The following is a 72,089-nucleotide window of genomic DNA, read 5'->3' as shown; positions in this document are numbered from 1 at the left end:
TAACCAACTAATCACCTTGCCCCATGCCAAGACTCTATCGTTTGATGCGAGAACCATCGTTGATCAGGTAGGACTGGCCCGGTTACTAAACAAAGTCTCGGATGAAACAATTATTACTTTATTTATGATAATAACTAACTTTACTTTATTTTAAACAAAAATTAAAATTACTTAGATGAAAAGTAAGCACTTCAATATCAATTCCCACAAACCATGTTGAAGTGAATGTGCAAATTTTCAAAGTATAACTCATAAATTAGTGTCCAAGCAACGATGGGATTAACCTTCACCATGTCCATTTGTTCTAATGTTTAAAATAATCTATGGATATTAACTTAAAAAGAAATACATTTTTGAAACTTTGACTCAAAAATTAAAAATCTAAAATTTCTCATTTCTCACCCCCAAACTTGAATCACACATTGTCCACAAGGTGTAGAAAATAAATAAAAGTAAAATAAAAACAACTAATTAAAACTATAAAAAGAAGAAGATAAAAACAGAAAGCAAATAAAAGAGCTACCTAGAAAAAATATAAATAGAATGCATGCATAAATAAAACAGAAAAAATAAGCAAACAACGAACAGCAAACAAAGATAAAAGACGAAGAAGAAAGGAAAAGAAGGAAGAAAGTCACCTGGAGTCGAACTCGCGACCTGGAGGAAGCAAGGAACGCTGATGCTCATGCTGAGCTCCACCCGCGTAGTGTTCACGTGGGAAGGCCTTAGTAGCTTCCGATGTTAATTAAGTCAGCAGCATTGTTTCTCACTATCACAACCCCGGGATCTGCTCTCCCCTCTCTTCGTTTCCTCAGTCCTTAGCCGCTCAACCGGTACCATCCTCCAAACCCAGCAATCCATTTCTCTGTCTCTTCAAGAAGTCGAGAGTCTTCCTCTCTCCTCCATTTCTGCAACGGAAACCAAAGGCCCCAAAGCTGCACCTCCTCTGTTCCAAGATGGGGGAACGAGGCAGATCCACTCCCAAACTTGTTTACAGCTGCAAATACAGAGCCACTTTCCTCAGGTAAAATGCATCCACGTCTTCCTTCCGAAATTCTAACACATGCATGTATGTATTCTGTAGGTAGAGTTCGGGATCCGAGTAAGGCCAAGACTAATAGAAACTGCAAGTAGCAATGACGCCCACATGGAGCTGCTGTACACACATCAAAGGTGGTTGCAAGAACTCGGATCTACAAATGGAATGTAAATCAAATCCCTGCACTGCGTTAAAATTCAACATGGTTTCACGTCTCTGAAAATCATACGTATTTGTGGATGTTGACTGTGAGCATGCATTCGTCTCTGTGATATTATCTCTCTAAATAACCTTTTTTCTGTTGCATAAGTCATACTCACGTAGGTGTTCTGTGAATTTGCATGTCTCCATTTGATGAATCTGGGAGCAAAAATTTGCATGAAACTTGATCTGCGATATGTGGACCCATATGCACACTTGGATCCCCGATTGTAGAACCGTGTACCTAGAAATTTGTTTAAGTGTCTGTAAATTAATTGCATGGGAGAGAGTGTGAGTGAGTGGATCCAAGTAGTGTAGAAGCTTCCCAGCATACCCAATTGTAAGCATTCCTGAATCTCAATTTTGGTTTCTGTTTCCGTACTGCCTGATCTCATGAATGCAGAGAAATGATGATGAATGTGCTGGGGTGAATGAATGCTGATTGCACGCCTTTAGTTGAGATTAGGCCGAATCAGTGCCGAATGCAGCCTGCAATCACAAATCAAAAAACTAATTAGGTAAGTAAAGAAAAATAACAGGAATTAAACATTGCAATTTTTTTTTTTTTTTTTTTGAATTTTCTGATTTTTGTAATTGAAATAAAAGCAAGAAGATAAAATAAACGAAAGTAAAAAGAAAAGAGTTAGAAAAAATTAGGTTGCCTCCAATTGGCGCTTTAGTTAATGTTTATAGTTAGACGTAGAGGAAGGAATTGATGATCACATCACTTGTTCTTTAAGAATCACCCACTCTTTAGCTGCATCATAGGACAATGGTAAGTAATGAGTGACTTGAACTGTGCATTTAAGTTCACTGGTTGAATCATTCTTGTCCACCATTCTATGAGAATGAATCTTTGTATCAAATAGGGTTCCCTCCAGCGAGGCTTACGTCTCTGCCGAACTTACTTAAACCTTGTATTTAACCCCCACAATTTATGCACTGGCCGAATTTCTTGACAAAGAATTTGGTTGTCATGAAGCTTTATCTTCTTTTCCTTGTATGTCTTAGCCTTCTTATGAGACACCACATGAATTTCCTCAAGTTTAAAGGGCTGTGCAGGTGCACAGATTGTTACAGCATTTAAAACATTTATATAAGTAGCCTGCTTTGTGTCCAGATTGATTGTGTCCAATAGCTAGCCATGTAATTGTTATGAACTGAGGATTGTGATTATCTTAATCACAAATTAAGAGTCAAGTTAGTTGTAATTGAGGGTTTTACTTGTTATTAGGGAAATTAGTTAGAAATGCCAGCTGGCAGTAGTCACACTTCATGTATAAGAGTACTTGCTCTTTGGTTTGTAATCAGAACATAATTTACAAGAAAGAAATTAAATACAAAAATATTTGGAGCTCCGCTCCTTTATCTCACCTTCGCTCTTCTTCCATAGCTTTCTTGTGCTGCTTGCAGATTGATTAAGGGAATTGAGAATTGGGTCGTATCAATGGTATCATCCTTCTCGAATCCTGGTTTCCCTCTTGTGCACACCCACCCAACCCGTCTCCTTGCCATGGATGAGCGTCTTTCAGCTGCAATTGACTCCTTCGAAGTTTCGATGCGTGTTGCGGCCTGTGAAGCTATGGATTCTGTACGCGACGCCATTCACAAAGCTATGAATCCTGTGCTCGCAGAGATCCACTGTGAAATTGCTTGCTTTAATCCGCCGTGACTTGGCTCTTGGCGTGGAGGGAGATTCTGATCCACCCTCGATGTGTTCCGAGGAAGCTGAATCGATTGAGGTCGGTCACCAAAAACCTCAAAATGGAGACGGCAACCCACTGCGAATTCCGTCGACAATCCACAACCATTCCATTCGGCCATTGCTCTCATCTTCACCGATGTTATGAGCACTGGCAAATTCGGCCATCAAGCCACACTCAAACAACTCTGCTGCATCTACAGTTTTGCTTTCGGAATCGAAGACGATGACCTCTACTCCGCAGCTATGCCATAAGCACTCATTCTTCGATGTTACGAAAACTGGACCTGAGGTAGTTCTTAAGTCAAGTTTCATTTCAGCAAATTCAGAGGCTAAATTCCTTTCTAGTTTGACTGATAACTATCGTGCATACCTAAAAGATAAATTTGGATGGGTTAATTGGTATCTTGTGGGTAAGTTTGTGATGAAGGATCTGTGTGCATCTACACTGTTTGATGAAATGTCTAAGAGACGGGTTGACGAAAATCTAGGAAAATTGTTCAATTTCATTTACTATCTCATACATCACCTGCAAAGGCTTATTCTGTGTCATATCACCTCTAATCTCAATAGTGCTTGTACAAACCAGTTGACTATATATGAGCCATCCCTCTACGTCTATGTTGCATCTTAGTCATTGTGGAGCAATCTGGATGCCTTGGTATATTTGAAGCTCTTGATACATGGTTATTTAGCTCTCAACTTGTCAGGGTCCTACATTAATAACAGTGTTATGAATACTCTTAGTAGAGCAGCAATTGAATATAGATGTGAATCATGTCCAAGGGTTCAGGTTATCCCTGACTAGTGGGTTGCATCTGTGCAACTTTGCCGGCATGTTTTTCACAGATGTTGGTTTTTCTATCTGGAGCAGCTGATCCTGAAACATGGTTTTGCTGCTAGTGCCATATGGATTAAACAAATGGTTAATGAAATTTCTTATGAAGAAAAAGCCAAGTATCCCATGTTGAGATAAAGATTATTGAAAGCAAAAGCTTAGATGAAAAATCTTCCCTTGTTGACATTATGATGTTTTGGTTAGCTAAAAGTGTGGTTGGCATAAATCAAACTCCATACTCTGTTGGTTTGGATGATATTGAGTTAGATGCACAGGGTGATTTGAGTGGGGATCCTAGCAGAAAAGTACCCATAGAAGAAAACCTTGTTAAAGTACATATTAACTCGGATTATGATGTTGGTTTATTTTACTTGGGAAACACATGTTATATGAACTCCACCTTACAATTTCTGCATTCTGTTCCAGAGTTGAAATCAGTTTTGATCAAGTATTCACATTCTGAAAGAAATGATGAGGGGGATCAAGCTTCTCATAGGCTGACTATTGCAACTTGTGCTTTAATTAGTGAATTGGATAAAGGTATCAAGGCTATGGCATCTGTGCAATTTTGGATGGTATTGCTCAACAAGTACCCTTATTTTGGTTAGCAATATAACAGTACCTTCATGCCACAGGATGCTAAAGAATGTTGGTCACAGGTTTTATACACCTTTTCTCATTCTCTACAATCGTCAGGTTCTAGTGAAAGTCCAGACTCTGTTAAAGCCCTTTTCGGCATTGAACTTGTTAGCATGGTGCACTACATAGAAAGTGGGGAAAAAGGCTCAGAGTCAGTTCAATCTTTTGAGAGCCACATATCACATGAGGTGAAACATTTACAATGTCTGCATTCTTGTGAGTTTTTGCGTAAGTCAATTATGGCTTGCAGTTTATCGAAGCTTGTTTTAAGATTGGAAGAGATTCAGCCTTCAAAGGTTGAAGTGAAAAAGGCTGAACTTATAGGAATAGATTGGACCTTCGAATTTGATAAGAAAATCATGCCAAAAAAGGGTAGTGGTCATGTTGTGCTGATTGTTCAGAGACATCACTTTGCTTCCTACTTGGAAAGGGAATGGCAGTGCTCAACCTATGATATTCATGTAGCAAATGTGTCGATTGGAGCTTATGATAAAACAGGGACCATGACTACAAGCCAGATGGCAGTGGCAAAACTTGTAGCTGTGTGTCGTAGGCCTATTATACTACCGAAGTTTAGGGTGGATGGAATTACATACAATCCACTTGATGGTGTAATTCTTAACTGGCCAACTGATCAAATGGATGCTAATCTTCAAATGATCGCAAGGGTAGCTGCTGTCTGCAAAAATGCTAGCATTACACTGGCGAAACAGAAGTATGATGCCCTTGGAATGCCTACTCAGGCAGCTCCAAAGTTTGTTTTCTTTTTTAAGCATCTAGGATTTGCAGATATCAACCAGGGTTTTGCAGTCCAAGTTTTGGTGCACTGCCTTGGTCAGACAATAGAAGCAGGAAGGCTTATGATGAATTCACTACGAAAAAAGTTCAAGATTTCAAGTTCTAATCCTAACCTTGAGGACAAGGTTGTTCTTCAGGGGAAGGGCAATGTTATGAACTGAGGATTGTGATTATCTTAATCACAAATTAAGAGTCAAGTTAGTTGTAATTGAGGGTTTTACTTGTTATTAGGGAAATTAGTTAGAAATGCCAGCTGGCAGTAGTCACACTTCATGTAACGAAGAATATGATAAACACAAATAATTTCAAACAATCTCGGCAACGGCTCCAATTTCTTGATAGAATTTTTATCACCTGCAAAAAGTAGGGATAAAAACACTTAAAAATATTTGCAACATAACAAGATAGTTGTAGTATAAATGGCTCAAGTAAGGTCGTGTCCACAGGGAATATTTAAAACAATTTATGCAAAATCAAAATCTTAGTTAATTATTTGAAAACAAAGATTGTAAAGGGTTGTTTTTGAATTTAAATATAATAAAAAAAGAATTTAATAAAAGTAATCTAGGAAAAACAACTAGTAACCAATTAAGAAGAAATAGATAAAAACGAAAAGGTTTTGAGAAATAAATTTGGAAAAGCAATCGGGTTTTGGCCATCCTCTTAACAATCTTATGTAGATTTACTAATTACTTATGAATTACCCATGCAACTTTGAAGGTTAGGTTTTCCTAATGTATATTCTACTTGTGGCATTCAAGCTAGAACGTATATCAAACATGCAATCCGTATGTGGCATTCAAATCAAATATGAACATGCGTGACTCATTATGCTTTGTGAAAACCCTTTGAAAAACCATGCAACCCTTAAGACGTGGCATTCGCCTGATGTGAAAATTAACTTGACACACAAATTAAACCCTATTGTTGACAATTGTAGTATATATGTAAGTAGGGATCGTTCTAGACCGGGGATTAACTAGGGATGCTAATCAACACAAATAAGACTAAAAAACACCAAACTAGACTCTATAGACTCAAAACTAACTTAAAACACTCAAAACAGCAACAAAAAGACTCAATTTTAGACCTAACAAGTGATTTTGACGAAAATAAAACTTAACTTGACTCAAAAGACAAAAAGAAAACAGATTTTGACTCAAATAACAAGACTAAATGAAAGGGGGATTGTTTTTGACGAATTTAAAACCAAAAACAGAAACTTTGCATAAAACACTTTGTAAGAACGATTTTGGGTGAATTAAATGGGTTAAAGGCTAGTTAGAGGGTCCTTCTCCACACATTATATATGCATACAAACCCATTTCCAGTTATTATTCCTTAAGACTATGAATGACAACGCCCCAAGTTAGTTGCATTGCACAACTAACCATCAGATTTTCCTTATTTCATTGAATTGAATGAATACATATTACAACCAAATTATCTTTCTCAAGTTCTTTATATGACACGCATAATAAAGATACATATCAAAAGTCATTAAGTTTTGTGAAAATCATAAGTATTGACAAGGCATTCATCACTATGAAAAGCATGAGACTCATACCAAGGATTCACTTAACACGATTGTAACTGGCAACCTCCACTACTTGTGAATACAAGTGAATAACTATTACGTGAAACTCCCTTATACTCTAGCATCAAATTCATGCATGCAAATTAAGTGTCGACCCTCAACCAACACGCATAAACAAGTTTTGATAACTTAGATAAGCAAATCACATTCAAGACTCAAGAAACAATAACTGGATGTAATCAATTCATATAAAACATATAATCATGGCTTCAAATTCACCTCTAACTAAAAAGAAATTAGTTCCACATGTCTCTTAAAACTGAAAACAACATTAAAACCAACATTGAAATAAATCTAAAGATAGAAATAACCAAGTACGTCCCCAGCAACTCCAATGGCAGATTTCGAACCTCCCTTGGAATGCAAAACACAGCCAAGACTCATTCTTCTTATTCCTTCCTTGCAAGCATGCACAAATCTCCATGACTTCTCCAAGGGACCCGCGACACTCACTCTCAATCTCTCTGAATATATGGTGGTGTCCTCTGAAATTGGCGCATAAGGAATATATATACAGTTTATCATGGCATAGAAAGGGAGTAGAGAAAGGATTCTACAACCAAAACCCAAGTGGAATGGGTTAAAACAATCAGAAACCAAAAGGAATTAAACTAGAAAAGTGCGGCAACCAATTAGGATTAGGAATAGGCTTCTAGAAAGAATGTATTTAGACAAATTTCTGGACCTAAGTGATAATGACACACGGCATAGGTGTAGGATATGGATTACAACTCCTAAACCTCCAAAGAATGGCATATATGCGGCACATAAAGGATTAGGCTTCTAGAATCTGAGTTCTGTGTCTAAATATATAATTAATCCCTTCTAAATAGCTGGAATTAGGGCACAACCTAATTTCGATAAGATAAGATAGGATAATGTTTGATTTATGAAAGGATAAGGTTGGTTAGGATAGGATAAGATAAGGTTGGATAATGTTCCTTATTTCTTGCTCTTTCCTTATCTTCTTTGTATTTGAACTTGTTTCTCCAGATTTGTAGCATTTCCTAGCCTCTCTTGACTTCAATTTCGTCCATCCACCTTGCTCCACTCATAAGCTATCCAATTGATGCCGAAAACTGCTCCAAATGGCTCCAAAATGCACTTTCTTGCTCCTTTTGCCATTAGGACATACAAATATACGAAATTAGCTTAAAAGAATATAATAAGCAGTAATTAACTAACTAAATGCAAGGAAACAACATAATTGAGTAGCATAAATATGCTCCTATCAAATTCCCCCACACTTAGCTTTTGCTAGTCCTTGAGCAAAACGAAACAAACAAAACACAATCTAAACCTTCCAACAATTGCCTCAGGGATGTCAATGCAACATGACATATTAAAGATCACCACTCACATAGATTTTAGTCATCCTTACCCTCGAGCACATACTTAATCATAGTTACCACTCACTAACTCCCATTTAATCAATTAAAACATGATTTTGAATGTAGTAACATGCCTTAGAGAATTCCCTTAATTCCTCATTGGATACACTCGATTTTCACACAAATTTTTTTACTACACTCCCTACACTAGGTATATGTGAGAGGATTGATGTAAACATGTAGACTAATACTCACATATGCATAATCAAAGAAGGCAATTTCTGGAATTATTAACATGCATACGATCTCATGAATGGAATGCCACTACTTAGATGCAAGAACTAGGGATACCATATGCTCATACCAATTTTAAACTTCACATATTGAAACACATAACAATCAAAATAGAAGTCTAAGGGTTGTAACGGGGCTAAGGTATTGGCTAACAAAGAAAGGTAAGGATAAACAAAAGTTCTTAAAGCAATAGTAAGCAAAGTAATGAAATAAACACTTAGAATTCACTTTTGAATGCAGAAATCAACTTTGAACACCAAGGGAAACTTCACACAATACTTAGGGCTAGATTCAAACTTTTGGACCCTTTCTTCAACAATCAACACTTGTGAGTTCATTCTCACTTATTTTCAACTCATTTTCTTTCTTTTCTTCAACTTTTTCTTATTTTTCACGTTTTTTTTTCTTTTTTTTTTTTTTCACGCCCTTTCTTTCTTTTGGCACACTAAACACAACTTCATAGATTTCAAACCGAAAAACCCTTCCCCTACACTTGTTTTTCTACAATTTGTAGAGCAAAAGGAATTCCTTCTGAGTCATGCTTCACTATCCTCTAAGAACAAGGGTATGGGTATTCCTATTCTAAGCTAGGTAAGGATAATGTGGCTAACCAAGAAAATAGGATAAATAAGGCTCAAAGGGGTTAAACCTACAATACATATGTAAAGGGTAAGGCTTTTTGGCTTTGGTTTAACTAAACAACTTCATCTTATTGTATGTTATGCTAATCAATTTCATGCTTTGAATGAAATAGGCATGAGTTCTAGTATTTGGAACTATAGTGATAAAACGCATTCTAAGTAGCAACCAAGCAAAGAATAATGAGATCATGCAACGACTTTAGAAAGCAAAAAAAAAAAAAGATTAGTAACTTTCCAAATAAAGTTTAGGCTCATGTCTCTCAGGGTTGTAGCATTAGTTTTAGTTTCTTCCTTCAAGCATGTTACAAAAACTGATTTTTTTTTCCTTGGCGATTACATGTGAATTCGTAAATGTCAACTATAACTAAGCATAAACCAAAGAGTAAATCAAACTTTCACCCATGTTTGTAACTTTCTTTAACAGTCATGCAATTAAAAACCAAATCCTCATCATTGTGTTGGAAGGTATCCTAAGACACAAACAAACATAAAAACAAAAACGACTCTACAAACAACTCTTTTTGGGTTTTTAAAACACTATTCTTTGATTTTTTTTTTTCAAATCTTCGGATTTTCTGTTTAAGACACATAAAAACACTTCAAAACACACTAAAAACACTTAAAAACAGTGAGTAACAACTTTAGAAGTGATAGGTGATAAAATCCCACGAAAATCATGCAAAAACAACTTGTTTACCCCCAAACACTTGAACCAAACATTGTCCTCAATGTTTTAAGCATAGACACACAAACAAACAAACAAATAACACAACTAACAAACATGACAATCATGGCAAAGTAAAAGCAATAAAGCGTAGGGTGTAGGAACGCAAATCTGGTTATGGAGTGTTGGAGCTTCCTAGTTCTTCTTTATTTGCATGGGTTGCCTCCTAAGAAGCGCTTGCTTTAATGTATTCCAGCCGGACGATACTTCCTCTTAAGCTTCATTGGAGCCCACGGCATGGAAGGTTGCACCATCCATGACATGCTCCTCAAAGTTCTCATAGTATGGCTTCAAACGATGTCCGTTCACTTTGAACTCTTGCCCAGTCTTTAAACTTTGAATTTGGACGGCACCATAAGGAAATACATTAGTAACAACAAACAGGCCAATCCATTTAGAACGTAACTTACCTGGAAACAAGCGAAGGTGGGAATTGAAGAGTAGAACTTTCTACCCTGGAACAAATGTCATGCTACGAATCATCTTATCATGGAATGCCTTTGACTTCTCCTTGTAAATAAAAGCGTTCATGTAAGCTTCATGCGTTATCTCCTCAAGCTCATTCAATTGAAGCTTCCTATGGATTCCAGCGGCATCAATGTCCATATTGAAAGTTTTGACGGCCCAATGTGCTTTGTGCTCCAATTCAACGGGAAGATGACATGGTTTCCCATAGATGAGCTGAAATGGGGACATCCCAATTGGTGTTTTGTAGGCCATACGATACGCCCACAATGCATCATTCAAGCGCAAGCTCCAATCTTTCCGGTTTGGCCTTACGGTCTTCTCCAAAATCTGCTTGATTTCCCGATTAGAAACTTCGGCTTGCCCACTTGTTTGTGGATAATAAGGTGTTGCCACCTTATGTGTGACGTTATATTTCTTAAGCAACACCTCAATGGTTTGATTGCAAAAATGGGAACCTCCATCACTTATTAGAACTCGTCATTCCAAATCTAGCAAATATGTTAGTTTTGACAAAATCTGCAACCACTTTGGAATCATTAGTACGGGTGGCTTTTGCTTCCACCCATTTCGACACATAATCAACCGCAAGTAAAATATAAAGGAAACCATGAGATGAGGGAAAAGGTCCCATAAAATCAATGCCCCAAACATCAAAAATTTCGACACCATAGATAGGTGTCTGTGGCATTTGGTCTTTTGGACCTATATTTCCGGTTCTTTGACAACGATCACATGTTATGCAAAAAGTTCTAGCATCCTTAAAGAGAGTAGGCCAATAAAAACCACATTCAAGTACTTTACATGCAGTCCTTGGAGTGCTAAAGTGACCTCCACATGCATAAGTGTGACAAAAAGCTAAAATGGAATTAAACTCTGATTCGTGCACACACCTACGAATGATTTGATCAGCGCAATATTTCCACAAATAAGGATCATCCCACACATGAAAACGAGCCTCTTTTTTATGTTTATCACGTTGGTGTTTATTTAGGTTGCTTAGAACTTTTTTAGACAAATAATTTACTAAATCGGCATACCATGGCTCACTTACCTGGATGGACAGCAGCTGCTCATCTGGGAATGTCTCTGGGATAGGCACGGCATCCTCTTCATGCAACATACGGCTCAAGTGGTCAGCCACCACATTTTCACTTCCTTTCTTGTCCCGGATTTCGATATCGAACTCTTGAAGTAGAAGCATCCAGCGAATAAGCGTTGGTTTGTCCTCCTTCTTGGTGAGTAAGTACTTCAACGCTGCATGATCAGTGCAAATTATAACTTTAGTGCCAAGTAAATAAGAACGAAACTCATCTAAAGCAAAAACAACAGTAAGAAGTTCTTTTTCCGTTGTGGAGTAGTTCAATTAGGCATCATTCAAGGTTCGGGATGCATAATAGATGACATGTGGCTGCTTGTTCTTCATTTGGCCTAAAACAACTCCTAATGCATAATCTGAGGCATCACACATAAGCTCAAAAAGAAGGCTCCAATCTGGTAGAACAATGATGGGGGCCGAAGTGAGCATCTCTTTGAGGTGTTTGAATGCTTTCTTACATTCCTCATCGAACTTGAATGGGACATCTTTTTGGAGAAGTCGGCAAAGGGGTTTGGAAATCTTGGAAAAGTCCTTGATGAATCACCTATAGAATCCTGCATGTCCAAGAAAAGAACGAACCTCTCTAACCGAAGTAGAAGAGGGTAAGTAGCGTATAAGATCTATTTTTGATTTATCAACCTCAATACCCTTGGCCGAAATTATATGCCCTAGAACTATGCCTTGTTTTACCATGAAATGACATTTTTCTCAATTTAAAACAAGGTTAGTTTCAATGCATCATTTCAAGATTAAAGTGAGATTATGTAAACAATCATCAAACGAATCACCAAATACACTAAAATCATCCATGAAAACTTCAATAATCTTCTCCACAAAATCTGAAAATATACTTACCATGCATCTTTGAAATGTGGCAGGTGCATTGCATAAGCCAAAGGGCATGCGACGATAGGCAAAAGTACCAAGGGGACACGTGAAAGTGGTCTTTTCTTGGTCATCCGGAGCTATGACAATTTGATTATATTCCGAATAACCATCAAGAAAACAATAAAAAGAATGACCGGCTAACCTTTCAAATATTTGATCAATGAACGGCAAGGGGAAATGATCCTTCCTTGTGGTGGCGTTGAGTTTTCTATAATCAATGCAAACTCTCCAACCTGTTTAGATACGTGTTGGCACAGGCTCATCCTTGGCATTCTTCACCACCGTCACTCCGGATTTCTTTGGCACAACTTGAACTGGTGAAAACCAACGGTTATCCGAGATAGGATAAATCACTCCACAATCAAGTAATTTGATAACCTCTTTCTTCACAACTTCCATCATTGGAGGGTTGAGTCAACGTTGAGCCTCTCGAGTTGGTTTAGCCCCCTCTTCTAGAAGTATGCGATGCATGAATGTTGTAGGGCTAATTCCCTTAATGTCGGCCAAGGTCCATCCTATGGCTGTTTTGTGCTCTTTCAACACTCGAACCAATTTCTCCTCCTCCATTGCCGTGAGTGATGAAGAAACAATGACGGGCCCTGTTTCTTTGTCTCCCAAATGAACATACTTCAAATGACTTGGCAATGGTTTAAGTTCAAGAATGGGTGCCTGAATCACTGAAGGTAACAATTTGTTAGTAGAAACGGGAATTGAAATTGGGATTGGGGGCTTACTTTGATATTGTGGTGATGACTCAAGTGCAGCCACCATCTCGCCAACTTCATCATTATGCACGGCCATATTTGGTTTTAAGCCCAATCCCTCGGCAATTGTTGTTTCAAGGGGATCTTTGTCCAACGAATCAAGATAGTCCTGCGCCAATGAATCAAATATATCAATAGAAAAACAAGAATGATCATCTTTAGGATATTTAATAGTTTCAGAAAGATTGAAATCAATAACTTCCCCATCAAATTTCGTCGTTAAAGTCCTTTTGAATACATCCATCTTGGTGTGGGCTGTTTTCATGAAAGGTCTCCCAAGTAGGATCGACAATGGGGTAGAATGGGCTGAATCTTCCATGTCTAGCACGTAAAAGTCCGTTGGAAAGATCAAATTGTTAACCTGCACCAAAACATCTTCCAAAAGTCCTTTTGGATAGGCATTAGAACGATCGGCCAATTGGATAATCACACCAACGTTTTTAAGCTCTCCTAAGTTCATAGATGCATAAATTGAGTAAGGCATGACATTAATTGAAGCTCCTAAGTCTAGCATAGCATGTTCAAACTTAGTATTGCCAATAACACAAGGAATTGTAAAACTACCCGGATCTTTGCATTTAGGTGGTAGTTTTCTTTGTAACACCACAGAAGCATTCTCACTTACCTGGACCACCTCCTTGTTCGAAATCCTCTTCCTTGTTGTGCAAAGCTCTTTTAAGAATTTAGCATACTTAGGAACCTGCTTGATTGCATCAAGGAGCGGGATATTGACTTGAACTTTCCTAAAGGTTTCTAGGACGTCTTTCTCATTCTTTTCTTTCTTTGATTGCTTAAACCTGCTAAGAAAGGGCACATTTAGTGAAATAGAGCTAGAAGAATTCAAATTTGGACTTACTTTGATGGTTTGGGACGGTTTTGGTGCACTAGGGGGTTGCAGCAAGGTTTGTTCCACCCTTGCTGTGCATTTTGCTCCCTGTTCTTCTTCTTGCAGCAGCTCTTCATCCTCTTTTTGACTTGCTTTGGTGGGTTTGGGGTTAGTTCCAACTTCCTTGCCACTTCTCAAGGTGATAGCCTTAGTGGTTTCAAAACCTTCATTTGGATTGATAATGGTTGAGCTAGGTAGTTTGCCTTCCTCTCGAAACTGCCCCATGAACTCCGCTATCTACCCAATTTGCTTCTTCACTTCGCCCATCTCTTTGGCTTGATTTTGTAGTCCCTGCGACAAAGTAGTTAGTAATTGAAGGACATTATCATTATTCATTAACGAACCTGAGTTTTGTTGGGCAGTTTGTGATTGAGGTTGAGATTGTGCGAATGGCCTTTGATATACCCTAGGGGGTGGGGGACAAACTCCTCCTTGTTGTTGAGGTTGTTGAGGCTCCCTCCACTTGAAATTTGGGTGATCTCTCCATCCCGGATTGTATGTATTTGAGTATGGATCATTCATTTGCTGATTTTGGCCTTGATAACCTATGGCATTGGCGCTTTCCCCTCCTCCATTCTCTATCAATTGAGGACATTGATCATTGAGGTGCCCTTGCATAGAGCACATGCCACACACACTTGGTGTACTTTCTTGCACTTTGCATCCTTCGGCAACCTGAGATACAAGCATAATTGGAATTGAATTTTGGCTATTGAAATTACCTCATAGACTTGCTGCCGTGGGGTGTCTCTTTGTCCAACACCTTCGTATTGTTGTACATTTAAGGCTCGATTTGCAATTAAGACCTTGGCAGCCACCGATGTTTTGTCAACCAAAGCACTTCCCGCTGAAGCATCTAGCATTTGTCTTTCAATTGGAAGGAGTCCTTCGTAGAAATATTGAATTAAAATTTCTTCCTTCATTTGATGTTGAGGGCATGATGCAACTAGAGTCTTGAAACATCATAATATGCTGGAAAAGACTCCCCTTGGTTTTGTTGAATGACACTAATTTTCTTCCTCAAAAGAATCATTCTTGAAGTTGGGAAGAATTTTTCTAAGAATGCTCGCTTTATGCTTTCCCAAGAAGTGACGGTTCCAGATGCCAATTCCTATAGCCAACCTTTAGCCTTTTCCAAAAGACAGAATGGAAAGGCCTTCATCTTCAAAATGTTCCCATCGACATTGATGGGTGTCATGCTTGAGCATACCACTTCAAACTCCTTAAGATGCTTGTTTGGATCTTCCATGGACAACCCATGGTATTTGGGAATGTGATGCAACAAGCTAGACTTCAATTGGAACTCATCGGTCTTGCCGTAAGCTGTCATAGGATATTGAATGCATAAAGGCACAGCATTGTCTAATCCTGAGGCTAAAAGTTCTTAGATTGTTCGATTGTCCGCAGCTATGCTTTCTTCTTCTTCAAATCCATATTTGGACTCTAAACTTGAACTAGGTAGATTAGGTTCTGGTTGCTTCCTCTTTCTTCTCAAAGTTCGTTCAAAATCGTCATCAAACTCCAAGATGTTTACACGAATAGGTTGAGAACGATGAGTCATAAACTAGTACCTGAAACAAAGAACAAAAACAAATTACCAACCACTTTAAAGGGCATGGAAAACACAACAAAAAGACACAAAGAAACACACTACACACTTTGACACGACACAAACAAAAGGGATTAGCAAGTTTGCTAATCCCCGGCAACGGCGCCAAAATTTGATGTGAAAATTAACTTGACACACAAATTAAACCCTATTGTTGACAATTGTAGTATATATGTAAGTAGGGATTGTTCTAGACCGAGGATTAACTAGGGATGCTAATCAACACAAATAAGACTCAAAAACACTAAACTAGACTCTATAGACTCAAAACTAACTTAAAACACTCAAAACAGGAACAAACAATCAAAAAGACTCAATTTTAGACCTAACAAGTGATTTTGACGAAAATAAAACTTAACTTGACTCAAAAGACCAAAAGAAAACAGATTTTGACTCAAATAACAAGACTAAATGAAAAGGGGATTGTTTTTGATGAATTTAAAACTTAAAACAGAAACTTTGCATAAAACACTTTGTAAAAACGATTTTGGGTGAATTAAATGGGTGAAATGCTAGTTAGAGGGTCCTTCTCCACACATGATATATGCATACAAACCAATTTCCAGTTATTATTCCTTAAGACTATGAATGAGAACACCCCAAGTTAGTTGCATCGCACAACTAATCATCAGATTTTCCTTATTTCATTGAATTGAATGAATTCGCATTACAACCAAATTATCTTTCTCAAGTTCTTTATATGAAACGCATAATAAAGATACATATCAAAAGTCATTAAGTTTTGTGAAAATCATAAGCATTGACAAGGCATTCATCACTATGAAATGCATGAGACTCATACCAAGGATTCACTTAACACGATTGTGACTAGCAACCTCCACTACTTATAAATATAAGTGAATAACTATTACGTGAAACTCCCTTATACTCTAGCATCAAATTAATGCATGCAAATTAAGTGTCGACCCTCAACCAGCACACATAAACAAGTTTTGATAACTTAGATAAGCAAATCACATTCAAGACTCAAGAAACAATAATTGGATGTAATCAATTCATATAAAACCTATAATCATGGCTTCGAATTCATCTCTAACTAAAAAGAAATTAGTTCCATATGTCTCTTAAAATTGAAAACAACATTAAAACCAACATTGAAGCAAATCTAAAGATAGAAAAAACCAGGTACATCCCCAGCAACTCTAATGGCAGATTTCGAACCTCCCTTGGAATGAAAAACACGGCCAAGACTCCTTCTTCTTCTTCCTTCCTTGCAAGCACGCACAAATCTCCAAGACTTCTCCAAGGGACCTATGGCACTCACTCTCAATTTCTCTGAATATATGGTGGTGTCCTCTGAAATTGGCACATAAGGAATATATATACAGGTTATCACAGCATAGAAAGGGAGTAGAGAAAGGATTCTACAACCAAAACCCAAGTGGAATGGGTTAAAACAATCAGAAACCAAAGGGAATTAAACTAGAAAGGTGCGGCAACCAATTAGGATCAAGAATAGGCTTCTAGAAAGAATGTATTTAGACAAATTTTGGACCTAAGTGATAATGACACACGGCATAGGTGTAAGATAGGGATTACAACTCCTAAACCTCCAAAGAATGGCATATATGCGGCACATAAAGGATTAGGCTTCTAGAATCTGAGTTATGTGTCTAAATATATAATTAATCCCTTCTAAATAGCTGGAATTAGGGCACAACCTAATTTCGATAAGATAAGATAGGATAATGTTTGATTTAGGAAAGGATAAGGTTGGTTAGGATAGGATAAGATAAGGTTGGATAATGTTCCTTATTTCTTGCTCTTTCCTTATCTTCTTGGTATTTGAACTTGTTTCTCCAGATTTGTAGCATTTCCTAGCCTCTCTTGACTTCAATTTCGTCCATCCACCTTGCTCCACTCATAAGCTATCCAATTGATGCCCAAAACTGCTCCAAATGACTCCAAAATGCACTTTCTTGCTCCTTTTGCCATTAGGACCTACAAACATACGAAAATAGCTTAAAGACTATAATAAGTAGTAATTAACTAACTAAATGCAAGGAAACAACATAACTAAGTAGAATAAATGTGCTCCTATCAATCACATGTGTGACTCATTATGCTTTGTGAAAACCCTTTGAAAAACCATTCAACCCTTAAGACGTGGCATTCGCCGTAAGTGAAATTACAACTATCAATCACAAGAAGCAATACTCAATCCTTTGGTGGCATTCCAACCAAATTGCATCCGATTACTTATCTAAACATCCTAATGGTAGCTAAGCATTAAGATATAGAGAGTTTAAACACAGTAATTAATAATTCAAAGTATGCATGCATAATATCATAAACAAATAGATAAAAACTACATATTCATGCTAAGGCTCAAAGCATTGCCCTAGCAGATGGAAATTAATTATGAACAACCATAAAACAAAAAATTATTAAGAACTTGGATAGAAAACACTTTGAAATACAAATCGTCAAAGCCTAACTAAGTTCTCCAAATTGATGCGTACGTGCTCTCCCTAATGGCTAAAAAATCTTATCTATACTGCTACAAAAGAAAATCCTACCTAGAAAAGGACTTCTAAAAACTAGGAAACATAATAGAATAAGATAACTAGGTAATAAAACATTTCCTATTGAACTAAAATTCGGACATCTAAAAAAGTCAGACTTTTGACCGACCACATCAATACAGATTTGGTCCCAAAAAGTCACTTTTAAAAGATGAAGACGTTCCCTACAAATCCCCATGAGGAATCTTCCTTAAAATATGCCATCTTGATCTCCAAAATACCCAAAACGTCCAAAAGCGTCAATTCGGAAAGCTGCATGCTTGGCCTCTTTTATCGCCACGGTCAAACGGCTTTGTAGAAAAATTTAAAACTTTGACACAATCATCTTGAAAGACTCACGAACATCATCCAATTGGAATCAATTCAAATTTCATCTATTTGATCACTTTTTGCTCCAGAGGAAGTTGAATGTTCTACATTCGAAATATAATTCAAAATATCAAAATCTCACAAAATAACAAATAAATTAATACTAAGTGTTGAGCAAAAATTGTACACAATATGTAAACAAATAATTCACTCGACACAATTTCACCCTCGTTCATTTTTTCGAAGAGGGTTTTACTAATTTGAGTTCGACCCATTCTAGGCTACGCGCCTATTATTTACAACCCTTCTTTTGGGAAAGGAATACCCTTTGATTCTAATATGAATAAATTGTAACTTGGGGATTTGGGTGTTTATTTGATTTTGTGACTGCATCTAGGTAGAGTCCTAGATTGCCTACGTACCCTCGTTGAGGGATCAAGTCACTCGTAGTTCCTTGGTATTTGGTACTTGTTTGGATTTGAACCCTTGTGCAGTTTTAGCTCGTGCGGGCGAGAACTTTGAGTCATTTGAGTATTTGATGCCTTGTATGGTTTTAGCTTGTGCAGGCAAGGACTTTAAACCATTGGAGCATAATGCGGGTTCGTGCCATTTGAATTCTGATGCAACTTTGTGCCATTGTAAATTTGATATGGCTTCGTGTAATTTGAAATTTGATACGGCTTTGTGCCAGTTGATATTTGACGTGGCTCTGTGCCATTTGACCATTCTGATAATTTAATGGGAATTTGACCCATTGATGTGGAGTGAAATTAGTAACATGAGATAGTGAGTCCATTGAATTTTGTATTTCTCGGGTATTTTACATCCACGAGTTTGATATTGACATTGTCTCCACCCCTTTTATTTTAAACCGCTTGGACTCCGTGTGCCTCCCCCATGCCATTGAGCTCCTGCCCACTTTGATCTTTTCGTTTTTTTTTTTTGTTTTTTGGGGGGTGGGGGGGGGGGGTGGTGACACCCTATTAATTGTTTGGAATTTTTTTAACTTTGAATCATCATGTGATTGCTCCATTTCATGCAAATGATCGAGCATGCTCTGACAACAAGATCAAAGCTTAACTTCGTGTTGGTGTCCCTTGCTTTAAAACTCATTTGTTTGCTTCACCGGACACTTTTCTTTCTCCTTTTATATTTGCGGAAACGTCTGGCAAACTCGCACTCTTGTTATAAATTGTGATGAGCGCCATCGGATTGTAATAAATCCTTAGCTTCATTTGTGCACCAAATCTCAATATTCGACGGGATTGAGACCGCAGGCTCTCGTATCATTTTTTTTCTTTGAAGGACCTTTCTTCTTCCTCCTTTTCTTTTTGCATTACTTGAAGAATGGAGCAGCAACCAAAGATAAAGTGTCATCATGAGTTGCATATTTCTTCTTTCAACAAGTTTCGAAAAGAACTTGTCGTTATAGAAAATTAGTTTTTTCCTAATTGTCTTCTTGTGAGATTACCATAATTTCCTCTTCACATACCAATGACGTGAGGCATCCTCTCTCCACATTATTTCTTTGTGAAATAATATGATATTCTTGAGTTCCTAGTGTAATAGAGCAGCACAGCAAAGAGTCTTTGAGATGGTTTCCAAAAAAAAAAGTCTTTGAGATGGTTTTTCCCTTTTGATTTTCACGTGAGTGCCTTTACCAATGAAGTTGTCAGCGAGTTTTATTCTCTTTCTTTTTATTTCCTTTTTTTTTTCTTTTTTTTTTTTTTTTTTTTGTGAATTAAGCTTTTCAAGTTCAAATAGGACTTTGCTTCTCCTTCTTCTTTTTCGTCAGCAACCTCTTTTCTTCTCAACTCCAAGACGACGACTGCGACGGCGGTTTTTTTTTTTTTGTTTTTTTTTTTGTTTTCCCTTTGCTGGAAGCATCCTTCCTTTTGGTGTGACTTCTTTCTCTGACTTTGTACCAAATTTTTCGAGTCCTATTCCTCTTGATTCGAAGTTTCCCAATGAGCTCCTAAAACCGAGTAGTAGTAACCGCCAAATTCTTCGAAATGAGCTCCTAAAATGGAGCAGCAGTAACCGTCGAGTTCTTCGAAATGAGCTCCTAAAACTGAGCAGTAGCAACCATTTCAAATTCGGCCTCCACTGCGGAGGACTTCGTTCATGACAACATTCTTTTATGCCGTCAGTGAGAAAATGCAGCATGCTGCGACGCTGGGCTTATGGATCAGAGGACGGTGTGGCTGCTGTGGCCGTCGGTGTTGTTGAAGAATTTCGAACCATCGGTCGGCACGGTGGGTAGGCATTGTCCCTCCATGCAAATCAGACTTTCAAACTTCTTTGGGCACCCATGCAACTGGTTCTTCCTTTTGAAATTGGATTGAATCCAATCAGCGTGTTTTGCTGAAATCTCCATTGTATATCACCTCGGCGGCAGAGGGATGTGGTGGTTTTATTGCGGTTTGTTGGGTTGCAACTCGAGAGGACGTTGGGGGATGGAAGAAGTTAACACTGGCGGTAGTGATTGCTGCAGTAGCTGTGCTTTTAGATCAGTAACGGCTCCGGGAATGGTGCAAGAGGATGTGAGCAAGGAAAGGGGAGAGCTCCCTGGTGGAGGATCCAAGAGAGAAGTGGTGTAGCCTTGGAAATTCAAGGTGGAAGGAGGAAGGTTTATCGTTCTGATGGCTGTGATGGTGGAACTTTCACGTTTTTCTTTGCTTTGGTGAAAATAAGAAGAGCCAAGTCTTCTTTCTTTTCCTCTGCAAAAAAAAAGCTGAACCAACACCAAGACAAAGAAAAAATTATAATCAATAAATTTATACCTTGTACTTTTGCTCCCTTTGCCGTCTTCCTTGTTTTCCCTTTTTTCCTTTGTTCTTCTCTGTGTGCTTCAATTTCTGCAGCGTTTTATTGTCACTCCCCTTCGTTGCTATCTTTGCTCTCAATTTCTCTCTCAATTTCTGCAGAGTCTCTCTTCTTCTTTTTGTGTCTTCTCCCCCGGTTTGCTTTGGTTGGATGCCTTTTTATAGGCGAACGGTGGACATGGCAGTTGAAGTTAGTGGGATGCTATTTTCCTAGGGTGTAGAGATGCTGAGAGAAAGCCATCACTTGAGTGGAGAACGTGGGAGTTTTGGAGAGTTCTAAACACACATGATCTCTATTTTTGGTTGCCACGTAGTTGACAAACTCCATCAGACTGGTCATAGTCCACGTGCGTGTTGGTGTGAAAATATATGGCTCAACAATTGCCCCCTCAAGCATCGTGCGTGGAAATGGCTTTGACATGTACGAGGCTTGAAATTTTTTATCTTCTCTAGCTCCATTTATGTTTTGATATGATACTGGTTTGACATCCTAGTAGTGCTTTTGTTTTTCGTTTTCCGAGTCACTTGAGTTGGCCAGGAATTCTAAGAACATTACTATATAGCAGTTTATCCATGTGCAATACAGTTGGCCGAGGACTAGTGCAACATGTCTTCGGACTTCTTTGGCCAATATTTATGCTATCTTCAATAAACGTCCCTTTAATAAAAAGACAGTTTTTATTGTGTCAGTCTAGAGAGACATATCGCCAGGTCTGAGAAGAGAAGTTTTGCTTTCTGAAGTGGGAATTGAGAAGTCTCCTAGCTTGCGACCGGTTGGTGGGAGTCTTAGTTTGCGACAAGCTGGTCAGAGTTTTGGTCTTTCTAAAAACAAGAATGCGATAGCTGACAAGAAGTACAAGGTCACCCAGGGTCTTCTTCACCAGGGTCTTCTTTGGGAGTAGCCATAATGTGAATTTTAAGCGTGCTCGTTATGAGAAGCCTGATGATCTTAGCGGTGCAGATATTGAAACTGCAGCTGCTGCTAATGCAGGTAATTTCACTCTAGAAGTGATGTCTAAAATTTTGAATACACCATCTTTGCATGCGGAGGTGATGAACCAGCCTTACGGGGAGAAGTCAGCTGCTTATGTGTCAGATGAAGTTGTCCTGTCATCTTTGCAAGAAGTGAACACATCCATCCATGCTTTGTTCGGCTCGGAAGTGAGCAATCTTAGGCTAGATATATTATTGGTGAAGTAGAGAATATTTTTGTCAAACTTTCCTCTTGCAACTCACCCACAGAAATTCTTGGCTGTCGTGAGGAAGTGAATCTGGTGCTTGATGTTTTGGTTCCTATTATTAACATTTTGGAATCTGGTCGAACGGAGCTTGAGTGGTTTGTCAAAACTGTTTGCCATATTTTTGCATGTGCTTCGCAGATTTCTGATAATGCTAGGATTATTGATCAAGGTAATCAGATTTGCGATTTGCTTCATCGACATGATGAGTTTTTGTCAACTAAGAAGACCTTCGAGTCAGAGTTATCCAATTCCATTCAGGAACTTAAAAATTGAAGCTGAAGAATTGCCTGTTAAAGAAGCAGAGGAGGTCGCTCATGTTCTTCGTCAACAATATGATTCCGGAAGGCATTCTGTTAAGCGTCGAGTGAGTGACTTTAAAGCTTCAATTTAGCGACAAAAGAAATTGGATGTAGAACTTTGTCAGTCACGGATTGATGCAAATTAAGGGCTTCTCCCGGATGTTGAGCATGCTGAAGCATTGAACAAATCTGCAGAAGAAGGAATTTTGAACTCAATTGCTTCCCTGCTCCACTTTTGCAGCAAACCATAGTAGGATTCATGTTGTTTTCCTTCTGTTTGCACTCTTGCTATTTGGGATATTTATGTTAGCTTTTCCCCTCTTTTAGCTGACTTTTTTGAGCAAACTCGATTGATAATAATGGATTCACTGAACCTAGTATGTTTAAGATTTATTTGAATTTTGATGTTATTCAAATCACATTTCTTTAACCATCTCCCTTGCCCAGTTTACGTTCCGTGTTTCAACTTCGGCATGCAGTACTTTACCTCTATATATATAGAAGCGTTCTAGTTGGCAATCTTGTAACGAAGGCATTTTTCTTCATGCTAAAAGGTTTTACACGGCATATTTCCTCAAACATAGCTGCACCATTTTTCAAACATGGTTGCTGCTTTTGACTCTTTAGTCAAGTATAGCTGCTGTCTGTGCCCATGAGCAGATACAGTTTGATATTTGGGTTGAGCTCCCCGTAAGTGAGTATGCATGATAATTAATGCATTAGACTCGTCCTCTTTGTGGCTTTTGTCTGTCTTTTCTTTTTTTCTGCATAAGTGAAAATCACCTCTGCTTTGTCATTCTTATTTAAACTCTCGTATGTGAAGAGTTCAAACAAATACTAATTCCATTGCAGGAAAAATATATAATTTTTGATGAGTTATGGTTGCATCTAATTTGGGGATTAGATTCCCTACGTAGCCTGTGAAGGGATCCAGCCAAACGTAGTTCATCCCTTGATTTTGGGAAAGTGTTTTTTATGGCTGCATCTAGTAATAAAACTAGACTACCTACGTACCATGTGAAGGGGTCAAGCCGAACGTAGTTCACCCCTTAATTTTTGGGAATTATTTTTATTTTTATTTTTTTTACAATTGCACCCAGCTTTAATGCTAGGCTGCCCATATACCCTTTTTGAAGGATCAAGTCATACTGTTGACCCTAAAAATTATAAAACCTATGTGGCACGCAGGCCGAGTAACTAATGAGCTAAATACGTCCTTCGGTTGATGCGGGGCGTGCCAACTCATCAGCCGAGCTCGGCTGAGGAGTAAAATTTGTTGATGTTGCGTTAAGCGCGCTGCTGACTTCTTGATCTTATAACTCTGATCGAGGAAGGAACACATCTCGGCCTTCGGGTTCTCGAGCCTGAAGACAAGGCTGCTAGTTTTGCGAAGTTCAATATCAAATTCGGCTCTCAGGGTGCCGAATGTAGTAACCTAGTAACACCTCACTTCACCGAGACGGCTAATGAGATGACCTCTGCCAATAAGGATTCGAAAATCCTTCTCGACCGAGACTTGGATAGGTAATCAGTCGGCCTCCATGCAGTGCTGTTTATCCAAACTGAAGGTGCTCCTCGATCAACTGATTCTACGGCAACAATGTTGTTTATCCAAACCGAAGATGTTCGTCGGTTGCCTTCACAGTGTTGTTTATCCAAACTGAAGATGTGTTGGCGGAAAAAGAAAATAAAAAATCTCAAGATGTTTGAGAGGTTTGTACAGGGCAATTTGTGTGTTGAATTGGAGAAGGCTCTTCCGTTGCACCGAGTCTTGTATTTATAGGCAAATGTTGTGTGGCGCGACCAAATGATTTTGTAGAGTCCAATTGCAATTCTATTTCGCGGAACTGAAATTGATCTGTGTCCTTTAAATTTTGTGACTTCTAAAATAAAGCCTATCTAGGTTTTACCATACCACATCAGAAACCTAGCCCACCTAGGTTTCTGATCTCATTAAAAAACCTCCAGCAGAAACTCTTATTTCCATCAACATGCAAAAACAAATAACCTAGCCTACCTAGGTTTCTTGTGTCATCATCACAACCTAGCCTACCTCTTTTGCCTAGATATAATCATCCACATCACATCACATATCATCACAATTTCACCTTTATCCCATGCATGGATTAATTGCATGAAATTAACCCATATTAGTTGCACTGCCAGATGCCGAATATCCCTAATTAATTTGAATCTGTCTTGGCTTCCTGTTATCCAAATCAGAGATATTACTTGCATCTCATCTTTTTCATTCCAATCCTTTATCCAAAGGATAATAACTGCAGGCTAGCATGCGTGATCTTAGGCCTGGTAAGATGACCTCGGCATTTGAAATGTGATTGCATTTGAACACCACAAAATTATAAAATATTAAGATAATTCCAATTATTCGAAAGATAATTAGTATGATTATCATAATCATAATAATATAAATAATTGGAAATCATCTCGACATTTTACTCATGCGACAATTTAAAACTCCGTACATTTAATAGTCTTGATTACTCGGACCGATGGTGTAAAATCGGGTCCAAACATTGCCCCCCAGTTTCCTTGAGCTTCGGCCCGTAAGCCGAATGGTTATGGAAATTAGTGTAGTCGAAGAAATATATGGTCGAGGAATCCACTCCATAGCTTGACACATATTGAAAGAGACCTCGACGAGCTGGCCGAGAAAAACCAAATGGGGTCGAAGTCTCGAAGACTCTCACCCACCGCTTCTCATGGTACTCAATATAAAACGAACATGTGCCGAGCATTAGCTCGCCGAGCTTGGCATGTGTGATATAGGTTGAGAAGAATTGGGGGTTAGGAGGCCGAGAAAAATCTTTCTTGATAGCTAGGCATGCCTCTATATATACCTCGACATGTTGGCCAAGCTCGGCCCTAAAAAAAAAACTTTTGTCTTCCCAATTGTATTCTAACATGACATGAAAGCAAACCATGACTCCTTACTAGCCTGGTGCCTTGAAGCAAACTGATTCCTCATGCCACAACATGTCCATAGGCTAAAGTACTACCTATTTTGGGTTCAAGGACATGTAGTGCCGAGACCGAGAAGAACTGGGTTCAGCTCGGCCTGCTTATATATACATATCTATATATAAAAGTAGCATGATTGTCTAATGTGATATGTCGGCCATGCAGTTGGCATACACACACACACACACACACACACATGGTATCCTTTCTTCTTGGTAGCTGCATCCTTAAGTAAGCTAACTTTAAAACCAAGGCTAGGCTTGAAATTTCAAACAAATTGCACACTGCACCAAGCATCAGGCCTTAGTACTGCACCAAGCATCAGGTCTTCTTCGCTTAAATTTCACCGAGGAAAAGCTTATTGAAAGCAAGCCCATAATGTATGCCCCCTATTTTCTTTACATTGGCCTGCAGAGCCGTATGTTTAAGAAAATAATTTATTTATTTTATATATATATATATATATATTTAGCATACGGAAATAAAAGTGGCCAAACCATAATGGGGAGGAGGCCAACGATGTTTTATTCCGAACCGAGATTGTTTAATATCAATACAGCCAATCAAACTATGCACTGGGCCGAAAAAATGATCGCCAAATATTTTTGACTTGGTGAAATATTTTTCATTGGCCGCCGAATGTGTTGAACAATTATTATGCCCCCCAGGCATAATAATTTCGCCAATTTTGGCTTTTAACTCGAACGACTTAGCCGAATGGGATATCTCTATATCGGCTTTATCGCCAATAATCATATCGATTGGCGTGGTTTTTTCGGCTAGGCCCATGTCTCAGCCTTGTTCATCATTAGAGCACTCCTCTGACGAATCATTTTCTAAATCGACTTTTGGCTCATAAACTTGAACTCTTTCTTCTAGGTCTACCACACTTTCAGTCTCGACCAAAATAATTGGTGGCCTAGGTGTTTCTTAGGCCGTCGGCCTTGTTCATCATTAGAGCATTCCTCTGATGAATCATTTTCTAAATCGACTTTTGGCTCATAAACTTGAACTCTTTCTTCTAGGTCTACCACACTTTCAGTCTCGACCAAAATAATTGGTGGCCTAGGTGTTTCTTAGGCCATCTTGGCAATCTTCTTAGGCCAAATGTTGGTTGTGGTCGAAGCGAAAAATTGCCCCCTGGCCTTTTGATCCAACCATTCTTCAAATGGAATTGATTTGAACCCAATAGGCATTTTCTTATCGAGCCACTCATAATATCAAGCTTTATCTTCATTTAACCACTGATCTTGTAAGCTGTGATGAACCCTCACCTTTCTCATTTAAGAGAAAGATTTTTGCCTTTCTTCATTTGCTTCGATGATCCAGTTAAGGTGTTTTTGTTGCTAGACAATTTACTTGAATAGGCGCCAAATCTAACCCCCTCTGAGATCTTGATTTATCATGTGAACTCCGTAGTTTTAGCATATGTCCCACTAGGCATGCCAAAATGTTGACCCTAAAAATTACGAAGCCTACGTAGTGTGCAGGCTGAGTAACTAATGAGCTAACTACATCTTTCGGTTGATGCAGGGTGTGCCAACTCGTCGGCCGAGCTCGGCCGACGAGTAAAATTTATTGATGTTGCATTGAGCGCTCTGCTGACTTCTTGATCTTGCAGCTACAATCGAGGAAGGAACATTTCTCGACCTTCGGGTTCTCGAGCCTGAAGACAAGGCTACTAGTTTTCTGAAGTTCAATATCAAATTCGGCGCTCAGGGTGCCTAATGTAGTAACGTGGTAACACCTCACTTCGCCGAGAAGGCTAATTGAGATGACCTCTGCCAATAAGGATTTGAAAATACTTCTCGACCGAGACTTGGATAGGTAATCAGTCGGCCTCGACGCAGTGCTGTTTATTCAAACTGAAGGTGCTCCTCGGTCGACTGATTCTATAGCAACAGTGCTGTTTATCTAAACTGAAGATGTTCGCCTGTTGCCTTCACAGTACAGTTTATCCAAACCGAAGATGTGTTGGCGGAAAAAGAAAATAAAAAATCTCAAGATGTTTGAGAGGTTTGGGCAAGGCAATTTGTGTGTTGAATTGGAGAAGGCTCTTCCATTGCACCGAGTCTTGTATTTATAGGCAAATGTTGTGTGGTGTGGCCAAATGATTTTGTAGAGTCCAATTGCAATTCTATTTCGTGGAACTGAAATTGATCCATGTCTTTCAAATTTCGTGACTTCTAAAATAAAGCCTATCTAGGTTTTACCATACCACATCAGAAACCTAGCCCACCTAGGCTTCTGATCTCATTAAAAACCCTCCAACATAAACTCTTACTTCCTGATAGGAGCATATTTATGCGACTTAGTTAGCTTGTTTTCTTATATTTATGTTGTTAGTTCCTAGTTATTTTAGTATTTTAAGCTATTTTCGTGTGTTTGTAGGTCCAATTGGCTAAAGTGGCAAGAAAGTGCAATTTGGAGCATTTTGGAGCAGTTTTGGGCTGGAATGGTTAGTACATGCTTGGAGCAAGGTGGATGGACGAAATTGAAGACCAAAGGAGGCTAGGAATCTGCTAAAGAGATGGAAGAAATTAATTTAAGATTTGGAAGAAAATAAATCAACTACAAAGAAGGAAACATGAGTCAAACTTCCTTATTTTGACTTAGTCAATCCTAATCTTTTCCTACTTATGTTCCAGCTATCAAAGGGGTTCCTAATCAATTTAGGACACTTAAATATAAGTTCTAGAAGCCTTAATCCCAGCCAAAAGGTCCTTGCCGCACCAACTCTCCTTTTCCCCTTCCATTACCGTGCAAGGTACCCCTTGTCCCTTTTTAAATTCTTGCCTCAACTTTCCTATCCTTTCTCCCCTAGGATTCTGACTTTAATTACCCTTTTCCTTGAGGATTTGGGGTCTAAATCTTTCTTAAAACATTGAATTAAAGCCATGATCCTTTCCTTAAAATATATACACTTTGTTGCACCTATAGACACACACATTCAATCACATACACAATTCTACCATCCATTCATCCTTCACACACCCTTGTGCCGTAGCCTAGCAAGGACAAAAGAGAGGAGGAGCAGTCATGGACATTTTTAGGTGTAATCTATCTTTTGTTTTCAATGTTTAATTTGGATTCTCTTTGTTTTGCTATGAACATGAGAGGCTACACTTGTTTTAGCTAGAGGAGACTTTGAAACCATGATTATATTTGCGATACGAATTGATTAATTCCAGTTGTGATTTCATAAATTGTGAATGCAATTTACTTAACAGTTTGATTAAGAACTTATTCTTGTTTGTGGATTAAGGAGGCCTACTTAGTTTGCATGCATGAATTTGATGCTAGAATATAAGGGAGTTTCACATAATCGTTACAAACTTATATATTCACAAGTAGTGAACGTTGCTGGTCACAATCATGTTAAGTTAAATTCCTGGCATGAGTATCATGATGTCATAGTTACGAATGCCTTGTCAATGCTTATGATTTTCACAAAGCTTAATGATCTTTGCTTGTGTCTCTATTATGCAGTTCATGTAGGGAACTTGGGAAGAATAATTTGGTTGCCGATGCGTTGTCCGTCCAATTCAATGACTTAAGGAAAATCTGAGGGTTAATTAGTGATGTCATGGTTAATCTGGGGTGTTGAGATTCATGGTTTATTGAAAAGGCAACTGGAAATCAATTTGTATGCAAGTGTGTCATGTGTGGAGAAGGACCCTCTAGCTAGCTTATCACCCATCCATTCACCCAATTTCATGCCAAGCTTTGTTTAAGTCTTTAAGTTACTTGTTTTTACTTTAAAGTCGTAAAAACCCAATCCCCTTTACTTTGTTGTGTGAAATTAGCTAGAATCTGTCCAATTTGTGTTTTTAAGTGTTTTGAGTCAAGTTAAAGTTAGAATTCATCCAAAGTAAATCCTAGTGTCTAGTTTGAGTCTTTTAGATTGTTTTGTGTTGTTTTGACTCTCTTTAGTTTGTCTTGAGTCATATAAGTCTAGTTAGGTGTTTGTAAGCCTAGTTTTGTGTTTTTGAGTCAGTTTTTAGTAGACTAGCAATCCCTTCTAATCCCCAGCCTAGAACGATCCCTACTTGCATCTTTACTACAATTGTTAACAAGAAGGTTTAATTTGATTGCTATCTTTTATCTCATCAAACTTTTGGCGCGGTTGCTAGGGATTAGTAACTTTGCTAATCCCCCGTTGTTTCTTTTTGTTTCTTTTTCGTGTGTTTTTGTTTTAGTTGCTGACCTTGTTTTGTTTTCTTGTTTTTAGGTACTAGTTTATGACTCGAAGCTCTCAACCTGTTTGTGCAAATATCTTGGACTTTGACGACGATTTTGAGCGGACTTTGAGAAGGAAGAGGAAGGAGCTAGAACTTAATCCACCTAGTTCTAGCTCAGAATCTGAGTTTGAGGAGGAAAAAGAGGCCATGGCTTAGGTGGAAGAAGAAGCACAAGTCATGGCAGCGGATAATCGAACAATCAAGGAACTTTCAGCCTCGAGATTGGACAATGCCGCACCTCTATGCATTCAATATCCTAGGGCAGCTTAAGACAAGACCGATGAGTTCAAATTGAAGTCTAGCTTGCTGCATCACATTCCAAAGTACCATGGGCTGTCCATGGAGGATCTAAATAAGCACTTGAAAGAATTTGAAGTGGTATGTTCAAGCATTACCCTAATCAATGTGGATGCCAACATTTTGAAGATGAAAGCTTTCCCATTCTCTCTTTTCGAAAAAGCTAAGGATTGGTTGTATGAATTAGCACCTGGAACTGTCACATCTTGGGAAAACATGGCGAGGGAATTCTTAGAAAAAAATTTCCCCACTTCGAGAGTCATTCGCTTGAGGAACAAGATTAGTGGCATTCAACAAAATCAAGGGGAGTCTTTTAGCATATTATGAGCGTTTCAAGACTCTTGTTGCATCATGCCCTCAACATCAAATGAAAGAAGAGCTTCTAATTCAATATTTCTACGAATGACTTCTTCCAATTGAGAGACAAATGCTAGATGCATCAGCGGGAAGAGCTTTGGTTGACAAAACACCAATTGATGCCAAGACTTTAATTGCAAACCGACCCTTAAATGCATAACAATATGAAGGAGTTGGACAAAGAGACATCCCACTGCAGCAACCATAAGTGAATGAGGTAAGTACAATTTCTGAAATTCAATCTCAATTGGCTAATCTCACTCTTCTTGTGTCACAGGTTGTTGAAAGACCTAAAATGCAAGAAAACACAATCTGTGGTGTATGCTCTATACAAGGACACCAATTTGAAAAATGCCCTCAATTGATTGAGAGTGGAGGATGGGAAAGTGTCAATGTGATGGCTACTAAGTAAGCACACAAATTAAAACCCTCTTGTGACAATTGTAGTAAAGATGCAAGTAGGGATCGTTCTAGACTGGGGATTAGGAGGGATTACTAAATCACTTGGAAACTGACTCAAAAACGTAAAACAAACGTTAAAAACACTAAACTAGACTCAAAGAATGTAAAACTAAACAATAAAATACTAAAACAAATCAAAAGACTCAAAGAATACAAAACGCTTATAAACACAAACTAAGACACTTTCTAACTAAATTGGACACTAAAGTAAAGGGGGATTGATTTTGGACGAGATTAAACTAAATACACAGATTGTAATTTAAAGGCAGAATATAAATATGAATGTGATGAAAATATGGATGAATGCTAGCTAGAAGGTTCTTCTCCACACATGTCACACTTGCATACAAAATGACTTTTAGTTGGTCTTTCGATAAATTATGGAACTCGACACTCCAAGTTAATTAGGTCCGCTTAAATTAACCTTCAAATTTCCCTAGAATCATTGAATTGGATGAATATGCATCGCAAACAAATTATTCCTAACAAGTTCTCTATATGAACAGCATGATAAAGATACAAGTTAGAATCATTACGTTCTTTGGAAATTATAAGCATCGACAAGGCATTTGTAACTATGAAAAGCATGATACTCTTGCCAGGAATTCAATTAACGCGATTGTTTATAAGCAACCTCCACTACTTGTGAATATAAGTTCATAACTATTAGGTGAAACTCACTTATATTCTAGCGTCAAATTCATGCATGAACATTAAGCGTGCACTCTCAATAAACATACACAAACAAGTTATCAATCAAACAGTTAAATGAATTGAATCCAACATTCATGAAATTCCAACCACAAGTAATCAATTCATATTGCAAGTATAACCATGGTTTCGAATCACCCCCTAGCTAACTAGGGGGATTTAGCCTCTCATGTTCACAAAAAGAGAATTACAAATGAATTTAAACATAAAGCACAAAGGATTGATTACACCTAGAACGCCCAACGAATCCACGTGAATTGGTGCGCGTCGAAGCTCCTCTTTCCTCTTCTCCTTCTGCGGCAGATTGGTTGTGGGTGGTTTTTGGATGAGTTTCTGGTTTGGGAATGGATTTATGGTGGTTTAATGGTGCGGCAAGGTTGTGGGGTGGTGTTGGAAGGTTTGTAATGGAGGGAGAATGGATGGTGGTGCTGCGGCAGATTTGGAATGGCTGGAATGGTGGAGGGAGATGGCACGGTTTGAATGGGTTTTTTTTTTGGTGGCTGCGTGAATATGGGGGAAGGCTGGAATTAGGTTGTTGTTGCTACGGCTTGGTGAGAGAATTATATGGAATTAGGGTGAAGTAGTTAGGGTTTGATTGGTTGCGGCTGTGATGGAGAAAAGGTGAATGGCAGTTTGCGGCTCAAGGAGGAAATAAGTGAATATGGAATTTTTGCGGCTGATTTGGAATGGTTTTTGCACGGCAATCATGGGAATTCTGGAGTGGTGGCGGCTTTTGTTGTTTTGTGGGAGAATTTTGCTGAAAAACTTTATTAGTTTATTAGGGTTAATGGCAATGCACGGTTTTGGAATTATGGTGTGTGGGTGCATGCGGCTAAAGGCCAAAAAATGGGATAATGGGCTGCATAAAAAAAATATGAATGAATGGGATATTAGCGGCTCATTTGGAATGGATGGATGCGGATTGAATTAGGGTGAATGGTTGATGGGGGGGCCACGGGCAGAGATGGGAGAAAAGGTATAAAGTGGCTGCATGATGTGAGAAAAAGGATGGGGTTTTGCGGCTAGGGTTAGGAAAATGTATGATTTCAGAAAACTAATCCTAGCTTATTTAAAATTAAATCAAAGGCTTACGAAAATAGGAAATTAAAACATAAATATAAAGGTGCGGCTAGGAAGGGAAATAGGGCTAGGGCCTTGGTTTTGTGTCCTAAAGTGCCTATAAGGCCGTCAAAGTGGCTAGAAAATACGGACGTTTAGAATTAGGAAAGGTTACCAAAACGGGAAACTTAGGGTCAACTTTCCTAAAATAGGAAGCCTTGTTTGAGTAGGATTCTTCGTTTTGGTAAGAATTCATCGTTGGCATAGGAATTCGTCGTTTCTTCAAGTCTTCAACTCATTCATTCCTCATTCGCTCCAAAAGACTCCAATTTGCATCTTCTTGCACACTTTGGCCTTATAATCTGAAAATACACAAAAGTGGCCTTAAACACTAAAACAACTAAGTAAACACAACATAAATGCACGAGAACAAGCTAATTAAGTCGCATGAATATGCTCCTATCAAATTCCCCCACACTTAACTTTTGCTAGTCCTCGAGCAAAACAAAACAACTAAATTAAACAAGACGAAACAAAACAAACAAAACATAACCTAAACCTTCCAACATTTGCCTCAGGGATTTCCAATGAAACATGACATGTCTAAGATCATTACACACATAGCTTTTAGTCTTCCTTCCCCTCGAGCACGTACTTAATCATAGTCACCATTCACTAGTTCGCATTTAATCAATTAAAACACATTTTGAAAGTAGTAACATGCCTTAGAGAATTCCCTCAATTCCTCACTAGTTATGCACTCAATTTTCACTCAGATTTTCTGACTACACACCCTACACTAGTTATATGTGAGAAGATTGATGTAAACATGAACGACTAGTACTCACATATGTTATAACAAAGAACGCAATTTCTGGAGTAATTAAACATGTTTAGATACGATCTCATGAATGGAATGCTACTACTTAGATGCGAGAACCAGTGACACCATATGCTCATACCAAATTCAAACTCCACAATTGAAATGCACAACACTCAAGATAGAAGTCAAGGGTTGTAACGGGACTTGGGGTATTGGCTCACAAGGAAAGGTAGGGATAAACAAAAGTTCTTTAAGCAATAGTAAGTAAAGTAATGAAATTAAGACCTAGAATTCCCTTAGAATGCAGAAATCAACTTTTAAACAAATAGGGAAGATTCAAACAACTCTTAGGGCCTAATTCATTGTTTTGGGCCCTTACTTCAACAACCAATACTTTTCAACTTTTTTTTTTTTTTTTTTTTTTTTTTTCTTTTCTTTCTTCTTTTCTTTTTTTTTTTTTCTTCTTTTTCTTTTCTAACCGTGCCTATGGCACAAAAACTCACATGAATACACTTTCCCCCACACTTATTTTCTGCACACATTAATCAAAGGGAATTCATTCATGCTTACTATGCTTCAAGAACAAGGGTACGGATGGTCCTAATCTAGGCTAGGTGAAGATAATGTGGGTTAACAAAGAAAGTAGGCTACACAAGGCTCAACGGGGTTAAACTTAAACACAAAATGAATGAAGGGCACATGGTTGTTTGGCTTTGATGGTGGTCACTACACAACTTCATCTTGAATATGTGTTATGCAAATCAATGACATGCTTTGAATGAAATGGGCATGAGTTCTAGCATTTGGAACTCAGTGATAAAACGCCTTCTAAGTAGTAACCAAGCAATGAATAATGAGATCATGCAACGACTTAGAAAACAATGATGCATAGATTATAACTCTCCAAATAACGTTTAGGCTCAAGTCTCACAGGGATGCAGCGTTTGTTTAAGTTCCTTCCTTCAAGCATGTTACAAAAACTGATTTTTATCATTTGTGATTACATGTGAATTCGTAAACTATAACTACAACTAAGCATAAACCAAAGAGTATATCAAACGTCCAACCATGTTTGTAACTTTCTTTAACCATCATGCAATTAAAAACCAAATCCTCATCATTGCGTTGGAAGGTACCCTACGACACAACCAAACACACAAAAACAACTCTTTTTGGGTTTTTCAAAGCAATTTTTCAAATTTTTATGGGATTTTCGGATTTTTAAGTCAACACACTCTAAAACACTCTAAAATAGCTTAAAAACACTTAAAAACAGCAAAGAACAAGTTTAGACATGTTAGGTGGTAATACCCTACGAATTTCATGCACAAATATCTCAAAACAGAATGTTACCCCCCCCACACTTAAACTAAACATTGTCCTCAATGTTTTAAACATAATTAAAAAAAACATTACACAAAACATAAAGTAAGCAACAAAGGAAAGGGTTTAGGGACGCAAATCTGAGTGTGGAGCGATTCCCAAGTTCTTCCTTTGTTGATTGCATGGGTTGCCTCCCACGAAGCGCTTGCTTTAACGTCTTCCAGCTAGACGATGCTCCCTTGAAGGTTTATGGAACCCCACGGCATAGAGGGGTGCAACTACAATCTGTCCGACGAACCACTTCATGCTTTGGGTCCTTGAATGGAGTGGGATAATGATCCTTTCTTATTGTCGTGTTTTTCTTTTCTACATCAACACGAATTCTCCCACGACGTTTAATTCGATTAGGTACCTGCACCACACGAGGTAACAACCTATTAGTTGAAATGGGAATCAAATTTGGAATAGGTGGCTTACCTTTGTACGGCAAAGAAGTGGTAGCACAATGGACGGATGCACAAGGGTTGCTCATGGCCAATTGTGGTCCTTTCAAGATTGGAGCCGTGCACTCCTTGTTCTCTACTCCAAGTTCCTTCTCGGTGGTAGTTCGAGAAATATCCTTCTTGATCTTTGTTGAACACTCCGTCCCTATGTGTTCAATTACATTAATGGCACAACAAGAACGAACATCATTAGTAGTCTCAATCGATTCAGGAATCTTAAAGTTAATCATATCACCACCAAAGGCCATAGTGACTGCTCCCTTGGCCACATCAATCTTGGTTTGAGCTGTTTTCATGAAAGGTCGTCCAAGTAGGAGTGGTGATGATGGAGAGTGTGCCGAATCTTCCATGTCAAGCACATAGAAATCTGCAGGAAAAATCAAATGGTCTACCTGCACCAAAACATCCTCCAAAACTCATTTCGGATATGCATTAGATCGATCGGCTAGTTGAATAATAACACCATCCTTTTTAAGCTCTCCTAGATTCATAGATGCATAAACAGAATATGGCATGACATTAATTGAGGCACCTAAATCTAGCATGGCATGTTCGAACTTTGTATTTCCAATTACACAAGGGATAGTGAAACTACCTGGATCTTTGCATTTGGGAGGTAGTTTGCGTTGCAAGATGGCAGAGACATTCTCACTTACATGAACCACCTCTTTTTCTTGAATCCGTTTCCTTGTTGTACAAAGCTTTTTCAAGAACTTCGCATACTTCGGGATTTGCTTGATTGCATCCAAAAGGGGTATGTTGACTTGAACTTTTCTAAATGTCTCTAGAACATCTTTTTCCTCCTCTTCTTTCGTGGATTGCAAAAATCTGTTAGGAAAAGGAACATCGGGTGGAACAAAGTTAGAATTAATCAATTTTGACCCCAACTTACCTTTGGTGGCCGAATGAGATGAGTTGGGTGCATTAATGTCCCTTGATAGTTGCGGCAAGGGTGCTTGTACCCTTGCCGTGGGCTTGCTTGCTTCCTCCTCTTCATGTTGCAGCTTTTCATCCTCGTTATGACCTGTTTTTGATGTAGGACCTGCCCCAACTTCCTTACCACTTCTTAGGGTGATTGCTTTAGCTGATTCGAAACCTCCCTTCGGATTTGGAATGGTGGAACTAGGGAGTTGTCCGGGATCTCGAAACTTACCTACAAACTCGGCAATCTGCCCAATTTGCTTCTCCAATTGGTCCACCCTCTTATCTTGGGTCTGCATAGCCTTCGCTTGATCTTCCTGCCCATTAGACAACTTAGTTAGTATCTTAATAAGTGTATCATTGTCTAAAGAGTTACCTGAACTTGTTTGGGCAGATTGTGGAGGTGCTTGTGTGGGTGCGAATGGCTTGGTGAAGAAGCCAGGAGGTTGTTGCCTAAAGCCCCCTTGTTGTGGTGGTTGTTGGGGCTCTCTCCATTTGAAGTTTGGGTGGTCTCTCCAACCCGGATTGTAAGTGTTCGAGTACGGGTCGTTCCTTGGTTGGTTTTGACCCTGAAATCCAATCGCGTTGGCGCTTTCCCATCCACCATTTTCTATGAGTTGCGGGCACTTATCAGAAGCATGTCCTTGGATCGAACACACCCCGCATACAACCGGTCCTTGCATCCTCATGCCTTCGGCCATCTGAGACACAATGGACGTAAGATTAGCTAACTGGGAATGAATATCGGGGGTGGAACTTACCTCATGCACTTGCTGCCGTGGGGGTCCTCTTTGGCCTACTCCCTCATATTGTTGAGCGTTTAACGCTCGGTTCGCGATCAAGACCTTGGCCGCCATGGGTGTCTTGTCCACCAATGCTCCACCCGCCGATGCGTCAAGCATTTGTCGTTCAATTGGCAGGAGCCCCTCGTAGAAGTATTGCAGAAGCAACTCCTCCTTCATCTGGTGCTGTGGACAAGAAGCAACAAGAGATTTAAAACGTTCGTAATACGTAGGAAAAGACTCACCATCTTCTTGCTGTATACCACTTATCCTTTTTCGTAAAAGGATGATTCGAGAAGTTGGGAAAAACTTCTCCAGAAAGGCCCTCTTCATGCTCTCCCATGATGTGACGGTTCCGGGAGCTAAATCGTACAACCAATCCTTGGCTTTGTCCATCAAAGAAAATGGAAAAGCCTTCATCTTCAATATACTTCCGTCAACGTTGACGGGAGTCATACTTGAGCACACCACCTCAAATTCCTTTAGGTGCTTGTTCGGATCCTCCATGGACAACCCATGGTACTTCGGAATATGATGGAGCAAGCTTGACTTCAACTCAAACTCCTCGGTCTTCCCTTCGGCCGGTGGGGGATATTGGATGCACAAGGGTGCTGCATTAGCCAATCCCGAAGCGGAAAGCTCCTTAAGTGTCCGGTTGTCTACGGCCATGTCTTGTGGCTCCTCAAAGATCCCTGCCGTGGCCTCTTCTTCCTCTTCTAGGCCTTGTTCGTCAAGCTCAGGTTCCGGGCTTGGCGGATTTGATTCGTGATGCTTCTTCCTTCGTCTCAAAGTCCTCTCAAAGTCACTGTCAAAGTCCGAGATACGCTCACGAATCGGTTGAGAACTCCGAGTCATGCACTAGTACCTAAAACAAGGAAAACAAAACAAAATCAGAAACTTCAACAAAATAAATAAATAAAAAGAAATTAAACAATCCAAGGGAATAGCAAAGTTGCTAATCCCCGGCAACGGCGCCAAAAAATTTGATGGCTACTAAGTAAGCACACAAATTAAAACCCTCTTGTGACAATTGTAGTAAAGATGCAAGTAGGGATCGTTCTAGACCGGGGATTAGGAGGGATTACTAAATCACTTGGAAACTGACTCAAAAACGTAAAACAAACGTTAAAAACACTAAACTAGACTCAAAGAATGTAAAACTAAACAATAAAATACTAAAACAAATCAAAAGACTCAAAGAATACAAAACGCTTATAAACACAAACTAAGACACTTTCTAACTAAATTGGACACTAAAGTAAAGGGGGATTGATTTTGGACGAGATTAAACTAAATACACAGATTGTAATTTAAAGGCAGAATATAAATATGAATGTGATGAAAATATGGATGAATGCTAGCTAGAAGGTTCTTCTCCACACATGTCACACTTGCATACAAAATGACTTTTAGTTGGTCTTTCGATAAATTATGGAACTCGACACTCCAAGTTAATTAGGTCCGCTTAAATTAACCTTCAAATTTCCCTAGAATCATTGAATTGGATGAATATGCATCGCAAACAAATTATTCCTAACAAGTTCTCTATATGAACAGCATGATAAAGATACAAGTTAGAATCATTACGTTCTTTGGAAATTATAAGCATCGACAAGGCATTTGTAACTATGAAAAGCATGATACTCTTGCCAGGAATTCAATTAACGCGATTGTTTATAAGCAACCTCCACTACTTGTGAATATAAGCTCATAACTATTAGGTGAAACTCACTTATATTCTAGCGTCAAATTCATGCATGAACATTAAGCGTGCACTCTCAATAAACATACACAAACAAGTTATCAATCAAACAGTTAAATGAATTGAATCCAACATTCATGAAATTCCAACCACAAGTAATCAATTCATATTGCAAGTATAACCATGGTTTCGAATCACCCCCTAGCTAACTAGGGGGATTTAGCCTCTCATGTTCACAAAAAGAGAATTACAAATGAATTTAAACATAAAGCACAAAGGATTGATTACACCTAGAACGCCCAACGAATCCACGTGAATTGGTGCGCGTCGAAGCTCCTCTTTCCTCTTCTCCTTCTGCGGCAGATTGGTTGTGGGTGGTTTTTGGATGAGTTTCTGGTTTGGGAATGGATTTATGGTGGTTTAATGGTGCGGCAAGGTTGTGGGGTGGTGTTGGAAGGTTTGTAATGGAGGGAGAATGGATGGTGGTGCTGCGGCAGATTTGGAATGGCTGGAATGGTGGAGGGAGATGGCACGGTTTGAATGGGTTTTTTTTTTGGTGGCTGCGTGAATATGGGGGAAGGCTGGAATTAGGTTGTTGTTGCTACGGCTTGGTGAGAGAATTATATGGAATTAGGGTGAAGTAGTTAGGGTTTGATTGGTTGCGGCTGTGATGGAGAAAAGGTGAATGGCAGTTTGCGGCTCAAGGAGGAAATAAGTGAATATGGAATTTTTGCGGCTGATTTGGAATGGTTTTTGCACGGCAATCATGGGAATTCTGGAGTGGTGGCGGCTTTTGTTGTTTTGTGGGAGAATTTTGCTGAAAAACTTTATTAGTTTATTAGGGTTAATGGCAATGCACGGTTTTGGAATTATGGTGTGTGGGTGCATGCGGCTAAAGGCCAAAAAATGGGATAATGGGCTGCATAAAAAAAATATGAATGAATGGGATATTAGCGGCTCATTTGGAATGGATGGATGCGGATTGAATTAGGGTGAATGGTTGATGGGGGGGCCACGGGCAGAGATGGGAGAAAAGGTATAAAGTGGCTGCATGATGTGAGAAAAAGGATGGGGTTTTGCGGCTAGGGTTAGGAAAATGTATGATTTCAGAAAACTAATCCTAGCTTATTTAAAATTAAATCAAAGGCTTACGAAAATAGGAAATTAAAACATAAATATAAAGGTGCGGCTAGGAAGGGAAATAGGGCTAGGGCCTTGGTTTTGTGTCCTAAAGTGCCTATAAGGCCGTCAAAGTGGCTAGAAAATACGGACGTTTAGAATTAGGAAAGGTTACCAAAACGGGAAACTTAGGGTCAACTTTCCTAAAATAGGAAGCCTTGTTTGAGTAGGATTCTTCGTTTTGGTAAGAATTCATCGTTGGCATAGGAATTCGTCGTTTCTTCAAGTCTTCAACTCATTCATTCCTCATTCGCTCCAAAAGACTCCAATTTGCATCTTCTTGCACACTTTGGCCTTATAATCTGAAAATACACAAAAGTGGCCTTAAACACTAAAACAACTAAGTAAACACAACATAAATGCACGAGAACAAGCTAATTAAGTCGCATGAATATGCTCCTATCACAATGCCATGGGGTATCAAGGACAAAATCAGCCAAGGCATGATCCATACTCCAACACTTATAATTCGGGATGGAGAGATCACCCAAACATGAGGTAGAGGGAGCCTCAACAACCTTAACAACAAGGAGGATTTCATCTAACACCCCCTGGGATATTTCAAAAGCCATTCACACCAATGCAACCTCAACCACCTCCGGTTCAACCAAATTCAGGTATGTATTTGGATAATGATAAAGTTATTCAATTACTCACCTCTTTGATGCAGGGAGTACAAAATCAAACCAAAGAGATGCAAACTCAAGCTAAGGAGGTGGATGAATTGAAGAAACAAATGGAGCAAATGGCAGAATTCTTAGGCCAATTCAGAGAACAAGGCAAACTGCCTAGTTCAACCATTGTGAATCCAAGGGGAGGATTTGAATTTGCCAAAGCTATCACTTTAAGAAGTGGTAAGGAAGTTGGAACAAATCTAGAACCATCCAAATCAAGCCAAAAAGAAGAGGACAAGCTGCTGCACAAAGAGAAGGAACAAGGCCAAGCCACGACAAGGGTAGAACCACCCTTGCCGTAGCCACCTAGAGATCCCAATTCATCCAATTCGTCCAACACAGGTAAGTTAGGTCCAAATTCACTTATTTCTAACCTTATTCCACCCAATGTACCTTTCCCTCGCAGATTTATGCAATCAAAGAAAAAAGAGAGTGACAGGGACATTCTTGAGACAGTTAGGAAGGTGCAAGCCAATATCTCACTCCTTGATGCAATCAAACAAGTTCCAAAGTATGCCAAATTCTTGAAAGAGCTTTGCACAACAAGGAAAAGGATTTCGAATAAGGAAGTGGTAAGGGTAAGTGAGAATGTTTCAGCGGTTTTACAAAGGAAATTGCCTCCTAAATGCAAAGATCCAGGTAGTTTCACAATCCCCTGTGTTATTGGCAATACTAAGGTTGAACATGCCATGTTAAACTTAGGTGCATCCATTAATGTCATGCCATACTCTATTTATGCATCTATGAACTTAGGAGAGCTGAAAATGATGGTGTTATTATCCAATTAGCCGATCGTTCTAATGCATATCCAAAAGGAGATTTGGAAGATGTTTTGGTGTAGGTTAATAAATTAATCTTCCCAGCTGATTTCTATGTGCTTGATATGGAAGATTCGGCACATTCCATACCATTGTCGATTATACTTGGGAGACCATTCATGAAAACAGCCCGCACCAAGATAGATGTGTTCAAAGGGACATTAACAATGGAGTTTGATGGCGAGATTATTGATTTTAACATTTCTGAAACTATGAAATATCCTAGTCATGATCATTCATGTTTTTCTATTGATATTATTGATTCATTGGTGCAGGAACATCTTGAACAATTACATGAGGATGCACTTGAAATAGTCGTTACAAATGGAATGGGACTCAAAAACCAAGGGGTAACATCAACCCACACCCATGACATGATGCGAGAATTATACGCACACAAATTAAACCCTTTTTTTATCAATTGTAGTAAGTATGTAAGTAGGGATCGTTTTGGACCGGGGATTAGGAGGGATTGTTAATCACTTGGATTTGACTCAAAAACGTAAAAACAAGTTTAAAACACTATACTAGACTCAAAGAATGCAAAACTCAGAATAAGATAGATTAAGACTAAGACTAAACAAAATATGGGGGGGGGGGATTGAGGTTTGGACGAATTTAAACTAAAATGGATAGATTGTAAAGAAAACAAATTGTAAATACGAATTTGACGGAAATGAATGGATGGGAAGCTAGCTAAGGGGTTCATCTCCACACATGTTATACTTGCATACAAAATGATTTCTAATTGCTTTTCAATAAACCATGAATTCTCAACACCCCGGGTTAATTAGGTCCGTTTAAATTAACCGTCAAATTTTCCTTAAGTTAATGAATTGGATGATTGCATACGACAACCCAAAGCATTCCCCACAAGTTCCCTACATGAATTGCATAATAGAGATACAAGCAAGAATCATTAAGTTCTTTGAAAACCATAAGTGTTGACGAGGCATTCGTTACTATGATTGCATGAAACTTATGCCAAGAATTTACTTAACGCGATTGTTTATAAGCAACCTCCACTACTTGTGAATATAAGTTCATAACTATTAGGTGAAACTCACTTATATTCTAGCGTCATATTCATGCATGAAAATTAAGCGTGCACTCTCAATAAACATACATAAATAGGTTATCAATCAAATAGTTAAACAAATTGAATCCACAACTTATGAAACGTAATTAGAAGTAATCAAATCATATCGCAAGCATAAACATGTATTTCGAATCCCCCCCTAGCCAAGGGGGGGTTTAGTTCCTCATACGTACAAGACAAAGAGAATTGAAATTAAACATTGAAATCGAGGAAAAGCAACACCTAAAAATTCCAACAACTCAAACTTGAATTGTATGAACGTTTAGGCACTCTTCTCCTCCTCTTCGTTGTGGCATAAGGTCTAAGGATAGGTTTGGAGGGATGGGGAATGGTTGAAATGGAGGGATAGATGCTGGAATTGGAAGGGTGCCCACGGCAAGAGATGTTTGGATGTGTTTTTGTGTTGGTTTGAGGTGTGTTTTTGTGTATGAATGCATGGGTTTTTATAGGGGGAATGGGAGAATATGTGGATGATTGTTTAAGAGTGAATGTGGCTGTTATGATTGAGAGTGCATGTGGCTGAAATAATGATGGAAAAACAGCTAGGAAAAGAGGGAATGCATGTGGAAGTGTGGCTGCAAAGAGAAGGAAAGCTGGAAATGCAATGTGAAGTCACGGCTAGGATGTGTTTGGGGTTGGAAATGCATGTGTTTGCATGTGAATGTTGTTTGTGTGAAGTGTGTGTGAATGCATGTGGATTAAAGAGTGAATGGTGGCTGCAATGATGAATACATGTGGCTGAAATGAAAGGGAAATGCAAAGGGAAAAGCTGGAAATGGGAGTGAAGAGCACGGCAATGGGATTCTTTGTGCTAGAAATGCATGTGTTTGCATGTGAATTGAAGCTAGGGTGAATGATGATGAATGCATGTGGATTAAAAGAGGGAGAATGTGGTGCAATGATGAAGTGGGAAGGTGGAATTTCAAAGGGGGAATGCTGAAAATGCATGTAATGCACGGCAATGGTTGTTAATTGTGTGTGGATGGTGGTTTTGCATGGCTTTGATGGATTGTTTGATTGGGCTAGAGGTTTTGCATGGCTCAAAGGATTGTTTGATTGGGCTAGGCCCTTTGTTTTATGTCCAAAGTGCATACAAGGCTTTCAAATTCATCCAACACTTTGGCTCCGAGCATATGCTATCCATTCCAAGCCCAATTTTGCTCCAAAATGCTCCAAAATGCATTTTTTGCTTCCTTAGCCATATGAACCTAAAAACACACGAAAATGACTTAAACTACTAAAACAACTAGGAATTAACAATATAAATGCACGAAAACATGCTAAGTAAGTCCCCTAAATATGCTCCTATCAAATTCCCCCACACTTAGCTTTTGCTAGTCCTTGAGCAAAACAGAAAAACAAAACAAAACGAAACAAAACAAAACAAACAAAACACAACCTACACCTTCCAACATTTGCCTCATGGATTTCCAATGCACATGACACGTTAAAAATCATCATTCCCACAGATTTTAGTCATCTTCATACTTAAGTACATTCTTAATCATAGTCACCACATACTAGTTCACAATTAAGCATTTAAAACCATGTTTTGAATGTAGTAACATGCCTTAGAGAATTTGCTCAATTCCTTACAAGATATGCACTCAATTTTCACTCAGATTTTCTAACTACACACCCTAATCTAGTCATATGTGAGAAGATTGATGTAAACATGAAAACGAACACTCACATATATGTATCATAAAGAAAGCAATTTCTGGAGTTAATAAGCATGTTTAGATATGATCTCATGAATGGAATGCTACTACTTAGACGCGAGAACCAGTGACACCATATGCTCATACCAAATTCAAACTCTACAAATTGAAATGCACAACACTCAAGATAGAAGACAAGGGTTGTAATGGGGCTTGGGGTGTTTGCTAACAACGAAAGGATAGGGAAAACAAACGTTCTTTAAAGCAATAGTAAGCAACATAATGAAATTGAACTTAGAATTCCCCTTAGAATGCAGAAATCAACTTTTAATCTCAAAGGGAAGGTTCAAGCAATCAATTAGGGCCGAATTCAACGTTTTGGACCCTTCCTTCAACAAACAACACTTGAGAATACTTTTTCACATCTTTTCAACTCCTTTTTTTTTTTTCTTTTCTTTGTTTTCTTTGCCGTGCCTCATTCAAGACTTTTGGCACACCCATATATCAAGAATCCTTCCCCCACACTTGTTTTCTGCAATGCAATGATCAAAAGGAATTCATCTTGAGTTATGCTTTTACTATGCTTCAAGAACAAAGGTATGGGTGGTCCTACTCTAGGCTAGGTGAGGATAATTGTGGGTTAACAAAGAAAGTAGGCTACACAAGGCTCAACGGGGTTAAATCCTACAAACAAATGAAATAGGGAAATATGGCAATTTGGCTTTGGTGGTGGTCACTACACAACTTCTTCTTGAATATGTGTTATGCAAATCAATAACATGCTTTGAATGAAATGGGCATGAGTTCTAGCATTTGGAACTATATGATGAAACGCCTTCTAAGTAGTAACCAAGCAAAGAATAATGAGATCATGCAACGACTTTGGAAAACAATAATGCACAGATTTTAACTCTCCAAATAACGTTTAGGCTCAAGTCTCACAAGGTTGTAGCGTTTGTTTGAGTTCCTTCCTTCAAGCATGTTACAAAAACCAATTTTTCTTTTATGATTGCATGTGAAAGTCATACATTATAACCATAACCAAGCATATACCAAGAGTAAATCAAACTTTTCTCCATGTTTATAACTCTTTTTAACAGTCATGCAATTAAAAACCAAATCCTCATCATTGTGTTGGAAGGTGACCTACGACACAAACACACAAAAACGACTCAAAACACTCTTTTTAGGCTTTTCAAAACATGTTTTTCAAATTTTTATGTGATTTTCGGAGTTATAAAACAAAACACACTAAAACACTCTAAATCAGCTTAAAAACATTTTAAAACAGCAAGGAACAACACTTGAAGTTATGGGTGATAAAATCCAACGAATTTGTCTCAGCATACTTAGTTACCCCCCCACACTTCAATCAAACATTGTCCTCAATGTTTTAAGCTAAAAACCACACTAAACACAAGCAAACACATAAACAGCAACTAAACTCATTAAACATGGCAGAATGTATCTAACAAAGAGAAGAGTTTAGGGATGCAAATCTGGTTATGGAGTGTAAATTCCATCTTCTCCTTGGTGATTGCAGTGAGGCTTGATCTTGAGTTTTTCCACAGGCTAATCTTGAATTGAGCTGGAAGATTCGGACACATGGCAGGCAAGCACGAGGTGGAGGTGATGACCTGTTTCTTTGTTCAATCTTTCCAATTCGTATTGAAGAGGGTTAGAGGATAACTCAGCATATGCAGTTGTTGCGTTTGCTGACTATCCACAAGATTGATGTTTCCTCGTCACTCGTCTTAGCTGTTCTCCAAGCCGATGTGGTCCCTTCTCTGGAAGTGTATCAACCTTTGAAGATGACTACTCGAGAGCAACGCTAGGTAAGCAACCAGGGAATAGATTCCAGGTAGTTGGTTCCAGATCGAAAGACTGACTCCAAGTGCCGGCTGATTGCTCACTTTACTTTGCCATGCGAGTAATAACAAGGACAAAGGAAAGGACAGGGAAAGATCATGATATGAGATACCTTTGCTTTCGCCCTTGGTGCTATGAGATACTTTTGCTTTTGCAGAAGCAGCGAATGAATCAGCACATATATTTGTTGCGCTTGTCTCCACATGCTTTGATCCACCGTTTCCTCTTGCCTCATCTGTACTCCAGGCATCTGGTATTTTCTTTGGGGGATACATCAATGGTTGAATATGTATTCTCAAGAGAAGAAGAAAACTGAGCATGTTTGAGAGGTTTGATTGCAGCTACATTCTCGGCCGAGAAGGAAAGTCATGCGTTTTTTTGGGTGTATGCCTTGCCATGAATGTTGATGTATATAGGAATTGTAATGGCAAGTAGTAGAGCGGATGCGGCAATGTCCTCCACGCGTCTTCAGCTTTGTCAGAGAGCTTTTGATAAAATGGCACGCGTTTTCTGAAAAGCCGGGATTTCGGCTTTGTCACCCACGCTTGTCGGCAAAAGTGTGTAGCTGCTTTCTCGGCCTCCACGCATCTTCAACGTTGTCAGAAATCTTTTGACAAAGTTGAACGCTTTATCTAAAAAGTCGGGATTGCGTCTGAAGAGCTGGCGAACTTTAAGCAGAAAAATCCGGCTTTGAAGAGTGGTGTCTCTTCAATTCTAAATCGGTGATTGTGTCGCCTCTCCTTTTATAGAGGTGATTGATCACCTCTAACATGCACACTTTGAAGATTGCCCATCTGTGAAAATCGTCTCCGACCCTTTGAGATTTTACTCCATCCAACCCTTCTCTTTTAACTTCTTGAAAAATGGCTAACTCATCTAACCCATCGAACATTTGCTTAGATTTGAGTCTCAGCAGTGATCCGGTCGCGCCGCGTCAGGGTAAGGTATGGTGCCCGTCTTTCTTATCTTCTCATGGCCCTCTTACAGGTGAAGACTCTGTGATGATGGATGCAACAACAGCTACGATAGTAGCTCGGAACCTCCTCACTCCTAAAGATAGTCAGCTGCTTTCAGGACGGTCCGATGAGTTGGCCGTTCAAGAGTCCCTAGCTCTCAGTGTTCAGTGCGCGGGCTCTGTGTCCAACATGGGCCAACGCCTACTTGCTCGCTCCCGTCAGGTTGAATCATTGATGGCAGAGGTGGAAAATCTCAAGCAAGAGATCAAACAGCTTAAGCACGAGAATAGAAGTTTGCACGTGCTTGCAAATAATTATTCGACAGGCATGAAGAGGAAGCTTGATGAGATGCAAGAATATCAAGGTCGAATTCAAAGTGACCGTCAAAGGCTTGCGTCTTTCTTCCAGAGGCACCTTTTTCCTGCGTCATCTAGCGTTCCACCAAGGATTAGGGCCTTGAATGATCTATCTTCGGTGCCTCCCGCTCCTATGTCTCTCGCTCCGATGCCTCCTGCTCCGATGCCTCCCGCTCCTAGAGTGTTGCCACGTAGTGGGGCTTCACGTACACAACCTTTGTGAAGGCTCCATCTTTCTCTTTCTTTGTTAGATACAAATTTTTTTTTTTTTTTTTTTTTTGTACTCACTTGTAATCTCTCGGAAATCAATGAACAAGCTTTGTTTTATTCACTGTATTAGGTTGCCTCCCAAGTAGCGCTTTCTTTTATGTCTTGCAGCCGGACGAGACCTTCTTTTCTCACTTAGGACCCACAACATGTAATGGGATCTCCTCCACCTTGTAATTGATTGGGTACCTGCACCAAAGAATCAAGAATATCAATAGAGAAACATGAGTGATCATCATTAGGAAATTTCATAGTTTCAGAAATATTGAAATCAATCACTTCCCCATCGAATTCCATCGTTAAAGTGCCTTTAAACACATCTATCTTTGTTCGGGCTGTCTTCATGAAGGGCCTCCCAAGAAGAATCGGCAAAGATGAAGCATGGCTAGTTTCTTCCATTTCAAGAACGTAGAAATCCGCCGGAAATATCAAATTATTTACCTGCACCAAGACATCTTCCAATACGCCCTTTGGATAGGCATTAGATCTATCGGCCAACTGAATAATTACACCATCAATTTTCAATTCACCAAGGTTCATTGAAGCATAAATAGAATATGGCATGACATTGATAGAAGCACCTAAATCTAACATGCATTGTTCAAACTTAGTATTACCAATAACGCACGGAATTGTAAAACTACCCGGATCTTTGCATTTAGGGGGTAATTTCCTTTGTAACACAGCAGAGACATTTTCACTTACTTGAACCACCTCTTTGTTCGAAATCCTTCTCCTTGTTGTTCAAAGTTCTTTTAAAAACTTAGCATACCTCGGGACTTGCTTAATCGCATCAAGGAGCGGGATATTGACTTGAACTTTCCGAAAGGTCTCTAGAATGTCCTTCTCGGCTTCTTCCTTCTTTGATTGCCTAAACCTGCCAGGAAAGGGCACGTTTAGTGGAATAGAACTAGAAAAAGTCGAATTGGGACTTACCTTGGTGGTTTGGGATGGTTTAGGAGAACTAGATGAATTCGGCAAGGTTTGGTCATCCTTGGCCGTGGGCTTTGCTCCCTGTGCTTCTTCTTGCAGCAACTTGTCCTCCTTGTCTTGACTTGATTTGGATGTATTTGAGTTCGTTCCAACCTGTGTACCACTTCTCAACATGATGGCTTTAGCGGTTTCAAATCCTCCCTTTGGGTTCATAACAGTTGAACTAGGCAATTTGCCTTGTTCTCTAATTTGCCCCATAAATTCGGCGATTTGACGTATTTGCTTCTCCAAATTGTCCACCCGTTTGTCTTGGATTTGTCTCTCCTTATTTTGAGTTTGTACTTCCTGCGTCAAAGTAGTAAGTAACTTAACAACTTGATCATTATCCAAAGACATACCTGAGGTTGTTGGGGCGGATTGCACTTGGTTTTGATTGGGGACGAATGGCTTTGTATAAAAGCCCAGTGGTTGCTGCCTAAATCCTCCTTGGGGTTGTTGAGGATCCCGCCATTTGAAATTTGGATGGTCCCTCCACCCCGGATTGTAGGTATTCGAGTATGGATCATGGCGTGGTTGATTTTGGTTCCCAAAACCCATGGAGTTGGCAGATTCCCAACCCCCATTCTCAATTAATTTAGGGCATTGATCATTGGCATGTCCTTGCATAGAGCACACGCCACACACACTTGGTCCATGAATCTTCATTCCCTCGGCCAACTGAGAAACAATAGAAGTAAGGTTAGCTAATTGGGATTGAATTTCGGGCATAGAACTTACCTCATTCACTTGTGGCCGTGGGGGGTCTCTTTGTCCAACACCTTCATATTGTTGTGCATTATGTGCTCGGTTGGCAATTAGAACTTTTGCAGCCCCCGGAGTTTTATCCACCAATGCACCTCCCGCCGAGGCATCAAGCATTTGGCGTTCCATGGGAAGGAGTCCTTCGTAGAAGTATTGAATGAGCAGCTCCTCCTTCATTTGATGCTGTGGACAAGAAGCAACAAGTGATTTAAAACATTCATAATAAGAAGGAAACGATTCACCTTGATTTTGTTGGATGCCACTAATCCGTTTCCTCAAGAGAATGATTCTTGAAGTTGGGAAAAACTTCTCCAAGAAAGCTCTTTTCATACTATCCCAAGATGTAACCGTTCCGGGTGCTAATTCGAAAAGCCAATCCTTCGCTTTTTCCAAAAGTGAGAATGGAAAAGCCTTCATCATCAGAATGTTCCCGTCGACATTTATGGGTGTCATGCTCGAACAAACAACCTCGAACTCCTTGAGATGCTTGTTGGGATCTTCCATGGAAAGCCCATGGTATTTTGGAATGTGGTGCAACAAGCTTGACTTCAACTCGAATTCATCGGTCTTGCCTTGGGCAGCCGCGGGGTATTGAATGCATAATGGTGCGGCATTGGCCAATCCCGAAGCGGAAAGCTCCTTGATTGTTCGGTTGTCCGCTGCCATGTCTACTTCACCCATTGTTGTCTTGGGTTTCTCTTCTTCAGATTCAGAAACGAACTCGGAGCTTTCACTTGATTCGCTAGGTTCTGGGTTCTTTCTCTTTCGTCTCAATTCTCGCTCGAAATCGGCGTCAAAGTCCGAGATATGTTCACGAATTGGATGAGAACTCCGAGTCATAAACTAGTACCTAAAACAAGAAACAAAACAAGATTAAGAATCTGGAATAAAATAAAAACAAAAGAAAATAAAACAATCCAAGAGATTAGCAAAGTTGCTAATCCCCAGCAACGGCGCCAAAATTTTATGCGAGAATTATACGCACACAAATTAAACCCTCTTTTTATCAATTGTAGTAAGTATGTAAGTAGGGATCGTTCTGGACCGGGGATTAGGAGGGATTGTTAATCACTTGGATTTGACTCAAAAACGTAAAAACAAGTTTAAAACACTATACTAGACTCAAAGAATGCAAAACTCAGAATAAGATAGATTAAGACTAAGACTAAACAAAATATGGGGGGGGGGATTGAGGTTTGGACGAATTTAAACTAAAATGGATAGATTGTAAAGAAAACAAATTGTAAATACGAATTTGACGGAAATGAATGGATGGGAAGCTAGCTAAGGGGTTCATCTCCACACATGTTATACTTGCATACAAAATGATTTCTAATTGCTTTTCAATAAACCATGAATTCTCAACACCCCGGGTTAATTAGGTCCGTTTAAATTAACCGTCAAGTTTTCCTTAAGTTAATGAATTGGATGATTGCATACGACAACCCAAAGCATTCCCCACAAGTTCCCTACATGAATTGCATAATAGAGATACAAGCAAGAATCATTAAGTTCTGTGAAAACCATAAGTGTTGACGAGGCATTCGTTACTATGATTGCATGAAACTTATGCCAAGAATTTACTTAACGCGATTGTTTATAAGCAACCTCCACTACTTGTGAATATAAGTTCATAACTATTAGGTGAAACTCACTTTATATTCTAGCGTCATATTCATGCATGAAAATTAAGCGTGCACTCTCAATAAACATACATAAATAGGTTATCAATCAAATAGTTAAACAAACTGAATCCACAACTTATGAAGCGTAATTAGAAGTAATCAAATCATATCGCAAGCATAAACATGTATTTCGAATCCCCCCTAGCCAAGGGGGGGTTTAGTTCCTCATACATACAAGACAAAGAGAATTGAAATTAAACATTGAAATCGAGGAAAAGCAACACCTAAAAATTCCAACAACTCAAACTTGAATTGTATGAACGTTTAGGCACTCTTCTCCTCCTCTTCGTTGTGGCATAAGGTCTAAGGATAGGTTTGGAGGGGAATGGTTGAAATGGAGGGATAGATGCTGGAATTGGAAGGGTGCCCACGACAAGAGATGTTTGGATGTGTTTTTGTGTTGGTTTGAGGTGTGTTTTTGTGTATGAATGCATGGGTTTTTATAGGGGGAATGGGAGAATATGTGGATGATTGTTTAAGAGTGAATGTGGCTGTTATGATTGAAAGTGCATGTGGCTGAAATAATGATGGAAAAACAGCTAGGAAAAGAGGGAATGCATGTGGAAGTGTGGCTGCAAAGAGAAGGAAAGCTGGAAATGCAATGTGAAGTCACGGCTAGGATGTGTTTGGGTTGGAAATGCATGTGTTTGCATGTGAATGTTGTTTGTGTGAAGTGTGTGTGAATGCATGTGGATTAAAGAGTGAATGGTGGCTGCAATGATGAATACATGTGGCTGAAATGAAAGGGAAATGCAAAGGGATAAGCTGGAAATGGGAGTGAAGAGCACGGCAATGGGATTCTTTGTGCTAGAAATGCATGTGTTTGCATGTGAATTGAAGCTAGGGTGAATGATGATGAATGCATGTGGATTAAAAGAGGGAGAATGTGGTGCAATGATGAAGTGGGAAGGTGGAATTTCAAAGGGGGAATGCTGAAAATGCATGTAATGCACGGCAATGGTTGTTAATTGTGTGAAGTGTGTGTGGATGGTGGTTTTGCATGGCTTTGATGGATTGTTTGATTGGGCTAGAGGTTTTGCATGGCTCAAAGGATTGTTTGATTGGGCTAGGCCCTTTGTTTTATGTCCAAAGTGCATACAAGGCTTTCAAATTCGTCCAACACTTTGGCTCCAAGCATATGCTATCCATTCCAAGCCCAATTTTGCTCCAAAATGCTCCAAAATGCATCTTTTTGCTTCCTTAGCCATATGAACCTAAAAACACACGAAAATGGCTTAAACTACTAAAACAACTAGGAATTAACAATATAAATGCACGAAAACAAGCTAAGTAAGTCGCCTAAATATGCTCCTATCATGACACCATTGAAGAATACCATGTCGTGCCCCCTTGTGAAGAAGTAGTTGAGATGGTGGCTGCTCTAGAATCATTGCCACAACAATATGGTAAGTCTCCAATCCCAATTTCAAATTCCGTTTTTGCTAATAAGTTGCTTCCTTCAATGATACAGCCACCCTCCCTTGAGCTTAAACCATTACTAAACCACTTGAAGTATGTCTTCTTAGGAGAACAAGACTTTGCCTGTCATAATTTCTTCCTCACTCATGGTACAAGAAGAAGAAAAGTTGGTGAGGGTGCTAAAGGAATACAAAACAGTCATTGCATGGACCTTGGCTGATATCTGGGAATAAGCCCTACTACATGCATGCATCATATACGTTTGGCGAAGGAGGCTAAACCATCTCGAGAAGCTCAACGCTGACTCAATCCTCCAATGATGGAAGTCGTGAAAAAGGAGATTATCAAGCTACTTGATTGTGGAGTGATCTATCCCATCTCGGATAGTTGTTGGGTTTCACCGGTCCAAGTTGTTCCAAAGAAATCCAGAGTCATTGTGGTGAAGAACGAAGAGAATGTGCTTGTGCCCACTCGTATCCAAACAAGTTGGAGAGTTTGCATCAATTATAGGAAGCTCAACGGCATCACAAGGAAAGATCACTTCCCTTTGCCATTCATTGATCAAATGCTTGAAAGGTTAGCCGGTCATTCTTTTTATTGTTTTCTTGATGGTTATTCGGGATGTAATCAAATTGTTATAGCTCCAGATGATCAAGAAAATACCACTTTTACTTGTCCATTTGGTACTTTTGCTTATCGTCGAATGCCATTTGGTTTGCGCAATGCACCAGCCACATTTCAAAGATGTATGGTAAGTATATTTTCAGATTATGTTGAAAAGATCATTGATGTAGTCATGGATGATTTCAGTGTTTTTGGTGATTCGTTTGACGATTGTTTACATAATCTCACTTTAATCTTGAAACGATGCATTGAAGCTAACCTTGTTTTAAATTGGGAAAAGTGTCATTTTATAGTAAAACAAGGCATAGTTTTGGGTCACATAATCTCTGAAAAAGTAATTTTGATAAATCAAAAATAGATCTTGTACGCCACTTACCCTCTCCCACTTCGGTGAGAGAGGTTCGTTCTTTTCTTGGGCATGTAGGATTCTATAGGCGATTCATCAAGGATGTTTCAAAAATTTCACAACCCCTTTGCCGTCTCCTTCAAAAGGAAGTGTCATTCGAGTTCAAGGAGGAATATGAAAAGGCATTCAAACACCTCAAGGAATTACTTACCTCGGCCCCCATCATAGTTCCACTAGATTGGAACATACCTTTTGAGCTCATGTGTGATGCCTCAGATTATGCAATAAGGGCTGTTTTAGGCCAAAGGAAGAACAAGCAGCCACATGTCATCTATTATGCATCCCGGACCATGAATGATGCTCAATTGAACTACTCTACCACTGAAAAAGAACTTCTTGCTGTTTTGTTTGCTTTAGATAAGTTTCATTCTTATTTACTTGGCACTAAAGTTATTATTTATTTTGACCATGCAGCGTTGAAATACTTATTCACCAAGAAGGAGGTCAAACCAAGGCTAATTCGCTGGATGCTCCTCCTGCAAGAGTTCAATATTGAAATTAGAGACAAGAAAGGAAGTGAAAATGTGGTGGCTGACCACTTGAGTTGTTTGGTGCACAATGAAGAGTCCTTATCCATCCAAGAGACATTCCCAAATGAGCAATTGCTGTCCATTGAGGTAAGTGAGCCATGGTATGCAGATTTGGTGAATTATTTGGTGTCTAAACAAGTTCCAAGCACCCTAAACAAACACCAACATGATAAACTCAAAAAGGATGCACGGTTTTATGTGTGGGATGACCCATATTTATGGAAATATTGCTCTGATCAGATTCTTCGTAGTTGTGTGCATGATTTTGAGTTTAATTCAATTTTAACTTTTTGTCACACTTATGCATGTGGGGGCCATTTTGGCACACAACGCATAGCCCTTAAGGTGTTAGAATGTGGATTTTATTGGCCTGCAATCTTTAAAGATGCTAGAACTTTTTGTATGACTTGTGATCGTTGTCAAAGAATGGGCAATATAGATACAAGGGATCAAATGTCGCAGACCCCTATTTTTAATGTTGAAATTTTTGATGTTTGGGGCATTGACTTCATGGGTCATTTTCCTTCTTCCATATGGATTCACTTATATTTTGCTTGCGGTTGATGATGTCTCAAAATGGGTGGAAGTAAAAGCCACATGTACTAATGATTCTAGAGTGGTTGCGGATTTCATCAAAACTAATATCTTCTCTAGATTTGGGATTCCTAGAGTGCTCATAAGTGATGGAGGGTCTCATTTTTGTAATTGCACCATTGAGGCACTGCTCAAGAAATATAATGTCACACATAAGGTTTCAACACCTTATCATCCTCAAACAAATGGCGAAGCCGAGGTTTCAAATAGAGAAATCAAGCAAATTTTGGAGAAGACCGTTGGGCCAACAAGAAAGGATTGGAGCTTGCGCTTGGAGGATGCACTATGGGCATATTGTACGGCCTACAAAACACCCATTGGCATGTCCCCATTTCAGCTTATCTATGGCAAACCATGCCATCTTCCCGTGGAATTAGAACACAAGACGCATTGGGCTATCAAAACATTCAACATGGACATTGATGCGGCTAGAATTCATAGGAAGCTTCAATTGAATGAACTTGAAGAGATTAGGTGTGAGGCTTATGAGAATGCTGGCATTTACAAGGAGAAGACAAAGGCATTCCATGACAAGATGATTCATAGCAATACATTCTCCATAGGGTAGAAAGTGCTACTTTTCAATTCCCACCTTCGTCTGTTTCCCGATAAGTTACATTCTAAATGGATTGGTCCTTTTGTTATTACTAATGTTTTTCCTTATGGTGCAGTCCAAATTCAAAGCTTGAGGAATGGACAAAGAATTCAAGGTGAATGGGCATCGTTTGAAGTTAAATTATGTGAATGTTGAAGGGCAGGTTGTGAAGGATGTACCCCTTCATGCCGTGGCTCTAATGGAGCTTACAAGAGAGGTATCGTCCGGCTGGAAGACGTTAAAGCAAGCGCTTCTTGGGAGGCAACCCATGCATTTGAATAAAGAAGACCTAGGACTATCCAATGCTTCACAACCAGATTTGCGTTCCTAAACCCTACTCTTTATTACTTTTACTTTGCCATGATTAGTTATGATTGTTAGTTGTGTTATTTGTTTGTTTGAGTATGAGTCTTTCTTTGAAACATTGAGGACAATTTTTGGTTTAAGTGTGGAGGGGTAAACATGCTGTTTTTGCATGATTTTCGTGGGATTTTATCACATATCACTTCTAATGTTGTTTCTCACTGTTTTTAAGTGTTTTTAGTGTGTTTTAAAGTGTTTTTATGTATCTTAAACAAAAAATACCAAAATTTGAAAAAAAATCGAAAAAACAGTTTTGAAAAAACCTAAAAAGAGTTGTTTTAGAGTTGTTTTTGTGTTTGTTTGTGTCTTAGGGTACCTTCCAACACAATGATGAGGATTTGGTTTCTAATTGCATGACTGTTAAAGAAAGTTACAAACATGGATGGAAGTTTGATTTGCTATTTGGTTTATGTTTAGTTGTAGTTGACGTTTACGAATTCACATGTAATCACAAAGAAAAAAAATCAGTTTTTGTAACATGCTTGAAGGAAGGAGCTCAAACTAACGCTATAACCTTGAGAGACTTGAGCCTAAACTTTGTTTGCAGAGTTATAAATCTGTGGATTATTGTTTTCTAAAGTCTTTGCATGATCTCATTGTTTCTTCGCTTGGTTGCTACTTAGAATGCGTTTTCATCATTATAGTTCCAAATGCTAGAACTCATGTCCATTTCATTCAAAGCATGATATTGAGTGCATAACATACAATAAGATGAAGTTGTTTGGTAAACCAAAGCCAAAAAGCCTTACCCTTTGCATATGTATTGTAGGTTTAACCCTTTTGAGCCTTATTTAGCCTATTTTCTTTGTTAGCCACATTATCCTTACCTAGCCTAGAATAGGACTATCCATATCCTTGTTCTTAAAGAATAGTGGAGCATGACTTAGAGCGAATTCCTTTTGACTTACATTATGCAGAAAAACAAGTGTGGGGGAAGGGTTTTCATTGAAAAATAAATAAATAAGAAGAAAAACGTGAAAAAGAAAAGAAAAAGAAGAAAAAGAGTTGAGAAATAAGTAAGAATGAACTCACAAGTATTGGTTGTTGAAGAATGGGTCCAAAAGTTTCAATTTGACCCTATGTATTGTGTGAATCTTTCCCCTTGTGTTTAAATTAGTTTTTGCATCAAAAGTGAATTCTAAGCATTTATTTCATTACTTTGCTTACTATTGCTTTAAGAACCTTTGTTTTTCCTTACCTCTCTTTGTTAGCCAATACCTTAGCCCCGTTACAACCCTTAGACTTCTATCTTGATTGTTATGTTTTTCAATATGTGGAGTTTGAAATTGGTATGAGCATATGGAATCCCTAGTTCTCGCTTCTAAGTAGTAGCATTCCGTTCATGAGACCATATACATATCATATTAATAATTCTAGAAAATGCTTTCTTTGTTATAACATATGTGAGTGCTAGTCCACATGTTTACATCAATCTTCTCACATATACTTAGTATAGGGAGTGTACTCAGAAAATCTGTGTGAAAATAGAGAGAATATCTTGTGAGGAATTGAGTGAATTCTCTAAGGCATGTTACTACATTCAAAATGTTGTTTTAATTGATTAAATGTGAACGAGCAAGTGGTAACTGTGGTTAAGTGTTTGCTTAAGTGTAAAGAGAGCAAAAAAATCTATGGGAGTAGTGATCTTTAATATGTCATGTTCATTGGAAATTCCTGAGGTAATTGTTGGAAGGTCTAGATTGTGTTTTGATTGTTTTGTTTTGCTCGAGGACTAGCAAAAGCTAAATGTGGGGGAATTTGATAGGAGCATATTTATGCAACTTCGTTAGCTTGTTTTCTTACATTTAGGTTGTTAGTTCCTAGTTATTTTAGTATTTTAAGCTATTTTCGTGTGTTTGTAGGTCCAATTAGCTAAAGTGGCCAGAAAGTGCAATTTGGAGCATTTTGGAGCAGTTTTGGGCTTGGAATGGTTAGCACATGCTTGGAGCAAGGTGGATGGACGAAATTGAAGACCAAAAGAGGCTAGGAATCTGCTAAAGAGATGGAAGAAATTAATTTAAGATTTGGAAGAAAATGAATCAACTACAAAGAAGGAAACATGAGTCAAACTTCCTTATTTTGACTTAGTCAATCCTAATCTTTTCCTACTTATGTTCCAACTATCAAAGGGGTTTCTAATCAATTTAGGACACTTAAATATGAGTTTTAGAAGCCTTAATCCCAGGCAAAGGGTCATTACCGTCCAAGGTATCCCTTTTCCCTTTTTAAATTCTTGCCTCAACTTTCCTATCCTTTCTCCCCTAGGATTTTGACTTTAATTACCCTTTTCCTTGAGGATTTGGGGTCTAAATCTTTCTTAAAACATTGAATTAAAGCCATGATCATTTCCCTAAAATATATACACTTTTCCGCACCCATAGACACACACATTAAATCACATACACAATTCAGCCATCCATTTATCCTTCACACACCCTTGTGCTGCAGCCTAGCAAGGAAGAAAGAGAGGAGGAGCAGCCTTGGACGTTTTTGCCATTCAAGTTGGATTGTTGGAACGTTTTTAGGTGTAATCTATCTTTTGTTTTCAATGTCTAATTTAAATTCTCTTTGTTTTGCTGTGAACATGAGAGGCTAAATTTGTTTTAGCTAGAGGAGACTTTGAAACCATGATTATATTTGCAATATGAATCGATTAATTCCAGTTGTGATTTCATAAATTGTGAATGCCTACTTAGTTTGCATTAAGAACTTATTCTTGTATGTTGATTAAGGAGGCCTACTTAGTTTGCATGCATGAATTTGATGCTAGAATATAAGGGAGTTTCACATAATCGTTACAAACTTATATTCACAAGTAGTGAAGGTTCCTGGTCACAATCATGTTAAGTTAAATTGCTGGCATGAGTATCATGATGTCATAGTTACGAATGCCTTGTCAATGCTTATGATTTTCACAATGCTTAATGATCTTTGCTTGTGTCTCTATTATGCAGTTCATGTAGGGAACTTGGGAGGAATAATTTGGTTGCCAATGCGTTGTCCGTCCAATTCAATGACTTAAGGAAAATCTGATGGTTAATTAGTGATGTCATGGTTAATCTAGGGTGTTGAAGTTCATGGTTTATTGAAAAAGCAACTGGAAATCAATTTGTATGCAAGTGTGTCATGTGTGGAGAAGGACCCTCTAGCTAGCTTATCACCCATCCATTCACAAAATTTGGTGCCAAACTTTGTTTAAGTCTTTAAGTTACTTGTTTTTACTTTAAATTCGTAAAAAAAACCCAATCCCCTTTACTTTGTTATGCCAAATTAGCTAGAATCTGTCCAATTTGTGTTTTTAAGTGTTTTGAGTCAAGTTAAAGTTAGAGTTCATCCAAAGTAAGTCCTAATGTCTAGTTTGAGTCCTTTAGATTGTTTTGTGCTGTTTTGAGTCTCTTTAGTTTGTTTTGAGTCATATAAGTCTAGTTAGGTATTTTTAAGCCTAGTTTTGTGTTTTTGAGTTAGTTTTTAGTAGATTAGCAATCCCTCCTAATCCCCGGCCTAGAACGATCCCTACTTGCATCTTTACTACAATTGTTAACAAGAGGGTTTAATTTGAGTGCTATCTTTTATCACATCACTTCCATCATCATGCAAAAACAAAAACCTAGCCTACCTAGGTTTCTTGTGTCATCATCACAACCTAGCCTACCTCTTTTGCCTAGATATAATCATCCACATCACATCACATATCATCACAATTTCACCTTTATGCCATGCATGGATTAATTGCATGAAATTAACCCATATTAGCTGCATTGCTAGATGCCGAATATCCCTAATTAATTTGAATCTGTTTTGGCTTCCTGTTATCCATATCAGAGATATTACTTACATCTCATCTATTTCATTCCAATCCTTTATCCAAAGGATAATAACAGCAAGCTAGCATGCATGATCTTAGGCCTGATAAGCTGACCTCGGCATCTGAAATGTGATTGCATTTGAACACCACAAAATTATAAAATATTGAGATAATTCCAATTATTCAAAAGATAATTAGTGTGATTATCATAATCATAATAATATAAATAATTGGAAATCATCTTGACATTTTACTCATGCGACGATCTATAACTCTGTACATTTAACGGTCTTGATTACTCGGACCGATGGTGTAAAATCGGGTCCAAACACATACGTAGTTCAAAGGTAAGGATTTATCTTGACTTGCTTCCTCTGCACTTGCTTCCCTCCTGAAGTTCGGTTTACACTGTTTAGGCGTATAACTTCCGCTTTCCGTTGATGCATGGGTATATCCATTTCCCATTGGCGTTAAAGAGTTCGTAAGCACTTTTGGTGAAGACTTTGGTGACAACATACGGTCTTTTCCAATTGGCTTCAAATTTTCTTTGCATCTTTCTGGTGATGACAACAGGTCTTCGGACAGTTAAGACGAAATGTCCAACAGGGAATGATCTAAACTTCACCTTTTTGTTGAATGCACCTGCCATTTGAGCTTGATATACTTCAAGTCTTTGTTGCATTGCAAGTCATTTTTCATCAAGTGTTTCACGTTCCGTTAGCCTGATTTTTACATTTTCTTTGAGATTTGTCAGTTGTGTAGCTACTCTTAAGGAAGGTAGTTGAATTTCCAAAGGTAGCATAACTTCTGAAACATACACCAGACTATATGGAGTACATGGTGGATGTACGGACGGTGGTTCTATAAGCCCATAATGTTTCGGGAAGGCGTTCATGCTAGTCTCTTTTGTTCTTTGCCACCATCTTTTTCAGGATTTTCACAACACCTTGTTGAAAGCCTTTACTTAACTGTTGGCAGTTGGGTTATAACTTGTGGAGATGGCTTGTTGAATGTTGTGCTTTTGCGAAGATTGACCATGGCCCTACACTTGAAGTAGAGAGCGTTGTTTGAGATTATTTTGGACGGGACTCCATAGCGAGAAATTATGTTTTTCTTTATGAAATTTGCAACATCTTCCGCTTTCACTTCTTTCAACAGTATTGCCTCAACCTACTTTGAGAAATAGTATGTACCTGCTAAGATGTACTGATGCTAGAGGGACGATTTTAGGGTTATCATGCCTATCGCATCTAAACCTCATGCATTGAATGGCCAAGACATGATGGTCGGATGAAGAGGCAATGGATTTTGGTGCTTGACGTCTCCATGTATTTGACATGCCCAACATGACTTCATATGTTTCATCACGTCTTGAACCATTGTAGGCCAGTAATATCCAAGTCTTTTCAATTGAGCTGCAAGCTTAGGTCCAGATTGATGGGCTCCGCAAATATCGGCATGAGTTTCGGAAAGAGTATGGGCTGCTTCTTCTTTTGATGAACACCTTAGTAGTATTCCATCAAAAGACCTTTTGTATAGTGTCATTTAGATACACAAATCGATTAGCTCTTCTTAGTACATCAACTCTGCCTCTGGGATCTGTTGGCAGTTTTCCATATTGAAGGTAGTCAATCAAAGATTGCCGCCAATCTGAACATTCATCTATTTCCAGGACTGTAACTGCATTGACTTCATGGTTTTCTTCAATCCGCTTTAATGTTGAAGGAAGTAAATGTAATTCTCCAACTGTAATTTTAACTTTCCGTTCCTCAGGGAGAGTTAGAGATGCCGTTAGCTTTGCCAACGCATCAGCTTTATTATTTTCAGACCTTGGAATGTGAGCAATGCTGATTTCTTGGAATTATGACACCAAGTGTTTTGCTCTTTCATGATACAAGGTTAGATTTTCATTTTTCACGGCATGTTGACCATTCATTTGCTTGATGATTACTTATGAGTCACCATAAGCTTGAAGGCAATCAACAGGTACTTCGAGTGCAATTTCAAGTCCGATGATGAGTGCCTCATATTCCGCCACATTGTTTGAACATAATTCCATGAGCAAAAATGAATACGGGATTAGGCCTCCACATGGTGTGATGAACACAATACCTGTCCTCGCGCCTTTTTTAATTGCCGCTCCGTCGAAGTAAAATTGCCATTGAGAAATGTATGTCAAGAATACTTCTTCATCCGGAAAATCGCTCGGTAACTCTATGTTTTCAGGAAGAGGATAAGCTACTAAGAAATCAGTTAGTGCTTGCCCCTTTATAGCTTTTTGAGAGACATACTTGATTTCAAATTCCAATAGTAGTAAAGACCATTAGCAAGACGACCGAATGGCACTGGTTTTGACATCAAGTATCTGAGCGGGTCCGCTTTAGATATCAAAGTAATGTTGTGTGACAGTAAGTAATGTCGTAGTTTTTGCACAGCAAAAACTAAGGCCAGGCAAACCTTCTCAATAGGGGTGTAATTTTGCTCTGCCCCTATAGGAGTTCGACTTAAATAGTAGAGCGCATTTTCTTTTCCTTCTTCATTTTCTTAGGCAAGAATTGCCCCCAGTGAGCATTCAAGTGCTGCGATATACAAAATTAAGGGTTTCCCTTTAATTGAAGCCATCAATACTGGGGGTTTCAAAAGATACTTTTTAATGTTGGTGAGAGTGTTTTGACATGCGTCATCCCACACGAAAGGCTCGTCCTTTTTCATCAGCTTTGTGAATGGTTGACATCTCCTAGATAAGTTTGAGATGAATCTCCTGATGTATGCCAATCTTCCTTGCAGCCTTTGTAGCTCTCGCAGGTTCCAGGGATGAGGCATTTCCATGATTGCCTTGATTTTTGAAAGGTCAACTTCGATTCCTCAGTACCACACTACAAAGCCAAGAAATTTTCTAGACGTCACTCCAAATGCGCATTTTAAAGGATTCATCTTTAATTGATGCTTTCAGAGTCTGTCAATGACTTTCTTTAAGTCGTTCAAATGATGTTCCCTTTTTCTCGTTTCAATGACGAGATCATCCACATAGCATTCGACGGTGTTGTGCAACATATTGCTGAAAATAATTATCACGGCTTTTTGGTATGTGGCTTCTACATTTTTGAGTCTAAACGGCATTACAGTGTAGCAGTAGATTCCTTTTGGAGTACGGAATGCCGTAAGTTCTTCATATTTAGGTGCTATTTTAATTTGATTATACCCTGAGAATCCATCCATGAAAGATAAAGCCTCAAAACCAATTGTGACGTCTACCAATAATTTAGTAATTGGAAGTGGGAACTCGTCTTTTGACATACGTCGTTAAGATCTTTGAAATCTATGCAAATACGAATTTGTCTATTCTTCTTCTTTATCGGTATAATACTGGTGAGCCATGTAAGGTATTGAACATCTCTAATAAGCCCAATGTCTATCAGTTTGTCAAGTTCAGCCTTAATTTGTATTTCGAGCTCAGTTGAAAACGTCATAGGGCCTATTTAACATAACGCCTTTCTTTTGATATAGCCAATCAATGAACTGCTACTTTAGTGTCTAGACCAGGCATATCTTGATAGCCCCATGCAAACACATCTCGGTAATCTTGGAGAAGACATTTGTAATCTTCTAATTCTTCTGGTGTTAGTGGGGCACTTACAAATATAGGCTTGGGCTCCTTATCTGTTTCGAGATTGATTTCTCGAATTTCATCCACAGTGGCTTACGGGGCTTTTATTTGAGGTGGTGCCGGTTAAGCGTTGTCAATAAACTCAGTTAATTTGTCACTATTCTCCTCTTTTTCATCTTCAATGGTGACGCAGTTTACTTGAGCAATATTACAAACCTCTTCTTCTGTGCTTGATTCCTCATCCATTCCATAAGCTTCAATTTCTAAAAATGGCGTTGCATTGTTGAGGGTTCTAAAGCTTGCACAAATACGACTTTGCCCATTTTTCTTTTTGACAGGAAAGCAGGTGGGGAACTGTCTAACAGGCGCAATTGGCTCATTATCAGATTCCTTGCTTCTTTCTTTGCTACCAATCATGCTAACTTGAACAACGTCTTGTACATTTTCTTGTGTACCGTCATTTTTGTCTCGGTTTATTGTCACCTTTGGCTTTTGACTCTCCACTTTTTGCTTTTATGAGATTTCTTAGGTTGAGAGTTAGTGATTTTACCAAGTCGTTGGAAGACAGAAACTTGAGGTAGCTTGTTATTTGACTCTTCTTTAGCCAACATTGCTTTCTCAAGATCAGTAAAGCCTTCCAACTCATGATTCTTGGTTTCTGAGACAAATGCTTTGAGCATGCCATTTCCTTGGTGCACCGTGACATTGATATCACTCTTTTTAGCTTTATGCCTCTTCGCTTTTGTCTTTAATGGAACTTTTGATGAGGACTCTTTTCTTTTGAACAAAATAATGGAACCATGTCAACCATTATTCCTTTGCAAATTTGTTGACACTATCAAATTGCCTCCAAGAAGTGATTGGTTGATTCTGCGCAGGGGCTTCGTGTAGTTGGTCACAAGCGCTTTAAATGCATTTTGGATTTGTTCAATTGTCTTCTTTTTAGGTTCACTTCGATTTTTTAATGAGCGATTGAGAACTACTTGTCAGGATTTTGGACTTTTAGAACTCGCGATTTTGACTAGTCTCAATGGCTTTGCCTTTTCCACAGCTGGTGGTTGTGATTCTTTCTACATCACTTATTTTGTTGGTTGTGAAAAAGTGACTTTTGACCGTTTGTAGAATTTTGCATCTGCGTAATTCACTTCCTTACCCCTAAATGGGTCGGTATCTGCTAGAACTTTCTTGACTTCGCCATTCACCAAAAACTTGAAGCACTGATGGAGTGTAGAAGGAATGACATCATATGTATGAAGCCACAGACGTCCTAATAAAACATTGTAAGATGTGTTAGCATCGATTACGTGGAAAATGGCGTCGGAGTACAACTCTCCTATTTCTATTTGTAACACTATCATTCCCATTACTTTTTGTCCAACTTGATTGAAGCTTTGAATAGTTAGCATTGATGGTGTCAGTTGACGAACATTCATCCCCAAAGCTCGAAGTGTTCGAAGAAGAAGCAAGTTTACTGCTGATCCACAATCAATCAACATTCAATTTATTGATCTATTTCCCACCAATCCACTGACATACAAGGGCCGATTGTGATACTCGTCTCCAAGTATAAGGTCATTTTCATCAAATGTGATACTTGCGAGGTAGCAAGCACAATACTTTGGTGACGTTATATTCACTTTTGCAAATTTGAAGCTTGTTTCAAAACCTCAGGACTTGTCAAATCCAGAATGAGTGTTTTTCTAAGCTCCTTTGACATTTTCAGGGGCATCATACACACTGAGAAGAGATGGGATGTGTTTATGATGGTTGATGATGTCGTATTTGTTATCTTGGGACTATAGTACATCGTTTGCATGTTTCTTAGAGGTACTTGCTTTTGTGGTTGAGATTGAAATTTCTACTGCAGGCTCTACAGTGGTAGTGATTGGAACCTCTCTTGCACTTGGTTTGTCGGAATGATTGACTAAATCAACTGCTTCTTTACCTCCTTTCTTGTCCACAGACGAGATCTTTGGACTAGAGCGTAGAGTTATTTCATCTACCTCACCATCGTTATGGATTTCACATGAGGTTGGGCGACAGTTTCCAATTTCTTCCTCACTTCCCTTACTCTTGAAAAGTTTTGGAAGGAGATAGTCTCCCAGGGTTATTGGGGCTCCAAAAGCCTACTTGTACTCATCGTCTTCAAAGACTTAGGCCTTCTCTGAGTACTTTTTCTTCTCTTTCTTTCCATCCTTTGAGGGTGGTCCACTCCATAGTTTTTCTTTTGATCACCTTGTGGAAGAAAGACGTTTAGCGGTCTTTTTCATCTTCTTTTCACTGACGGTTTGCCACTCGTCTTCAGATTCAAGTGATGACTCCGACGAATCTTCCCAAACATCAAAACTTGGTGCTGCTATGAGCTCGTACATAGTGGGATTTTTGAATTTCCAGAACGAGGCATATCAGGATAAGCATGGACAACTGTGGTTTCATTATCGACATGGAATCCTACAGGGATTGCCCCTTCTGGTAATGGAGCAGAGGGTGTTGATTTTCCTTCGATCATGTTGGACGTTGTCGTTTGATGTTTCGAGGATGAATCTACCTCGATCTCATGCTTGTTGATCTTCTTTTGAATTATATCCTTAAGAATATAACAATCTTCTATCGTATGGCTGATGAGTCGATGATACCGACAATACTTTGGATCATCACTCTTATTTACTTTAGTGGGACACTTTGGTTCAGGAAGCTTGATCATGTTTGCTGCAAGGAATTCGTCGAAGATAGTTCCAACATCTTCATCATCGAAACTATATTTAACTTCTTTTCTTTCCTTAAGCGAAAGCCTCCTTGTCCCTTTGGTTTCTTTTTTTCTTTTTGCATTGTCATTTTTCTTGTCTATTTTGACAAATGTTGCCATAGAATCTCCCTTCTTTGCCGTTCTTTTGCTATCTCCTTTCTTGGTGTCAGACTTCTTTTCTAAGTCTTGGATCATCTTTCCAATCACATTTTTCCGAGACATTTGCTTCTCCACATTACTTGCCTTGGATACCAACTCGTCGAAAGTTTGAGGCTCTGCAATTCCTACAAATGTTACAACCTTAGGGATGAGGTTGTTGTAACATATTTGCACTGTAGAAAATTCAGAAATCTTTTCCATGCATTGTAGGTTAAGACTCCTCCATCTTGTGATGAATTCGATCGCGCATTCTCCAAGCCTTTGTGTCGTTTAAGCCAAATCCATTAGTGTGACTTTTTTCTTTCAATTAACAAATTGAGCTAGAAAAGCTCTTTGCATATCATCCCATGTTAGAATAGATCTTGGCTCTAACTGAGTGTACCATGTGAAAGCAGACCCTTTGCGTGACTGAACAAATTGCCAAACCAATAAAGGATATGGCTGCAATGTTTCCCCACAAGTATCCTCAGGGAAATGGCACTGTGTCATAGTGAGATGGATAAGGCTTCCGGTATCTGAGACTTGGTGTCCTTAAAGACATTTGAAATTCACGAATCTTTTCTGCGAAAATTGCATCGATATCTTGATGTGTGAGTTGGCCACCAGAACTTTCTCCTTCTGTTTCTTTCCTTGCTCTATCTCCAGCATTATTGATGCTAGCTTGAGCGGCTAACTAAGCTGCTAAAGTTGCAATTTCAACTGCCAAAGCTGCCATTTATGCTTCTTTTTTTTGCTAGTTTTTGTTGCATTTCTAGCAGTTGTTCTTCTGTGCTTAATGCGCCAGTCATCAAAACTTGCATGTTCTTAGATTCGACGTCTTCATTTATGTCCAACCTTTGGAATTGAGTCATTATTCTAGGAATCTCTTCTTGGGAAAAAGATTTGTTTCTTCCAGGAGTGTCTCTAAAGGAAGATGAACTCTCGAGAAAGTGAACTGCCAATGCTCAGGCCCTTGCATGTGTGATTGGCCCCTTGAATTGAATGTTGTCACCTTCCTCGACAAGTTCGTAGTCCTTAGCCGTTTGTTGAACATTTCCTGATACTATTGGCAGGATTTCTCCATCTTCCTCGACGGGATTCATCATGACCAACTCCGTTGTAGGTAAAGTGATCGGGATTGTTCCGATCATAATTTGAGTGATGATAGGAACCTTGATAGACGGTGATGATGTCACTTTGATGATCTCGAGGAGCTCCCTTGAGATGATTTCGATATCTTCGAGTAAGTGCTCCCTAGCGATCTTCTTCCTAAGAGCTCATGCCGCTCTTTTCCTTGCGTTCCTCAAGGTGTTCTTGGACGGCCATTTCTTCGGTCCAATTTTGATGACTTTGACACCCACATTGCATGTCTTTGTTGCTACCTTAGCCTTCGCCATGTTGCAGATAGTTGGTGCTTCATTGATGGTGAAGGAGATTCGATGACTAGCATGCCTTCCACATCTAAGTTTGGATTCAGCAGTAGGGAGTCCATGGAAGTAAACAGTAACTTGTGGCGCCATGCTTCCTTCTACAAAATAAAAAATAAAAAATAAAATAAAATAAAGGGTCCCATTGGGCGTGCCAAAAATCACGTTGAGCAAAAATTGTATACAATATGTAAACAAATAATTCACTCGACACAATTTCACCCTCGTTCATTTTTTTTTGAATAGGGTTTTACTAATTTGAGTTCGACCCATTTTAGGCTACGCGCCCATTAATTACAACCCTTCTTTTGGGAAAGGAATACCCTTTGATTCTAATATGAAGAAATTGTAACTTGGGGATTTGGGTGTTTATTTGATTTTGTGACTGCATCTAGGTAGAACCCTAGATTGCCTACGTACCCTCGTTGAGGGATCAAGTCACTCATAGTTCCTTGGTATTTGGTACTTATTTGGATTTGATGCCTAGTGCAGTTTTAGCTCGTGCGGGCGAGAACTTTAAGCCATTGGAGCATTTGATGTCTTGTGCAGTTTTAGCTCGTGTAGGCGAGAACTTTAAACCATTGGAGCATAATGCGGCTTTGTGCCATTTGAATTCTGATGCAACTTTGTGCCATTGCAAATTTGATATGGCTTCGTGTCATTTGAAATCTGATACGGCTTCATGCCAGTTGATATTTGACATGGCTTCGTGCCATTTGACCATTCCGATAATTTAATGGGAATTCGACCCATTGATGTGGAGTGAACTTAGTAACATGAGATAGTGAGTCCATTGAGTTTTGAATTTTCAGATGGTTCACATTCACGGGTATTTTACATCCACGAGTTTGATATTGACATTGTCTCCACCCGTTTTATTTTAAACCGCTTGAACTCTGTGTGCCTCCCCCCATGCCATTGAGCTCCTGATCTTTTGAATTTGTTTTTTTTTTGGGAGGGGGGAGGGTGAGGAGGCAGGTGACACCCTATTAATTGTTTGGATTTTTTTTACTTTGAATCATCATGTGATTGCTCCATTTCATGCAAATGATCGAGCATGCTTTGACAACAAGATCAAAGCTTAACTTCATGTTGGTGTCCCTTGCTTTAAAACTCATTTGTTTGCTTCACCACACACTTTTCTTTCTCCTTTTATATTTGCGGAAACGTCTGGAAAACTCGCACTCTTGTTTAGAGATAAATTGTGATAAGCGCCATCGGATTGTAATAAATCCATAGCTTCATTTGTGCACCAAAGCTCAATATTCGACGGGATTGAGACCGCAGGCTCTCATGTCATTTTTTTTCTTTGAAAGACCTTTCTTCTTCCTCCTTTTCTTTTAGCATTACTTGAAGAATGGAGCAGCAACCAAAGATAAAGTGTCATCATGAGTTGCATATTTCTTCTTTCAACAAGTTTGGAAAAGAACTTGTCGTTATAAAAAATTAGTTCCCTCCTAATTATTCTTCTTTGTGGTCAATGAGGGCTGTTGACTGTGTTTGTCTTCTTGTGAGATTTCCATAATTTCCTCTTCACATACCAATGACGTGAGGCATCGTCCCTCCATATTATTTCTTTGTGAAATAATATGATAATCTTGAGTTCCTAGTGTAATAGAGCAGCACAGCAAAAAGAGTCTTTGAGATGGCTTTTCCCTTTTGATTTTCACGTGAGTGCCTTTACCAATGAAGTTGTTCGAGTTTTACTTTCTTTTCTTTTTTGTGAATTAAGCTTCTTCAAGTTCAAATAGGACTTTGCTTCTCCTTCTTCTTTTTCGTCAGCAACCTCTTTTCTTCTTAACTCCAAGATGACGACTGCGACGGGGTTTTTTTTTCTTTTTTCTTTTCCCTTTGCAGGAAGCATCCTTCTTTTTAGTGTGACTTCTTTCTCCGACTTTGTGCCAAATTCTTCAAGTCGTATTCCTCTTGATTCGAAGTTTCCCAATGAGCTCCTAAAATGGAGCAGCAGTAACCGCCAAGTTCTTCGAAATGAGCTCCTAAAACGGAGCAGCAGCAACCATTTCAACTTCGGTGGCCACTGCGGAGGACTTCGTTCATGACCACCTTCTTTTAAGCCGTCGGTGAGAAAATGGAGCATGCTGCGACGCTGTGCTTACGGATCGGAGGACGGCGTGGCTGCTGTGGCCGTCGGTGTTGTTGAAGAATTTCGAAACCATCGCTGGGCACGGTGGGTAGGCGTTGTTCCTCCATGCAAATCAGACTTCCAAACTTCTTTGGGCACCGATGCAACTGGTTCTTCCTTTTGAAATTGGATTGAATCCAATCAGCGTGTTTTGCTGAAATCTCTATTGTATATCGCCGCGGCGGCAGAGGGATGTGGTGGTTTTGTTGCGGTTTGTTGGGCTGCAACTTGAGAGGACGTTGGGGGATGGAAGAGGTTAACACTGGCGGTAGTGATTGCTGCAGTAGCCGTGCTCTTAGATCGGGAAGCGGCTCCGGGAATGGTGCAGGAGGATGTGAGCAAGGAAAGGGTAGAGCTCCCTGGTGGAGGATCGGAGAGAGAAATGGTGTTGCCTTGGAAATTCAAGGTCGAAGGAGGAAGGTTTATCCTTCTAATGGCTGCGATGGTGGAACTTTCACCTTTTTCTTTGCTTTGGTGAAAATAAGAAGAGCCAAGTCTTCTTTCTTTTCCTCTGCAAAAAAAGCTGAACCAACACCAAGACAAAGAACAAATTATAATCAATAAATTTATACCTTGTACTTTTGCTCCCTTTGCCGTGTCTTCCTTGCTTTCCCTTTTTTCCTTTGTTCTTCTCTGTGTGCTTCAATTGCTGCAGCGTTTTATTGTCACTCCTCTTCGTTGCTATCTTTTCTCTCAATTTCTCTCTCAATTTCTGCAGAGTCTCTCTTCTTCTTTCTGTGTCTTCTCCCCCCGTTTGCTTTGGTTTGATGCCTTTTTATAGGCGAACGGTGGACATGGCAGTTAAAGTTAGTGGGATGCTATTTTCCTGGGGTGTGGAGATGCTGAGAGAAAGCCATCACTTGAGTGGAGAACGTGGGAGCTTTGGAGAGTTCTAGACACACATGATCTCCATATTTGGTTGCCACATAGATGACAAACTTCATCAGACTTGTCACAGTACACGTGGTGTAGAGTTTATTTTTATTTTTATTTTTTATTTTTTATTTTTTTATTTTTTTATCTCTAAGTCTCCCTGTTTTTAATAAGACTTGCTAATATATTTTGTTTGTGAAAATATATAGCTCAACACTAAGATTAGGATAAAATATATGGTATAATATGGACTCATCAATCCACAAACTAAAAATGGATTTGGGGAGATGACTTTCCATTCCTCTTTGATTTTGCTAAGTTGGACCTTCTCTATTCTTGAGATAGTGTATCGACAGCCCCTGGAAAATGGAAGAAAGAAGGGCAATTCTTTTTTTTTCTGTCGGTGCAAGTGAGAGACCCCTTGTGAAATTTGGAAATGTAACGTGCTGGAGACTTGATCAACCAATTCAAATAATTTACAATAAATGGGCTGCAAAGAAATCAAACTAAAATGAATACTAAGTCATATGTATATTATAACGCCCAAAGTCTACACTTCAATCAAAGGCCATAGGAAATTAAACATATCACCTGGTTATACTAAAACTAAGAAATTAACGTGATTTTTGACAAACTCATTAGTCTAACTATAAAAACACAAAATCATGCAATTCTTTCATTTCAATCCAACATATCACAAGAAATTATAATTTGAAGGATAACATAAGTAGTAAAATATACACTCAACATCGGTCAAGGGTACTATGGGTCCATCAGTCTTAGATAACATTGGGATTATCATGGTGCATGTTCTTTCATCTGACTGGAAGTCAGATGTCGATCAGCCAAGTTCACTCGATGGGGATATGGAAGTTGAAGACATGACTCATGCGAACTTTGTGACCACTAATTCGGTTGAGGCACTCAACCAGGAGGAACGGCTGATGGGGTACGTTCTTCCCATTTCATGGACAAAATTTTTTCTTGTGCATGTAATACAAGTGGTACACCACGTGTTATTAAATAAGTACTGGAAAATTTTATTTTGTATGTTATTAATTTTTTCGCATAAGAATCTCACCGCTTATATAGAGACACGTGATGTACCATCTCGTGTTCCTGACACATTGAAAAATCTCTGGAGGCAAAGACAAGGCAATGGGGTACGGTCTTCGAGGACAGACTAGGAACTCCTCTTTAGAGAGACCGGTGATGGTGAAGAAGTATTGAAAAACATCCTCCACCGAATGCTCAGGCACAGGAGCGATGCTAACTTGAAGCCCATCACTTCATCCTCTTTAAATGGTGGGCAATCTAGTAGAAGGGCTAGTGACACGCCCCGATCCCGATATTCCTCGAATACCAGGATAGGCACGTACTGGCCAACACCCGAGAGTGACGAAAGCCTTTTACTAAGTGCAAATGCTGAAAACAAGGGATAAATAAGACTTACATATATAAAAGAATAATGAATATGTATTTAAGGAACGTGTTCAGAGCATACAACTAACTAGAACACTAAAAATATATATATATAAAAATGAATGAAACAAAGGATGGATCCTACACCGAGAGGACTCAAAGATGCCAATGCGGAAGTGCCTTAATGCTGGGATTGTTGCC

At 39.0% G+C, this 72,089-nt stretch overlaps 2 protein-coding genes and 2 pseudogenes across 4 annotated transcripts; 1 reads left to right on the top strand and 3 right to left on the bottom strand.

The window, feature by feature from the left end:
• The first annotated feature begins 1,511 nt into the window (after positions 1-1,511).
• On the top strand, positions 1,512-5,530 carry LOC148691731 (uncharacterized). 3 transcript variants are annotated; one of them, XM_088682183.1, is made up of 3 exons: positions 1,512-1,758; positions 2,654-3,234; positions 4,207-5,530. In XM_088682183.1, the coding sequence occupies exon 3, from the start codon at positions 4,407-4,409 to the stop codon at positions 5,376-5,378; it is 972 nt and encodes a 323-aa protein (XP_088538309.1). In that variant the 5' UTR covers positions 1,512-1,758; positions 2,654-3,234; positions 4,207-4,406; the 3' UTR covers positions 5,379-5,530. The 3 variants fall into 3 exon arrangements, with proteins under 3 accessions (XP_088538309.1, XP_088538308.1, XP_088538307.1); XM_088682182.1 differs by having other exon boundaries at positions 3,532-5,530; XM_088682181.1 differs by having other exon boundaries at positions 1,525-1,580; positions 1,644-1,758; positions 2,654-5,530.
• Positions 5,531-34,140: 28,610 nt separating this feature from the next.
• On the bottom strand, positions 34,141-38,080 carry LOC148691730 (uncharacterized; annotated as a pseudogene).
• Positions 38,081-48,430: 10,350 nt separating this feature from the next.
• LOC148691729 (uncharacterized) lies at positions 48,431-50,450 on the bottom strand. Its single transcript, XM_088682230.1, has one exon. The coding sequence runs from the start codon at positions 50,349-50,351 to the stop codon at positions 48,522-48,524; it is 1,830 nt and encodes a 609-aa protein (XP_088538356.1). The 5' UTR covers positions 50,352-50,450; the 3' UTR covers positions 48,431-48,521.
• Positions 50,451-65,495: 15,045 nt separating this feature from the next.
• LOC148691728 (uncharacterized) lies at positions 65,496-66,533 on the bottom strand (annotated as a pseudogene).
• Between the last annotated feature and the right edge of the window lie 5,556 nt (positions 66,534-72,089).

The sequence above is a fragment of the Pyrus communis genome, chromosome 13 (genome assembly GCF_041283825.1).
Source record: "Pyrus communis isolate YQ-2024b chromosome 13, ASM4128382v1, whole genome shotgun sequence".
In the NCBI taxonomy this organism is placed as follows: domain Eukaryota; kingdom Viridiplantae; phylum Streptophyta; class Magnoliopsida; order Rosales; family Rosaceae; genus Pyrus; species Pyrus communis.
This window is presented reverse-complemented; position numbering and strand designations above follow the sequence as displayed.

Excerpts from the sequence above, each read along its gene's own strand:
- LOC148691731 (XM_088682183.1), top strand. The coding sequence starts at position 4,407 with ATGCCACAGGATGCTAAAGAATGTTGGTCACAGGTTTTATACACCTTT.
- LOC148691729 (XM_088682230.1), bottom strand. The coding sequence starts at position 50,351 with ATGACTCGGAGTTCTCATCCAATTCGTGAACATATCTCGGACTTTGAC.